We start from the raw sequence: 72,089 nt of genomic DNA on the forward strand, positions 1-72,089 counted from the left end.
ATTTATTTATAACAACTATGCTGCATCAGTTGGGCTACAGGTGAAAATGCTTATTGATAATAGCATACCTGGTAATATGGACCATGACCAGCATTGTATTGTATGCATGCAGAAAGTGTCTTGTTCAGTCTGAAAAATGTATGCACTCACTAACTGTAAATGACTAAATGACTAAAATGTAAATGTAAATGACCATCCTATGGATAGGCTATATGCATGGTCCAAAATGTAAAAAATAATTTTACCAAATAATTTTACCAATATGTTATTGTGCTCATTTCTGGAGGTGGAAATTATATTTTAGATGGTGTCAGCATCATTTTATTTTCATTCATTTTGGAGTAAAATGTCCTTTTAAAAAGTCACCAGTACTGAGCTTCTCAGTCCTTCTACATAGAAATGATCTGGGGGGTCCCCGGATCCCCTTCACCCTAAGAAATTTGGCATGCCACCCCGGGTCCTCTCCAAATACTACCGCTACACCATCAAGAGCGTCCTGACCAGTTGCATCACGGTCTGGTACAGAAATTGTTCCATCCACGAAGGCGAGGCCCTCCAGCAGGTGGTAAAAATGGCCCTGTACATCACTGGGGCCGTGTTCCCACCCATCCAGGACATCTACTTGAAACGGTCCCCGAGGAAGTCCCGTAGCATCATCAAGGACACCACACACTCAAATGTTTATTCTACTCTACTGAGCCATTTACTTTATGTTCGTATTCTTAACTTTTATTATTTCTAATTGTTCTTGCATTGTCGAAAAGGAAACTGCAACTAAGCATTTCGTTGGACGGCATGAGGTCCTCTGTAGCTCAATTGGTAGAGCATGAAACTTGTAACGCCAGGATAGTGGGTTCGATCCCCGGGACCACCCATACGTAAAAATTTATGCATGCATGACTGTAAGTCGCTTTGGATAAAAGCGTCTGCTAAATGGCATATTATATTATTATATTATGTACCGTATCCTGTACATAATGGCATATTATATTATATTATTATGTAGCTAGTTAGCTAGCCAGCTAACTAGCTACTTGCTATTAGCCACAGTTAGCGGTATTTCACCCAGAACATTGGATTTTTTTTTTCTGCGGGATTAATTTAATCACTGGACATTAATCACCGGATATTCGGCCAGTCTGCACAGCGCGTTATCGACCCAGAACATATCAGTTTTTCTGCCGGAATCACTGAATCACTGGACCTTTAACTCCGGATTCATCGCTACCAGCTAGCTGCAACAAAATGGACGCTGTGGTCTGGCTAATCATCCTGAGCTAGGCCCATCTCCCGGCTATCTACCTCTCTGTCAACCGGACGGGACCACCTAGTGTTGACACGGAGCCCCGCCGATCCTACACGACTGGTCTGCCGACGAAATCGTCTGATGTGGTTACGACGTCGACCACGAAGATTCCATCTGCTAGCCCCGGCCCGCTAGCACACGCTAGCAGTGGCCTCTTACTCGCTAGTGCTTTAGCAGCCTCCGAACTATCCTATTGCTGTTCACCGGACCTTATGATAACTCAGCTATACAGCTGATGTCTGCTGGACTGTTCCTTTTTACGGTACTACATCCTGTTTATGTTTAGCCTCAGCCCAAACATGGTTAGCTTATTGTTGTTTCGGTTATTTCTAATTGTACTATTTCACTGTAGATCCCCCCCCAGCCCAGCTAAACCTGCCTTAGATAGCTCCTTTGTCCCACCCCCCATACACGCGGAGACCGACTCAATTGATGCCTCCAGTGATGCTATCTCTTTCATTGTTACCCAACGCTTAGGTTTACCTCCACTTTACTCATATCCTTCCATATCCTTGTCTGTACATAATGCCCTGAATCTTTTCTACAACACCCGGAAATCTGCCCCCTTTATTCTATGTACCCAACACACTAGAAGACCAGTTCTTAAAGCCTTTAGCCGTATCCTTATTCTAGTCCTCCTCTGTTCCTCTGGTGATGTAGAGGCTAACCCAGGCCCTGCAGCCCTCAGTATCACTCCTACTCCCCAGGCGCTATCATTTGCTGACTTCTGTAATCGCAAAAGTCTTGGTTTCTTGCACGTAAATATCAGAAGTCTACTTCCTAAGTTTGAGTTATTCACTGCGTTAGCACACTCCGCCAACCCTGATGTTCTAGCAGTGTCTGAATCCTGGCTCAGGAAGGCCACCAAAAATTCTGAAATTTCCATCCCCAACTATAACATTTTCCGTCTAGATAGAACTGCCAAAGGGGGTGGAGTTGCAATCTACTGTAGAGATAGCCTGCAGAGCTCTATCATACTATCCAGGTCTGTGCCCAAACAGTTTGAGCTTATACTTCTAAAAATCCACTTTTCCAGAAATAAGTCTCTCACTGTTGCCGCTTGCTACAGACCCCCCTCAGCCCCCAGCTGTGCCCTGGACACCATATGTGAATTGATTGCCCCCCATTTATCCTCAGAGTTTGTACTGCTTGGTGACCTAAATTGGGATATGCTTAATACCCCGGCCATCCTACAATCCAAACTAGATGCCCTCAACCTCACGCAAATTATCAACGAACCTACCAGGTACAACCCTAAATCCGTAAACATGGGTACCCTCATAGATATCATCCTGACTAACATACCCTCTAAATACACCTCAGCTGTCTTCAACCAGGATCTCAGCGATCACTGCCTTATTGCCTGCGTCCGTAACGGGTCCGCGGTCAAACGACCACCCCTCATCACTGTCAAACGCTCCCTAAAACACTTTAGCGAGCAGGCCTTCCTAATTGACCTGGCCCAGGTATCCTGGATGGATATAGATCTCATTCCGTCAGTAGAGGATGCCTGGTTGTTCCTTAAAAGTAATTTCCTCTCAATCTTAAATAAACATGCCCCATTCAAAAAATACAGAACTAAGAACCGATATAGCCCCTGGTTCTCCTCAGACTTGACTTCCCTTGACCAGCACAAAAACATCCTGTGGCGTACTGCATTAGCATCAAATAGCCCAACTTTTCAGGGAAGTTAGGAACCAATATACACAAGCAGTCAGGAAAGCAAAGGCTAACTTTTTCAAACAGAAATTTGCATCCTGTAGCACTAACTCCAAAAAGTTTTGGGACACTGTAAAGTCCATGGAGAATAAGAGCACTTCCTCCCAGTTGCCCACTGCACTGAGGCTAGGAAACACTATCACCACCGATAAATCTACAATAATCGAGAATTTCAACAAGCATTTTGCTACAGCTGGCCATGCTTTCCATCTGGCTACCACTACCCCGGCCACCAACTCTGCACCCTCCGCTGCAACTTGCCCATGCCCCCCCCCCCCGCTTCTCCTTCACACAAATTCAGACAGCTGATGTTTTGAAAGCGCTGCAAAATCTGGACCCCTACAAATCAGCTGGGCTAGACAATCTGGACCCTTTCTTTCTAAAACTAGCCGCCGAAATTGTCGCAACCCCTATTACTAGTCTGTTCAACCTCTCTTTCATAACGTCTGAGATCCCCAGAGATTGGAAAGCTGCCGCGGTCATCCCCCTCTTCAAAGGGGGTGACACTCTAGATCCAAACTGCTACAGACCTATATCCATCCTGCCCTGCCTTTCGAAAGTATTTGAAAGCCAAGTTAACAAACAGATCACCGACCATTTCGAATCCCACCGTACCTTCTCCGCTATGCAATCCGGTTTCCGAGCTGGTCATGGGTGCACTTCAGCCACGCTCAAGGTCCTAAACGATATTATAACCGCGATTGATAATAGACAGTACTGTGCAGCCGTCTTCATCGACCTGGCCAAGGCTTTCAACTCTGTCAACCACCGCATTCTTATTGGCAGACTAAATAGCCTTGGTTTCTCAAATGACTGCCTCGCCTGGTTCACCAACTACTTCTCAGATAGAGTTCAGTGTGTCAAATCGGAGGGCCTGTTGTCTGGACCTATGGCAGTCTCTATGGGGGTGCCACAGGGTTCAATTCTTGGGCCGACACTTTTCTCCGTGTATATCAATGATGTCGCTCTTGCTGCTGGTGACTCTCAGATCCACCTCTACGCAGACGACACCATTTTGTATACATCTGGCCCTTCATTGGACACTGTGTTAACAAACCTCCAAACGAGCTTCAATGCCATACAACACTCCTTCAGTAGCCTCCAACTGCTTTTAAACACTAGTAAAACTAAGTGCATGCTTTTCAATCGAACGCTGCTGGCACCCGCCCACCCGACTAGAATCACCACTCTCGACGGGTCTGACCTAGAGTATGTGGACAACTACAAATACCTAGGTGTCTGGTTAGACTGTAAACTCTCCTTCCAGACTCACATAAAGAATCTCCAATCCAAAGTTAAATCTAGAATCGGCTTCCTATTTCGCAACAAAGCCTCCTTCACTCATGCTGCCAAACATGCCCTCGTAAAACTGACTATCCTACCGATCCTTGACTTCGGCGATGTCATTTACAAAATAGCCTCCAACACTCTACTCAGCAAATTGGATGTAGTCTATCACAGTGCCATCCGTTTTGTCTCCAAAGCCCCATACACTACCCACCACTGTGACCTGTACGCTCTTGTTGGCTGGTCCTCACTACATGTTCGTCGTCAAACCCACTGGCTCCAGGCCATCTATAAATCACTGCTAGGCAAATCCCCGCCTTATCTTAGCTCATTGGTCACCATAGCAGTACCCACCCGTAGTCTGCGCTCCAGCAGGTATATCTCACTGGTCATTCCCAAAGCCAACACCTCCTTTGGCCGCCATTCCTTCCAGTTCTCTGCTGCCAATGACTGGAACGAATTGCAAAAATCTCTGAAGCTGGAGACTCTTATCTCCCTCACTAACTTTAAGCATCCGTTGTCAGAGCACCTTACCGATCACTGCACCTGTACACAGCCCATCTGAAATTAGCCCACCCAACTACCTCATCCCTATATTGTTATTTATTTTGCTCTTTTGCACCCCAGTATCTCTATTTGCACATAATCTCTTGCACATCTAGCATTCCAGTGTTAATACTATTGTAATTATTTTGCACTATAGCCTATTTATTGCCTTACCTCCATAACTTGCTACATTTGCACACACTGTATATATATTTTCTGTTGTATTTTTGACTTTATGTTTTTTTTACCCCATATGTAACTCTGTGTTGTTTTTATTGCACTGCTTTGCTTTATCTTGGCCAGGTCGCATTTGTAAATGAGAACCTGTTCTCAACTGGCTTACCTGGTTAAATAAAGGTGAAATAAAAAATAAAATAAATAAAATTATTATGTACCGTATCCTGTACATACGACTAATAAAACTTGAAACTTGGATGTTTAGGCACCTATAAATGTTTTAAAAAACTGTGATAGAAGACTATTTTCAATGTTGTGTTATATATCTATGCCCATTTAGACTATTTTGGTGTCATTTTACTTTATTGCAAATCCAAAATGGATGCCATTTGTATTTATTATGGATCCCCATTAGCTGCTGCCAAGGCAGCAGCTATTCTTCCTGGGGTCCTGCAAAATTAAGGCAGTTATACAATTTTAAAAACATTACAATACATTAATTACTAAGTGTGTGCCCTCAGGCCCATACTCCACTACCACATATCTACAACAAAAAATCCATGTGTACGTGTGTGTATAGTGCGTATGTTATCATGAGTGTGTATGCATGTGTCTGTGCCTATGTTTGTGTTGCTTCACAGTCCCCGCTGTTCGATAACGTGTATTTTTATCTGTTTTTAAAATCTGATTCTACTGCTTGCATCAGTTACCTGATGTGGAATAGAGTTCCATGTAGTCATGGCTCTATGTAGTACCATAGTCTGTTCTGGACTTGGGGACTGTGAAGAGACCTCTGGTGGCATGTCTTGTGGGGTATGCATGGGTCTGAGCTGTGTGCTAGTCGTTTAAACAGACAGCTCGGTGCTTCCAACATGTCAAAACCTCTCACACATACAAGCAGTGATGAAGTCAATCTCTCCTCTACTTTGAGCCAGGAGAGATTGACATGCATATTATTAATGTTTGCTCTCTGTGTACATCCAAGGGCCAGCCGTGCTGCCCTGTTCTGAGCCAATTGCAATTTTCCTAAGCCCCTCTTTGTGGCACCTGACCACACGACTGAACAGTAGTCCAGGTGCGACAAAACTAGAGCCTTTAGGACCTGCCTTGTTGATAGTGCTGTTAAGTGTCACGGTTTCGGCCGAGGCTGCTCCTCCTCCTGGTTCGGGCAGGCTTCGGCGGTCGTCGTCCCCGGAGTACTAGCTGCCACCGATCTATGTTTCATGTTCGTTTGGTTTTGTCTTGATGTTGTACACCTGTGTCTTGTTAGTCCTCGTTAGTGTCCTATTTAGTTCTCGTTGTGTGTGTTTGTCTTTGTGTGTGATTGCTCTTCTGTTTTGTGTTGGAGCTACGTACTTCCCTCCAGTGTTTTGGAGAGGTTTTTCGCACATGTTAGTGCGCCGTTTGTTTGACGCCTGTGTGCGCCGTTATTTCGCCTTCGGGCTTATTGTGCTTATTTTCTACGTGAATATTGCACTAAAGTCTTTTGGACTGAGCTTCTGCGTCCTGCGCTTGAATCATGCACCACACCCACCTTCAGCACCCCTTGACAGAATCACACACCAAAATGGAATCAGCAGGATCTGCAGTTACGCCTGAGTCGCTCGAGGAGCATGTTCGCGGACAAGATGACCAGATACGACAACTGGGGACCGCTCTACAGGACGTCATCAACACCCTGCACCGATGGGAGGCCAGCGGGGTACCCACACCTCCACCTACCCTGCCAACCCCATCGGCCGGTCCACCAGTCCCAGGTCCGGAACCCAGGGGGATTCGGCTCTCGCTCCCGAGGGCGTATGACGGAACAGCTGCCGGGTGTCAGGGGTTCCTCCTGCAGGTGGAGCTCTACCTGGCCACTGTCCACCCGGTGCCCTCGGGACACGAGAGCGTTTCCGCCCTCATCTCCTGTCTCACGGGCAAGGCGTTGGAGTGGGCTAACGCCGAGTGGAGGAAGATGGACGCCGACACCATCTCCTACGCCGAGTTCTCCCGCCGCTTCAAGGCCGTGTTCGACCATCCACCTGAGGGCAGCGTCTAGTCCACCTAAGACAGGGGAGGAGGAGTGAACAGGCGTTTGCTCTAGAGTTCCGGACTCTAGCGGCGGACGCAGGGTGGAATGAACGGGCCCTCATCGACCATTTTCGATGTAGCCTACGGGAGGACGTTCAACGTGAGTTGGCCTGCAGGGATACCCATCTCACCTTCGACCAGTTGGTCGATATGTCCATCCGTCTGGACACCCTGCTGGCCACCCGTGGACGTCCCGATGAGGGTCCGTCCATTCCGCCCTCCGGCACCTCCGAGCCGAGCCCTATGGAGCTCGGGGGTGCCGGCGCTAGAGAAAGGAGGAGGAGGAGCCCGAGGGGGCCTGTCTCTTGCACCAAGTGCAGTCGTGGAGGGCACACTGCGGCCAGGTGCTGGGGAGGGTTCTCCGGGGGAGAAGACAACAGGCCACGCACTGGGGGGGCTTCCCAGGTGAGTAGACGTCCCACTTACCCAGAGCTTTCTGTTGCGCACTTTTGTATACCTGTGTGTTTTCCACAGGTTGCACCTCATTCCCAGCATAAGGCGCTAGTAGATTCAGGCGCAGCTGGGAATTTTGTTGATCGGAAGTTTTGTTTAGATTTAGGGATCCCTCTCCTACCTGTTGACAAACCTTTTCCCGTTCATGCCTTAGATAGCCGCCCGTTGGGGTCGGGGTTGATTAGGGAGATCACAGCACCACTTAGGATGTGTGCGCAGGGGGGTCATGAAGAGACTATACAGCTGTATCTGATCGACTCTCCTGCGTACCCAGTGGTGCTGGGAATTGCCTGGTTAAGCACCCATAACCCTGCTATTTCGTGGCAACAGAGGGCTCTCGATGGGTGGTCTGCTCAGTGCGAGGGGCGATGTCTGGGTGTTTCCGTGGGGGCGACTTCGGTGGAAAGTCCAAACCAAGTGCCCGCACTGCACATTCCGCCTGAATATGGGGATTTAGCTCTCGTGTTTAGTAAAACTAGGGCGACGCAGTTGCCTCCTCATAGACAGGGGGATTGTGCGATTGATCTCCAGGCAGGAGCAGCGCTCCCACGGAGCCACGTGTATCCTTTGTCTCAAGAGGAGAGAAAAGCTATGGAGACTTACATAGCCAAATCTTTGAGACAGGGATACATTCGGCCCTCCACTTCTCCCGCCTCCTCGAGTTTCTTTTTTGTGAAGAAGAAAGATGGAGGGTTGTGCCCGTGCATTGATTACCGTGGTCTCAATCAGATTACTGTGAAATACAGTTATCCACTCCCTCTGATTGCGACCATGACAGAGTCATTGCATGGAGCGCGGTTTTTCACAAAATTGGATCTCAGGAGCGCGTATAACTTGGTGCGCATTAGGGAGGGCGACGAATGGAAGACAGCGTTTAGTACCACGTCAGGTCATTTCGAATATCTCGTCATGCCATATGGGTTGATGAATGCTCCATCAGTCTTCCAATCCTTCGTAGATGACATTTTCCGGGATATGCAGGGACAAGGGGTGGTCGTGTACATTGATGACATTCTGGTGTACTCGTCTACCCGAGCCGAGCATATAACCCTGGTGCGTCGTGTATTGAGGAGGCTGTTGGAGCACGACCTATATGTCAAGGCAGAGAAATGTCTGTTTTTCCAGGAGTCGATCTCCTTTTTGGGTTATCGGTTGTCCGCGTCAGGGGTGAGAATGGAGGTGGATCGTGTGTCCGCTGTGCATAATTGGCAAACTCCAACCACTGTAAAAGAGGTGCAGCAGTTCTTGGGCTTTGCGAATTGCTACCGGAGGTTTATCCGGGGTTTTGGACAGGTGGCAGCTCCCATCACGTCCCTTCTGAAAGGGGGTCCGGTGCGCCTGCAGTAGTCAGCTGATGCGGACAGGGCCTTTAGGAGACTGAAGGACCTGTTTACGTCGGCTCCGGTGCTGGTGCATCCGGATCCCGCATTACCCTTTCAGGTTGAGGTAGACGCGTCTGAGGCTGGTATAGGGGCCGTTCTCTCTCAACGGTCCGGCACGCCACCTAAACTCCGCCCCTGTGCTTTTTACTCAAAAAAGCTCAGCCCGGCGGAGCGTAACTATGACGTTGGGGACAGGGAGCTGTTAGCTGTAGTTCAAGCCCTTAAGGTGTGGAGGCATTGGCTTGAGGGGGCTCAACACCCTTTCCTCATTTTGACTGACCATCGGAACCTGGAGTACATCCGGGCAGCGAGGAGACTGAACCCTCGCCAGGCTCAATGGAGTATGTTTCTCACCAGGTTCGTATTTAAAATCACGTACATCCCTGGGTCCCAGAATGGTAAGGCAGATGCGCTGTCCCGGCGGTATGACACGGAGGAGAGGTCCGTTGAGCCTACTCCCATACTACCGGAGTCTTGCCTTGTGGCACCGGTGGTGTGGGAGGTCGATGCCGAAATCGAGCGAGCGTTGCGTACCGACCCCAGCCCTCCACAGTGTCCTGAGGGTCGGAAGTACGTTCCGCTCGAGATTCGGGATCGACTCATTTACTGGGCTCACACGTCACCCTCCTCTGGACATCCGGGTATTGGCCGGACAGTGCATTGCCTTAGCACTAAATACTGGTGGCCCACTTTGGCTAGGGATGTGAGGGTTTATGTCTCCTCCTGCTCGGTGTGCGCCCAGTGTAAGGCGCCCCGACATCTGCCCAGGGGTAAGTTACAACCCCTGCCCGTTCCACAACGACCATGGTCCCACCTCTCGGTGGATTTTGTGACAGACCTTCCCCTCTCTCAGGGGAATACCACCATCCTGGTCGTTGTGGACCGGTTCTCTAAGGCCTGTCGTCTTCTCCCTATGTCGGGTATCCCTACTGCCCTACAGACCGCTGAGGCCCTATTTACCCACGTCTTCCGGCATTACGGGGTACCCGATGATATAGTGTCTGATCGAGGCCCCCAGTTTACCTCCCGTGTTTGGAGAGCGTTCATGGAGCGTTTGGGGGTCTCGGTTAGCCTTACCTCAGGGTACCACCCGGAGAGTAACGGGCAGGTAGAACGTGTCAACCAGGATGTGGGTAGGTTTCTGAGGTCGTATTGCCAGGGCCGGCCGGAGGAGTGGGCACGGTACATTCCCTGGGCCGAGATGGCCCAGAACTCTCTCCGCCACTCCTCTACCAACTTAACCCCCTTCCAATGTGTGTTAGGTTACCAGCCGGTTCTGGCACCTTGGCAGCAGAGCCAGATCGAGGCCCCTGCGGTGGATGATTGGATGAGGCGCTCGGAAGAGACATGGAACGCTGCCCACGTCCACCTGCAGCGGGCCGTCCTTCGTCACAAGGCGAGCGCCGATCTCCACCGCAGTGAGGGGCCGGTGTACGCACCCGGAGATCGAGTCTGGCTCTCTACCAGAAACCTACCCCTCCGCCTGCCCTGCCGGAAGCTGGGTCGGCGGTTTGTGGGGCCCTTTAAAGTCCTGAGAAGATTGAACGAGGTGTGTTATAGGTTACATCTACCTGTTGAGTATAAGAATATTAACCCCTCGTTCCATGTGTCTCTTCTCAGGCCGGTGGTAGCTGGTCCACTCCAGGACAATGAGATAGGGGAGACTCCTCCGCCCCCACTGGACATCGAGGGGGCTCCGGCGTACACCGTTCGGTCCATCTTGGACTCAAGACGCCGGATGGGGGGTCTCCAGTATCTCGTCGAGTGGGAGGGGTACGGCCCGGAGGAGCGGTGCTGGGTGCCGCGGAGGGACATCCTAGACCATCTCTCCTGTCGGAGTTCCACCGGGACCATCCCGCGCGCCCTGCTCCGCGTCCTCCTGGTCGTCCCCAAGGCCGGGGTCGGCGCACCGCGTGTCAAGGGGGGGGGTACTGTCACGGTTTCGGCCGAGGCTGCTCCTCCTCCTGGTTCGGGCAGGCTTCGGCGGTCGTCGTCCCCGGAGTACTAGCTGCCACCGATCTATGTTTCATGTTCGTTTGGTTTTGTCTTGATGTTGTACACCTGTGTCTTGTTAGTCCTCGTTAGTGTCCTATTTAGTTCTCGTTGTGTGTGTTTGTCTTTGTGTGTGATTGCTCTTCTGTTTTGTGTTGGAGCTACGTACTTCCCTCCAGTGTTTTGGAGAGGTTTTTCGCACATGTTAGTGCGCCGTTTGTTTGACGCCTGTGTGCGCCGTTATTTCGCCTTCGGGCTTATTGTGCTTATTTTCTACGTGAATATTGCACTAAAGTCTTTTGGACTGAGCTTCTGCGTCCTGCGCTTGATTCATGCACCACACCCACCTTCAGCACCCCTTGACATTAAGAAGGTAGAGCAGTGCTTTATTATGGACAGACTTCTCCCCATCTTAGCTACTGTTGTATCAATATGATTTGACCATGACAGTTTACAATCCAGGGTTACTCCAAGCAGTTTAGTCACCTCAACTTGCTCAATTTCCACATTACTTATTACAAGATTTAGTTGAGGTTTAGGGTTTAGTGAATGATTTGTCCCAAATACAATGCTTTTAGTTTGTGAAATATTTAGGACTAACTTATTCCTTGCCACCCATTCTGAAACTAACTGCAGCTCTTTGTTAAGTGTTGCAGTCATTTCAGTTGCTGTAGTAGCTGACGTGTAGAGTGTTGAGTCATCCGCATACATAGACACACTGGCTTTACTCAAAGCCAGTGGCATGTCGTTAGTAAAGACTGAAAAAAGTAAGGGGCCTAGATGAGGTTTAAGGACAAGTTCACTTTTTCTTAAAACAAATCTCTGTTTGTTATGTAAATGTCATGTTATAGAAGTGTCCAGAAACTTTTTTTGCGATTTCACTTGGTTTTGAGAAATGCAGGTCTTTAGATGTTGTACACATGAAATTGCATAATTTTGACTTTATCCTCAATATTGTATTCCATTTTGTTGGACTCGTGCGATACATTTCCGTGTGCGAGCATGCGCGTACTTTCTATTTTCTCATTTCACCACAATGGGAATGAGAAAGCACATACATGCTCGCACACGGAAATGCATCGCTCGAGTCCAACAAAATCAAATAGAGTTTTGCGGATAAAAATATGTATTTGGGTGTTTTTGGAGCCTTTGTTCATGTTTATCTGTGGCCCCCATTCTTAGTTGCGATTTTAGCATGTACAGTAAATCTTCGTGGGGCAAACTCAACTAATTGTTTTAGATGAATGCCAGCGAAGCCACTACACAACACAAAACTAAACAATACATTAAATAAACTAAATTATAACGGTGACAAACGGTGCCCACACTACCTCATGAAGCTGGTTGAGAGAATGCCAAGAGTGTGCAAAGTTGTCATCAAGGCAAAGGGTGGCTATTTGAAGAATCTCAAATATAAAATATATTTTGATTTGTTTAACACTTTTTTGGTTACTTCATGATTCCATATATGTTATTTCATAGTTTCGATGTCTTGACTATTATTTTACAATGTAAAAAATAGTAAAAATAAAGAAAAACCCTTGAATGAGTATGTGTGTCCAAACTTTTGACTGGTAATGTATGTAAAATGTATATGTAATATGTAAAATGTATGCACACTATATATGTAACAAAAAAGCTGCAAAAACAAAACAAAGTTATTTTTGTCCTCCGAAGAGGGGGCTAGTGGATGGGTTAATAAAATAAATACTAATAAAAAAAATTGCTGCCATACCTTAACCAAAAACCCTGGATGAACGGAGATATCTGTACCATACTGAGAGCCCCGTTCAATGTCAGCTGAACGAACCCCAATGACTCGTGGAGGGCAACGCGATGCAAACAGGTACTAGCTCCGCAAATCCATTAGGGACGCAAAAAGACAATACAGACTCAAACTTGAATTGATGTTCGACAACTCAGACTCACGACGCATGTGCCAAGGACTACAGACTATCACGGACTACGAAGGCAAATCCAGCTGTGTGGTGCCCACCAAAACTTCCCTCCCAGATGAGCTTAACACATTATATGCTCGCTTTGACTCAGACAATACCAAGCCATCCAGGAAGACTCTCGCTGCTCCTGGCGACCAGGTGCTTTCGTTTGTTGAGGCTGACGTGAGGAAAACTCTCAAAAGAGTGAATACTCACAAAGCAGCCGGCCCAGATGGCATCCCTAGCCCTGTCCTCAGAATGTGTGCTGACCAGCTGGCAGGCATCTTCTCAGACATCTTCAACCTGTCCCTGTCCCAGGCTGTAGGACAGGACTGGTCATTCAACTGAGACTGCTTCAACTGAGACTGCTCTTCTCTGTGTCACAGAGACTCTCCGCACTGCTAAAGCTAACTCTCTCTCCTCTGCTCTTGTCCTTCTAGATCTGTCTGCTGCCTTTGATACTGTGAACCATCAGATCCTCCTCTCCACCCTCTCCGAAATGGGCATCTCCGGCGCGGCTCACTCCTGGATTGCGTCCTACCTGACCGGTCGCTCCTACCAAGTGGCGTGGCGGGAAGCTGTCTCCGCACCACGTGCTCTCACCACTGGTGTCCCCCAGGGATCGGTTTTGGGCCCTCTCCTTTTCTCCCTATACACCAAGTCACTTGGCTCTGTCATATCCTCACATGGCCTTTCCTATCATTGCTACGCTGACGATACACAACTAATCTTCTCCTTTCCCCCTTCTGATCACCAGGTGGCGAATCGCATCTCTGCATGTCTGGCAGACATATCAGTATGGATGACGGATCACCACCTCAAGCTGAACCCTGGCAAGACGGAGCTGCTCTTCCTCCCCGGGAAGGACTGCCCGTTCCATGATCTCGCCATCACGGTAGACAACTCCGCTGTGTCCTCCTCCCAGAGTGCGAAGAGCCTAGGCGTGACCCTGGACAACACCCTGTCGTTCTCCGCCAACATCAAGGCGGTGACCCGCTCCTGCAGGTTCATGCTCTACAACATTCGGAGAGTGCGACCCTGCCTTACACAGGAAGCGGCGCAGGTCCTGGTCCAGGCACTTGTCATCTCCCGTCTGGACTACTGCAACTCGCTGTTGGCTGGGCTCCCTGCCTGTGCCATTAAACCCCTACAACTCATCCAGAATGCCGCAGCCCGTCTGGTGTTCAACCTTCCCAAGTTCTCTCACGTCACCCCCCTCCTCCGCACACTCCACTGGCTTCCAATTGAAGCTCGCATCCGCTACAAGACCATGGTGCTTGCCTTTGGAGCAGTGAGGGGAACGGCACCCCTGTACCTTCAGGCTCTGATCAGTCCCTACACCCAAACGAGGACATTGCGTTCATCCACCTCTGGCCTGCTGGCTCCCCTTCCTCTGCGGAAGCACAGCTCCCCCTCAGCCCAGTCAAAACTGTTCGCTGCTCTGGCACCCCAATGGTGGAACAAGCTCCCTCACGACGCCAGGACAGCGGAGTCACTCACCACCTTCCGGAGACATTTGAAACCCCACCTCTTTAAGGAATACCTGGGATAGGCTAAAGTATTCCTTCTAACCCCCCCCCCCCAAATTGTAAAGTGGTTATCCCACTGGCTATAGGGTGAACGCACCAATTTGTGAGTCGCTCTGGCTAAGAGCGTCTGCTAAATGACGTTAATGTGCCCTTGAGCAAGGCACTTAACCCTAATTGCTCCTGTAAGTCGCTCTGGTTAAGAGCGTCTGCTAAATGACTAAAATGTAAAATGTAAAAAATGTACCCACCTGCTTCAAAGAGACCACCATTGTCCCAGTGCCCAAGAAAAACAAGGTGACATACCCAAATTACTATCACCCCGTAGCACTCACTCCTGTCATCATGAAGTACTTTGAGAGGCTGGTCATGGCCCACATGAAGGCCTGCATGCCAGGCACACTGGACCCACTCCAATTTGCCTCCCCTCAATCCCCCCTTCCCCAAAACACGTATAAATATTGGACTATAAATTGTGTCTTCCTGTACTATACTTATGCTAAAATGTTTATTCTATTCTACTGAGCCATTTACTTTATTTTTGTATTCTTATCTTTTATTATTTATTATTGTTGTTGCATTGTCGAGAAGGAACCTGCAAGTAATCATTTCGTTGGACGGTGTATACCATGTGTATCCCATACATACTGTACGACTACTAAAACTTGAAACTTGAACTTGCTTGTTCTGCTGACTGTGTAACAGTGGTTTCCATTATAAAAGCACCATATGTCCTATCTTGGGTTAGTTATCATATAATCTTTGGAATTACGGAAACCATATTGTATTTTGGCCGCCATATTAGTTTTGGGGCAAAATCCAGGGTGGCCCATAAGCTTAATTGCAAGAGTAGTGAATTAACAAGCATAATCCACTGAGAAACCTTTGACTGGACAAAATGTCAGTTTTCCTGGCACTGGGCCCTAACTATTAAAAGGGAGGCCGTTCCTCTACATGGGAGAACACTCATCTCATAGCAACATAAGCCCATACCGCAACTTAACATTGGACTATCGCTCTGAGTATCGGGTAATTTTAAATGTATCCAATTAATCTACTAGGTTAACTTTGTTAACTCATTAACTCAGTTTTTTTAATCAGTTTATTGACTTTGTCTACAAATGAACATAATATACCATTCATAATGCATTTAGGATCTAAAAGAGGGTCCATAAAACCATTGCTTGTCATTGTTGTTAATTCATCAGTTTGTTATACTGATATGTATTACTGATATGTAAGTTCTTTAGCCCAATTATTCATGTTCTCATTCATGTGGATCATAAATGTGGACATGTAAATCGTCTCACTGAAGAAAATGTGATTCATAACATGTGAAATCAAATCAAATTGTATTTGTCACATGCTTTGTAAACAACAGGTGGAGACTAACAGTGAAATGCTTACTTACAGGTCCTTTTCCAACAATGCAGAGTTAAAGAAAAATAGAAAATAGAAACAGTGACAAGGAATAAATACACAGTGAATAACAAATAACAATAACGAGTAAAAAATAACATGGTTATATTCAGGGAGTGTCAGTACCGAGTCAATGTGCAGGTGTACGAGGTAATTGAGGTAGCTATGTACATATAGGTAGGGGTAAAGTGACTAGGCAACAGGATAGATAATAGTATGTGGAGCTGTAGCAGCAGCGTATGTGGTGAGTGTTAAAGTGTGTGTGTGTGAGGCGTCAGTATGCATGTGCGCGTATGTAATGTGTGTGTGTGTTTGTGTTGGGGTGTCAGTGTAAGTATGTGTGAGTGTGTGGGTAGAGTGCAAGCAGGAAACAACGCTCAATGCGCTGCAAGTCCTGCCTCTCCCATCTCAAAGGGACGATGGACAGGGCCATGTACCGTCAAATCTTGAGTGAGAACCTCCTTCCCTGGGTCGTGGATGGGTATTCCAGCATGACAATGACCCAAAACACACAGCCAAGGCAACAAAGGAGTGGCTCAAGAAGAAGCACATTAAGGTCCTAGAGTGGCCTAGCCAGTCTCCAGACCTTAATCCCATAGAAAATATGTGGAGGGAGCTGAAGGTTCGAGTTGCCAAACATCAGCCTCGAAACCTAATGACTTGGAGAAGATCTGCAAAGAGGAGTGGAACAAAATCCCTCCTGAGATGTGTGCTAACCTGGTGGCCAACTACAAGAAACGTCTGACCTCTGTGATTGCCAACAAGGGTTTTGCCACCAAGTACTAAGTAATGTTTTGCAGAGGGGTCAAATACTTATTTCCCTCATTAAAATGCAAATCAATTTATAACATTTTTGACATGCGTTTTTCTGGATTTATTTGTTGTTATTCTGTCTCTCACTGTTCAAATAAACCTACCATTAAAATTATAGACTGATCATGTCTTTGTCAGTGGGCAAACGTACAAAATCAGCAGGGGATCAAATACTTTTTTCCCTCACTGTATATATATGGATTTACAGATAGACACACATAGGAATGATTTCACTGCTTAAACCCAACCACTGGCTCCTACAACATCACATGGTTTTCCTTCAATGAAGATGGGCACACAGCTCCAATCCTCCAGGACTGCTTGGTGTGATTTCAGTCATTATTGGACTACTTACTCACTGAATCATCTACCATGATAATGAAATGAAACCTACACTGAGTGTACAAAACATCAAGATCACCTGCTCTTTTAATGACATAGTCTGACCAGGTGAATCCGGGTGAAACCTATGATCCCTTATTGATGTCACTTGTTAAATCCACTTAAATCAGTGTAGATGAAGGGGAGGAGACAGGTTAAAGAAGGATTTTTAAGCCATGGATTGTGTATGTGTGCCATTCAGAGGGTGAATGGGCAAGACTAAATATTTAAGTGCCTTTGAACTGGGTATGGTAGTAGGTGCCAGGCACACCAGTTTAAATGTGTTAAGAACTGCAACGCTGCTGGGTTTTTCACACTCAACAGTTTCCTTTGTGTATGAAGAATGGTTAACCACCCAAAGGATATCCAGCCAACTTGACACAACAGTGGGAAGCATTGGAGTCAACATGGGCCAGCATCCCTGTGGAACGCTTTCGACACCTTGTAGAGTCCATGCCCCGACGAATTGAGGCTGTTCTGAGGGCAAAAGAGTGTGCAACTCAATATTAGGAAGGTGTTCCTAATGTTTTGTACACTAAGTGTATGACTTGCAGATAACATCAAACTAGAACATTCCTCAGGGACTAAAATTGTGGCCCTTCTAAGAGCTCTGGTATTTTGGGTTACTGGTCCCTCTGTAGAGAGCTGTAGTACTCCATCAGGACCTTCCAGGCCTTTGTGGCCATGAAGCCATCTGGGGGGTTCTCCCCACTCCGTGCCAGCTTTCTCATCCTGGTATCTGAGATGAACTCAAACTCAGCGTGTCTGGGAAAGGCAGAGGAGGGAAAGAGAGATGGATGGAGATGAGAAATAAAGAGAGAGACAGAAGGAAAATGATCAGGGGTGCCCGCTTTTGAAGATTCTTTGACACACATTTCCCACCACAGGCTCTGTATAAAATAATCTGTAAATATGCATTACAAAAGCCATAATCAATGTTTAACATCTGCTCACCGGTCCTCGTCGTAGAAATCCATGACCCTCTTGGTCTTGTTGTAGGCGGCCACTCTGAAGGGGATGATCTCTACAGAGGTCAGGCCGGGGGCCATGGTGAGGACCTTACCCCCATGGCTGGGCTCATAAATGTCCTGCTTGGTCTCTGGGTGGGGCATGCCCCCTGGGTCACGACCCACAATGTAGAAGTTAGCTCCGGCGATCATCCTGGCCCTGCAGTGCCACTGGACCTGACAGAAAAACAAATGTATGCTCACACATACAGTAAGCACACACATTATGGTCTTAAACTTGTTAACCTTAGTGCTGGGCTAACACAGTAGGATTTTCCAGCCCTACAGGGACATCACCTGCCTAGCCAAAGGGGGGTTTACTTACTGTAACTGACTAAATACTGAATAATATCCCTGGCTAAACATACAACACACAAAACCTATGAATGTGTTGATGGCTGTGTTGACTCGTACTTCAGTGGGTCCAGCATACATCATGGGGGAGGGGAAAATAGCCACTATGGTGCTGGTGGGGTCCAGTACCCCCTCCTCCAGTACTGCAGCGTGCTGTTTTATGCGCCAGTCCAGAGGCACGTCGTCGTCTTTGGTCCAGCCCCCGAGCGGGTGCAGCAAGAGGACAGGTCGCTTGTAGCCCCGCTCCAAGAGACGTTGCTTGGTGTCCTGCATCAACAGGGCGTGGCCGTTGTGGACCGGGTTCCGCAGTTGGAAGGCGAAGATGGCATCTGATGGTCATGGAGAATAGGAGAAAGATAAGGAATTATTGGTGCTTTCAAGACAACTGGGAACACAAATGAAAAATTAGGTCAAATCATGACATCAGTGATTTTCAGGTCGGGAAGTTGGAGAAAGATGCCAGAGTTTCCGACTTGATTTTCCCAGTCGGAGCTTGTTTCCCCCCCCCCCCGAGCTCCTAGTTGTCTTGAACACACTGAAGTCGGAAGTCGGAGAATTCAGAGTTCCCAGTTGTTTTGAACGTGGCATAACTTCAGTGAGGACTTTCATACTAATTGTTGGTAAGTGGTTGATAAAAAGAGGACAAATCAAACATAATTTGCATTCTGTTCATCATTTGCATACTGTGGTCTCATTGTGTAAATGTACAAGTGAAGTCATGCTGGAGCTTTGTATGCATTTTGGTATGCACATAACTTGTATGCACATAACTTGTGGATAAATGAATGAACGCAGGTCAAAAATAGTCAACACAGTGTGAGTGCAGATATCATAGGGTGGAAATGTGCGCACAACAGTTCACTCATGACTATACAGTCTTTAACGTCTCACATAGAGGATTATGTCTCCATCTAGTGCAAACAATAAATTAAACCATGCGCATGTAACAGTGGAGGTGCTGAGGGGAGGATGGCTCATAATAATGTCCGGAACGAAGCAAATGGAATGGAGACCATGTCTTTGATGTATTTGACACTATTCCACTCCAGCTATTACCACAAGTCCGTCCTCCCCAATTAAGGTGCCTGTGGCATGTAATTTATCATGCTACTTTTTGCATCTGGTCTTTGTCAAGTGCTTCTGAAAAAATTATAAAAGTTTCTGTAGCTAGACATAAACCTTCATTTATTTAGACATAATATTTAATCAAATGTAGATTTTGTATCCTTGTCCTGTTTTTAGAGGAACTCTTCTAACCTGCTTTCATTTATTTAAACTTCTGCTTGAGCTCCCGTGGAGTAAAGCGGTACTAGTCCAGCCCATCGTTCCATCTGATTCGCTCCAGCACCTCCAGGTCACCACCCACCAGCCAATCACCACCCTCCATCACCATCTGTAAAAGGTGGTGGATGTTGTAGAGATATGAATGACATAATACAGTGTTTTCCACAACTACATTGAGTAGCCAGCTAAATAGAAAAAGTAGCCAGCCAGGCCCCTGGGGGATCTTGCCCCCCTGGGTTCAATTTTTTTTGCAGAAGGAGTGCTATTTTGGTGGCTTCTGGTACATTCTAATGCCTTGATTCCATATGAAATACACAGTGAAATTATTGTTTACTTTATCGAGTTTATCTCCCAGATTGGAAACATTTGTCGTGGTATTGTGTAGAAAGATATAACTTTACAATTTAAATTACTGAAAAATTCCGGTCTATTTTCTATGTAAGAGAATATGAAAGATTTTTATTACATTTCACCTGTCTTCTCTTTAGATTAAAGTCCTATTTGATGTTTGTTCTTCAAATTAGGCATTTTATTAAAACAGAACAATTAAGTAAATAGCCTACATTATCTTTAAAAATAAATTAAAGGTTTTGTTTTTTCAGGTTTCTGTTTTTCCAATTGTTTTCAGGTTTTCGTTCTCAAAATCACACCTTTTGAGTAGAAAAACAACAACATTGGATGTTCACTACAATGCTTAAACCACATCAATAGACCACTTTCATTAACTTTAATTCAACGGAGCACCTACTAAGAGGCAGTGTTTAGCTGTGTTTTTGTAGCGCACATGTGATGGTAGAGTTTGCAAAACAAATACCCACTGGATTTATGAAAAAAGTCATGATATCATTCTGCCAGGTAATAAAAAGCTAATTTGTAGTTAACAATTGAGAAGCCTTCCATCTACCAGAAAACTGTTTTCATTAGCATCATCGCTAACGGCTACACAAAAAGTGGTAGACACACGCACCGCACACACACAGACAGGGGCATTATCTTTGCCTCTTCTTCAAAGTTGCAGGAAACACAAATCACTTATGCATTCTGTTCATGTCTTATAATAAACTTCGGCAAATTAATTAATTTTCAATACATTGAATGGATTCCTACTAAGGTCAATAAAGTTCTTAATATTGTTGAATTCCATTTTAATGCCTCGATTCCGTGAGGGCCCTAATTATCATATTTGGACTAGAATGAGGCTCTCCACTACCTATTCCTGCAGTGATGATTCACCATCTTCATAGAATGTTTTTTTATAATTTATCTGCAGATAATCGCCAAAAAGCCTACCAAAATTAGAGAGCCAAACGAACAGCTCTCTCACCAATGCGGATCGGTAGGCTACACTGACTGACGAGACGAGAGTCACTCACTTTAGCGTCATTGTCTGGCAAGCCCCTACATCCTAGGAAAGGAAACCTAGGAAATCCTTTGGTTTAATTGTCCTGATGCGATACCATGGACATATAACCACGTTGCATGATTTATGAACGGCAAAGGGATATAGGAGATCAGTTTGACTCCTTTTATAAACTAGTCAACACTTGCTCTTCAGTTGTCAATCACAGCACAGTAAATAGCCTACTATGCGCCACGACTCTGTGTGGCTGGCTATGTGAAACATGCAAAATAAAATAAAATAATGTGCCAGAAAACAATAATTAGTCTAAGTCGTGGATTTCGACTCATCGTTACCACCTACATTACATGGGACGTGCAAATTCACAAGCATCATGCTCTCTCCCTCTGTGTAAAGAAATTCGACTGCAATCAACCACAGCACACAAAGTGTACCGGGAGGTGAGACAGAAAGCAGACTGCGTTTCCCTGTCATCACTCGCTTTGTGACTGACAGGCACCTATCCTATCAATAGATCGCTAGAAGATGAAAATCATTCATTCTAGCGGGAGATGGCTCGACGGACTAGTGAATTGAAACGTAGAAATGAAAAGTAGCCTAGTTTTAATATGAAGTGGAAAAAGTTGCCAGCTGAAAATGAGTCTGTAACCGGCTGATTAGCCAACAGCCAGCGCTAATGCAAAACACTGATAATATCAATATATTTCACGATGGATATGGATAGCATGTCACATGCACATTCAAGTTCAAGTTAAAGTTCAAGTGCAACTTCATTCAACTCCATTATAGCTTGGAATTCGTATGCACAAGAATGTGCACAGAGTGTAGCTTTATCACATCAAAGGACATCTATGTTTGCTAAAAAACAATGCATGGAAGTGTGTGGTTGGTGACAACCTTAATGTAGGGGTGCTGGGGGCAGGTGGTGCCCCACTGACGGGCACAGCGCTCCTCCTTGCGATGTTCATAGAACTCTGGCTGTCTCAGAATGGCCACGCGGGTTCCCTGGAACTCCAGAGCTACTGCCACACAACCGTCCAGTCGCTGCTTGGTCTCCGTGGTAACAGGCAGGACGATTGGAATGGACTGGTTGATGGTGCCATCTGAACCAGGGAAAGATACGTGTGTGATGACTAGGGCCATGAGTTTGTGCTGACCATGTGAACTTACCAAGCAAAACTCAGGGCCCTGGTTATTGGCTATAGTCACATGGTCAGGAAAACAATTAGAGACAACCATATATCATATCCATCTACTGTCATTTGCTCCATTATGAATAGAGGGGAGAGTAAGAATTGACTGAGTAATGTTATGATGTATTATAAGGGTGTGTGTGTGGTTCTTGCTATCAAGGAGGTTGCCGAAATGCTGCACCTGGAGGAACTCCCTCTCCCTCATGAAGCCCATCAGTGGTGTGGCCCAGCCCTCGGCCAGCACCTGCATCCACTGGAGGTCCAACTGAACAGGACAGACAGGTGAGAATATACATCAAACAGGTTAGGATTCAATTTACTGACCGTTAAAAATATCCCTTAACAGCTGATACTGTATGTAAGAAATATTGACAGCTATCAGGGGTGACAGAGTCCACAGGAAACCATGCTGAATGAGAAACAGTTTGTGATGGAAACCGAGATAGTGCAGCGTAAGACTTTTCATCTAACTAATTTAATGTGATATACTGTAGCTCCTACTATGTTTGACATGACTTGATTTTCAAACCTAGGGCAATCAGCCCAGTCTATTAGAACATATAGTACAATCCAGAAGAGAGAGATTAAGAGGCAATCATGAGCACAGTCTGCCATCCAGTCAAATATTGAGCCATGGCCATTTGGGCCGATTGGTAGTGGAGAGGTGTGTTACCTTGGTGATTCTGATGGTGGAAAGTGTGCTAGAGTCAGCCTGAGCCAGCTTCAGCTTGTTCTCCGGAACAAAGAGTTCATTCACCTCCTCCGTGATTCCACTTGGAACAATACTCTGAACAGTTACAGAGAGAGAGGACAATGTCAAGTGAGGATAACATAGATCCCAAGTGGTTTGTACTCTTAGAAAAAAAGGTGCTATCTAGAACCTAAAAGGGTTCTTTGGCTGTCCACATAGGATAACCCACTGAAGAACCCTTTTTGGTTCCAGGTAGAACCCTTTTGGGTTCTACCTTGAACCAAAACACGTTCTATGAGGACAGCTGAAGAACCCTATTGGAACCTTCTTTTCTAAGAGCGTATGCACTTGCAGTTATAACTTTGGTAGTTTTGTTCAGCATCTTTTGATAAGTTCTGTTTTGTTTTGTTTTGTCTTGATATTTTATAAGCTAGGTTTGTGGTCAATTCCATTTCCCACTCTTTACTTTTTTGTAGTTTAGATGAGCTGGGATAATAGGTAAGCAGTCTGTCATGTTCACCTGCTCTTTAAGCAGGTCCACCACCTGCCGGATGCACTCGTTTACTGTGATCTCTCCTGTTTTCAGTACCAACTCTGGAACTTCGGGCCACTGGTACTCTGCGTCGATCCCAGTGAAGCCTGAGAACACAGGTTTATCCATTAGAATTCCTTTCCAAAAAGGATGTAAGATTGACTCTTTCAGATAGAAAGGAACCTTACAATAAGAAGTTACATTTCGATGTCTGGATACCAAAATGTAAACAATGGACCAAAAGTTGTTTGTACCATTGATCTCTCCAGCACAGGCTTTCTTGTAGAGGCCCTTCACATCGCGACTCTCACACACATCCAGAGGAGCGTTGATGAACACCTCAAAGAAGGGTAAACCAGCCCTCTCAAGGATTTTTTTATTTTTTTTATTTCACCTTTATTTAACCAGGTAAGCCAGTTGAGAACAGGTTCTCATTTACAACTGCGACCTGGCCAAGATAAAGCAAAGTAGTGCAATAAAAAACAACACAGAGTTACATATGGGGTAAAAAACATAAAGTCAGAAATACAACAGAAAATATATATACAGTGTGTGCAAATGTAGCAAGTTATGGAGGTAAGGCAATAAATAGGCTATAGTGCAGAATAATTACAATAGTATTAACACTGGAATGCTAGATGTGCAAGAGATTATGTGCAAATAGAGATACTGGGGTGCAAAAGAGCAAAATAAATAACAATATAGGGATGAGGTAGTTGGGTGGGCTAATTTCAGATGGGCTGTGTACAGGTGCAGTGATCGGTAAGGTGCTCTGACAACTGATGCTTAAAGTTATTGAGGGAGATAAGAGTCTCCAGCTTCAGAGATTTTTGCAATTCGTTCCAGTCATTGGCAGCAGAGAACTGGAAGGAATGGCGGCCAAAGGAGGTGTTGGCTTTGGAAATGACCAGTGAGATATACCTGCTGGAGCGCAGACTACGGGTGGGTGCTGCTATGGTGACCAATGAGCTAAGATAAGGCGGGGATTTGCCTAGCAGTGATTTATAGATGGCCTGGAGCCAGTGGGTTTGACGACGAACATGTAGTGAGGACCAGCCAACAAGAGCGTACAGGTCACAGTGGTGGGTAGTGTATGGGGCTTTGGAGACAAAACAGATGGCACTGTGATAGACTACATCCAATTTGCTGAGTAGAGTGTTGGAGGCTATTTTGTAAATGACATCGCCGAAGTCAAGGATCGGTAGGATAGTCAGTTTTACGAGGGCATGTTTGGCAGCATGAGTGAAGGAGGCTTTGTTGCGAAATAGGAAGCCGATTCTAGATTTAACTTTGGATTGGATATTCTTTATGTGAGTCTGGAAGTTGAGTTTACAGTCTAACCAGACACCTAGGTATTTGTAGTTGTCCACATACTCTAGGTCAGACCCGTCGAGAGTGGTGATTCTAGTCGGGTGGGCGGGTGCCAGCAGCGTTAGATTGAAAAGCATGCATTTAGTTTTACTAGTGTTTAAGAGCAGTTGGAGGCTACTGAAGGATTGTTGTATGGCATTGAAGCTCGTTTGGAGGTTTGTTAACACAGTGTCCAATGAAGGGCCAGATGTATACAAAATGGTGTCGTCTGCGTAGAGGTGGATCTGAGAGTCACCAGCAGCAAGAGCGACATCATTGATATACACGGAGAAAAGTGTCGGCCCAAGAATTGAACCCTGTGGCACCCCCATAGAGACTGCCATAGGTCCAGACAACAGGCCCTCCGATTTGACACACTGAACTCTATCTGAGAAGTAGTTGGTGAACCAGGTGAGGCAGTCATTTGAGAAACCAAGGCTATTTAGTCTGCCAATAAGAATGCGGTGGTTGACAGAGTCGAAAGCCTTGGCCAGGTCGATGAAGACGGCTGCACAGTACTGTCTATTATCAATCGCGGTTATAATATCGTTTAGGACCTTGAGCGTGGCTGAAGTGCACCCGTGACCAGCTCGGAAACCGGAATGCATAGCGGAGAAGGTACGGTGGTATTCGAAATGGTCGATGATCTGTTTGTTAACTTGGCTTTCGAATACTTTCGAAAGGCAGGGCAGGATGGATATAGGTCTGTAGCAATTTGGATCTAGAGTGTCACCCCCTTTGAAGAGGGGGATGACCGCGGCAGCTTTCCAATCTCTGGGGATCTCAGACGTTATGAAAGAGAGGTTGAACAGACTAGTAATAGGGGTAGCGACAATTTCGGCGGCTAGTTTTAGAAAGAAAGGGTCCAGATTGTCTAGCCCAGCTGATTTGTAGGGGTCCAGATTTTGCAGCGCTTTCAAAACATCAGCTGTCTGAATTTGTGTGAAGGAGAAGCGGGGGGGGCATGGGCAAGTTGCAGCAGAGGGTGCAGAGTTGGTGGCCGGGTTAGTGGTAGCCAGATGGAAAGCATGGCCAGCTGTAGCAAAATGCTATTTGAAATTCTCGATTATTGTAGATTTATCGGTGGTGATAGTGTTTCCTAGCCTCAGTGCAGTGGGCAGCTGGGAGGAAGTGCTCTTATTCTCCATGGACTTTACAGTGTCCCAAAACTTTTTGGAGTTAGTGCTACAGGATGCAAATTTCTGAAAAAGTTAGCCTTTGCTTTCCTGACTGCTTGTGTATATTGGTTCCTAACTTCCCTGAAAAGTTGCATATCGCGGGGGCTATTTGATGCTAATGCTGTACGCCACAGGATGTTTTTGTGCTGGTCAAGGGCAGTCAAGTCTGAGGAGAACCAGGGGCTATATCGGTTCTTAGTTCTGTATTTTTTGAATGGGGCATGTTTATTTAAGATTGAGAGGAAATTACTTTTAAGGAACAACCAGGCATCTTCTACTGACGGAATGAGATCTATATCCATCCAGGATACCTGGGCCAGGTCAATTAGGAAGGCCTCCTCGCTAAAGTGTTTTAGGGAGCGTTTGACAGTGATGAGGGGTGGTCGTTTGACCGCGGACCCGTTACGGACGCAGGCAATAAGGCAGTGATCGCTGAGATCCTGGTTGAAGACAGCTGAGGTGTATTTAGAGGGTATGTTAGTCAGGATGATATCTATGAGGGTACCCATGTTTACGGATTTAGGGTTGTACCTGGTAGGTTCGTTGATAATTTGCGTGAGGTTGAGGGCATCTAGCTTGGATTGTAGGATGGCTGGGGTATTAAGCATATCCCAATTTAGGTCACCAAGCAGTACAAACTCTGAGGATAAATGGGGGGCAATCAATTCACATATGGTGTCCAGGGCACAGCTGGGGGCTGAGGGGGGTCTGTAGCAAGCGGCAACAGTGAGAGACTTATTTCTGGAAAGGTGGATTTTTAGAAGTAGAAGCTCAAACTGTTTGGGCACAGACCTGGATAGTATGATAGAGCTCTGCAGGCTATCTCTACAGTAGATTGCAACTCCACCCCCTTTGGCAGTTCTATCTAGACGGAAAATGTTATAGTTGGGGATGGAAATTTCAGAATTTTTGGTGGCCTTCCTGAGCCAGGATTCAGACACTGCTAGAACATCAGGGTTGGCAGAGTGTGCTAACGCAGTGAATAACTCAAACTTAGGAAGTAGACTTCTGATATTTATGTGCAAGAAACCAAGACTTTTGCGATTACAGAAGTCATCAAATGATAGCGCCTGGGGAGTAGGAGTGATACTGAGGGCTGCAGGGCCTGGGTTAGCCTCTACATCACCAGAGGAACAGAGGAGGACTAGAATAAGGATACGGCTAAAGGCTTTAAGAACTGGTCTTCTAGTGCGTTGGGTACATAGAATAAAGGGGGCAGATTTCCGGGTGTTATAGAAAAGATTCAGGGCATTATGTACAGACAAGGATATGGAAGGATATGAGTAAAGTGGAGGTAAACCTAAGCGTTGGGTAACAATGAAAGAGATAGCATCGCTGGAGGCATCAATTGAGTCGGTCTCCGCGTGTATAGGGGGAGGGGCAAAGGAGCTATCTAAGGCAGGTTTAGCTAGGCTGGGGGGTCTACAGTGATATAGTACAATTAGAAATAACCGAAACAACAATAAACTAACCATGTTTGGGCTGAGGCTAAACATAAACAGGATGTAGTACCGTAAAAAGGAACAGTCCAGCAGATATCAGCTGTATAGCTGAGTTATCATAAGGTCCGGTGGTGAAGCACTAGTAAGAGGCCACGGCTAGCGTGTGCAAGCGGGCCAGGGCTAGCAGATGGATGGAATCTTCGTGGTTAACGTCGTAACCACATCAGACGATTTCGTCGGCAGACCAGTCGTGTAGGATCGGCGGGGCTCCGTGTCAACACTAGGTGGTCCCGTCCGGTTGACAGAGAGGTAGATAGCCGGGAGATGGGCGATGGGCCTAGCTCAGGATGATTAGCCAGACCACAGCGTCCGTTTTGTTGTAGCTGGCTGGTGGTAGCTAGCTGGTAGCGATGAATCCGGAGTTAAAGGTCCAGTGATTCAGTGATTCCGGCGGAAAAACTGATATGTTCTGGGTCGATAACGCGCTGTGCAGACTGGCCGAATATCCGGTGATCAATGTCCAGTGATTAAAATTAATCCCGCAGAAAAAAATCCAATGTTCTGGGTGAAACACCGCTAGCTGTGGCTAATAGCAAATAGCAAGTAGCTAGTTAGCTGGCTAGCTAGTTTCAACTGGAGATTCTAGATTCTAGATAAAGGTAAGTCAATAATAGAATCCGTTCCACATTGAGTGAGGCGGGTTGCAGGAAAGTATATCTTGTAGAAGGATGAAAAGTCTGATAGGGAAATATGTACGAAAAATAGGGTATTTACAGACGATAAAAACACAACTGCACTACTACGCCATCTTGGATTGACAAGATCACAATCCTTTAGACAAAAGAGAAGGGGGAACAGGATTGTCAGAATGCTGTTTTATCAATGGTAACACACAGTATACTTGATATACGGCATCCATTTTGCACCAGAACACTCTCTACACAACACAATACCACTAATACCAGCGGAAATGGGTAGACACTCCCCAGAATGACCCCTGACCTTTGTGTAAGGAGAAATGAAGCTGGTGATGCAGACGAGGCCAGCGTCTGCGAACAGCTTGGCCACCTCTGCGATACGTCTGATGTTCTTCTCGCGGTCGGTGGCTGTGAAGCCCAGGTTCTTGTTGAGGCCGTGGCGGATGTTGTCCCCGTCCAGTGAGTAGCAGGGGATGCCGTAAGACACCAGGTACTCCTCCAGGGCAAAGGCTATGGTGGTCTTCCCAGCGCCAGACAAACCTGGGGGTGGACACATGGAGAATGTCAGGTGAGATTAGCTAATACTCAACAGTATAATTATTACTAAAGTCACTAGTAACACTTGACTGTAATAGCAACATGTAATAGTGACAATCCATTGAGTTTTGGCTATGATGAGCGGTTTATCTGTGAGCCAGACGGTGCAGCCTCTGAAGCCTCCTCTGGTGCCCACCACCTGGCCTCTCTTGCTCCGGCTCACTTGGTGGGCCTGGAACACTACATTGGTGGATCTGTTTAGATCCTGAAATCAAAACAGATTACATGGTAGGAAATTAGTTACTTGAGCTGACGATTAATGTTCTAGTTTACATTCTTTCTCTTTAATCTGAACTGAAAAACATATCTATTTTTCCATGTGAGCAAAACTCATCAGCTTTTGATGTCCGCTCTCAGTAAAAATGTTTTCATATAATGACACCACCCTTTGGACACCTCCCCAGTCCCATGTCTCACAGGTTATGACATCAACGTGGCCACTGACTCAGAGATGATTCAAACCCACATTCTGCTCTAATAAGTATATTTTGTACAACTTTTCAGGTTAAGAAGATGCTGAATTTTACTAAACTCATCCACCCCTCACAAACATTCTCATTTACATTTGAATTACTAGGCTTCCTACAAAAGCAGAAAGAATGTGCAACATTCTCTGAGGCAGTTGGAGATAGAACACAGTAGCACATGGTAAGACATGAGTCCTTGTGTATAGCCATCCGCCCTGCTAAGGTCCTGTGTGATATTATCTTGTCCATATGCATCTCACTTCTTTTCTCCCATTGGTCCAAATAAGGTATCTCTTGTCAAATATACCATAATCCATTTAATTTAGTTCAGGTTTGATACAGACTATGCCTCCTGAACTGTGTCTAGCTGACTAGATTCATGAGAAAAGCTTTTGTTATGGGTGACTTAATTATGTGGTTTTGTCTTTGCTTGAATGAATCAGAATCACCTTTATTCGCCAAAATATTTGCATGTACACAGGAATTTGACTTTGTGAAATGGTGCTGCCACAATAAACAGAATATACAGACTGATGATGAACAGGATATACAGACATCATATGTAGAAGGCTTTGTCATTCACATCAACCCATCGGACTCTATTACACAAACGCCAGGGGCTTATTCAAATGTTCACATCATTCATTGTTACAGTTAGAAATATATTACGTAGACCAGACATGATTCTTCATTCAACCTGCTAGAAAGTCATGTCTGGTTTATGAAACACATTTCTATGTGAACCGTTGTGAATGTGACTTGGTGAATAGGCCCTGCAAAGTGAGTCCGACTGAGGCTCTCTGTGGCTTGGTGGACAGGGCAGTGGTGAGGGGATTCTGGCTGGCTCCAGGGAGGGAGGGAACAGGACCAGACAATGTGGCCAGTGTTCTGCCTGCAGTCCAGCGAGGATGTGGCAGAACCAGTGCCCGCCTGCTATGCACCACCTTCCTCCATCCATCCCGCTCACTCACTCTCTATGCCCCCCTCCTTCCCCCTCCTCTCCCTCTAGAGGCCCCCACCTTTCCTACCAGTGCCTACTCCCCATAAAACTGTCCCAGCCCTTCCACTACCCCACCCGGTGTGTGTTACACACACACACACACACAACCTCCTATTATCTACAATAGCAGGGCCCCACACCCCCACCACAGATAGACAGCCTTCTATAAACAGAGGGCACTCTCCCTGCTCTCTCTCACCCACCATCTCCTACCACACACCACCACACCGTCTGGCCAACAGCCACCACACACAGAGATGTGTTTCTGTCAAGGTTGTGGAGAGAACCCCAGGTAAAGTGAGGGAAAAAAGTATTTGATCCCCTGCTGATTTTGTACGTTTGCCCACTGACAAAGAAATGATCAGTCTATAATTTTAATGGTAGGTTTATTTGAACAGTGAGAGACAGAATAACAACAAAAAAAGCCAGAAAAATGCATGTCAAAAATGTTACATTGATTTGCATTTTAATGAGGGAAATAAGTATTTGACCCCCTCTCAATCAGAAAGATTTCTGGCTCCCAGGTGTCTTTTATACAGGTAACGAGCTGAGATTAGGAGCACACTCTTAAAGGGAATGCTCCTAATCTCAGCTTGTTACCTGTATAAAAGACATCTGTCCACAGAAGCAATCAATCACTCAGATTCCAAACTCTCCACCATGGCCAAGACCAAAGAGCTCTCCAAGGATGTCAGGGACAAGATTGTAGACCTACACAAGGCTGGAATGGGCTACAAGACCATCGCCAAGCAGCTTGGTGAGGTTGACAACAGTTGGTGCGATTATTCGCAAATGGAAGAAACACAAAATAACTGTCAATCTCCCTCGGCCTGGGGCTCCATGCAAGATCTCTCCTCGTGGAGTTGCAATGATCATGACAACGGTGAGGAATCAGCCCAGAACTAAACGGGAGGATCTTGTCAATGATCTCAAGGCAGCTGGGACCATAGTCACCAAGAAAACAATTGGTAACACACTACGCCGCGAAGGACTGAAATCCTGCAGCGCCCGCAAGGTCCCCCTGCTCAAGAAAGTACATATACAGGCCCGTCTGAAGTTTGCCAATGAACATCTGAATGATTCAGAGGAGAACTGAGTGAAAGTGTTGTGGTCAGATGAGACCAAAATGGAGCTCTTTGGCATCAACTCAACTCGCCGTGTTTGGAGGAGGAGGAATGCTGCTTATGACCCCAAGAACACCATCCCCACCGTCAAACATGGAGGTGGAAACATTATGCTTTGGGGGTGTTTTTCTGCTAAGGGGACAGGACAACTTCACCGCATCAAAGGGACGATGGACGGGGCCATGTACCGTCAAATCTTGGGTGAGAACCTCCTTCCCTCAGCTAGGGCATTGAAAATGGGTCGTGGATGGGTATTGCAGCATGACAATGACCCAAAACACACGGCCAAGGCAACAAAGGAGTGGCTCAAGAAGAAGCACATTAAGGTCCTGGAGTGGCCTAGCCAGTCTCCAGACCTTAATCCCATAGCAAATCTGTGGAGGGAGCTGAAGGTTCGAGTTGCCAAACGTCAGCCTCAAAACCTTAATGACTTGGAGAAGATCTGCAAAGAGCAGTGGGACAAAATCCCTCCTGAGATGTGTGCAAACCTGGTGGCCAACTACAAGAAACGTCTGACCTCTGTGATTGCCAACAAGGGTTTTGCCACCAAGTACTAAGTCATGTTTGGCAGAGGGGTCAAATACTTATTTCCCTCATTAAAATGCAAATCAATTTATAAAATTTTTGACATGCGTTTTTCTGGATTTATTTGTTGTTATTCTGTCTCTCACTGTTCAAATAAACCTACCATTAAAAGTATAGACTGATCATGTCTTTGTCAGTGGGCAAACATACAAAATAAGCAGGGGATCAAATACTTTTTTCCCCTCACTGTATATTACAGTTTTTATTGCTATCTACAGTTCTCCTCAGACTTGACTGCCCTTGACCAGCACAAAAACATCCTGTGGCTTACTGCATTAGCATCAAATAGCCCCCGCGATATGCAACTTTTCAGGGAAGTTAGGAACCAATATACACAAGCAGTTAGGAAAGCAAAGGCTAGCTTTTTCAAACAGAAATGTGCATCCTGTAGCACTAACTCCAAAACGTTTTGGGACACTAAAGTCCATGGAGAATAAGAGCACCTCCTCCCAGCTGCCCACTGCACTGAGGCTAGGAAACACTATCACCACCGATAAATCTACAATAATCGAGAATTTCAACAAGCATTTTGCTACGCCTGGCCATGCTTTCCACCTGGCTACCACTACCCCGGCCACCAGCTCTGCACCCTCCGCTGCAACTTGCCCATGCCCCCCCCCCCCCCCCACTTCTCCTTCACACAAATTCAGACAGCTGATGTTCTGAAAGAGCTGCAAAATCTGGACCCTTAGAAATCATCTGGGCTAGACAATCTGGACCCTTTCTTTCTAAAACTAGCAACCCCTATTACTAGCCTGTTCAACCTCTCTTTCGTAACGTCTGAGATCCCCAGAGATTGGAAAGCTGCCGCGGTCATCCCCCTCTTCAAAGGGGGTGACACTCTAGATCCAAACTATTACAGACCTATATCCATCCTGCCCTGCCTTTCAAACGTTTTTGAAAGCCAAGTTAACAAACAGATCACCGACCATTTCGAATCCCACCGTACCTTCTCCGCTATGCAATCCGGTTTCCGAGCTGGTCATGGGTGCTCCTCAGCCAGGCTCAAGGTCCTAAACGATATTATAACCGCGATCGATAATAGACTGTACTGTGCAGCCGTCTTCATCGACCTGGCCAAGGCTTTCAACTCTGTCAACCACCACATTCTTATTGGCAGACTAAATAGCCTTGGTTTCTCAAATGACTGCCTCGCCTGGTTCACCAACTACTTCTCAGGTAGAGTTCAATGTGTCAAATCGGAGGGCCTGTTGTCTGGACCTATGGCAGTCTCTATGGGGGTGCCACAGGGTTCAATTCTTGGGCCGACTCTTTTCTCTGTGTATATCAATGATGTCGCTCTTGCTGCTGGTGACTCTCAGATCCACCTCTACGCAGACGACACCATTTTGTATACATCTGGCCCTTCATTGGACACTGTGTTAACAAACCTCCAAACGAGCTTCAATGCCATACAACACTCCTTCAGTAGCTTCCAACTGCTCTTAAACACTAGTAAAACTAAATGCATGCTCTTCAATCGAACGCTGCTGGCACCCGCCCACCCGACTAGAATCTCTACTCTCGACGGGTCTGACCTAGAGTATGTGGACAACTACAAATACCTAGGTGTCTGGTTAGACTGTAAACTCTCCTTCCAAACTCACATTAAGAATCTCCAATCCAAAGTTAAATGTAGAATCGGCTTCCTATTTCGCAACAAAGCCTCCTTCACTCATGCTGCTAAACATGCCCTCGTAAAACTGACTATCCTACCGATCCTTGACTTCGGCGATGTCATTTACAAAATAGCCTCCAACACTCTACTCAGCAAATTGGATGTAGTCTATCACAGTGCCATCCGTTTTGTCACCAAAGCCCCATATACTACCCACCACTGTGACCTGTACGCTCTTGTTGGCTGGTCCTCACTACATATTTGTCGCCAAACCCACTGGCTCCAGGCCATCTATAAATCACTGCTAGGCAAATTTCTGCCCTATCTTAGCTCATTGGTCACCATAGCTACACCCACCCGTAGTATGCACTCCAGCAGGTATATCTCACTGGTCATCCCCAAAGCCAACACCTCCTTTGGCCGCCATTCCTTCCAGTTCTCTGCTGCCAATGACTGGAACGAATTTCAAAAATCTCTGAAGCTGGAGACACTTATCTCCCTCACTAACTTTAAGCATCAGTTGTCAGAGCACCTTACCGATCACTGCACCTGTACACAGCCCATCTGAAATTAGCCCACCCAACTACCTCATCCCCATATTGTTATTTATTTTGCTCATTTGCACCCCAGTATCTCTATTTGCACATAATCTCTTGCACATCTATCATTCCAGTGTTAATACTAATTGTAATTATTTTGCACTATAGCCTATTTATTGCCTTACCTCCATAACTTGCTACATTTGCACACACTGTATATATATTTTCTGTTGTATTTTTGACTTTATGTTTTGTTTTACCCCATATGTAACTCTGTTGTTGTTTTTATCGCACTGCTTTGCTTTATCTTTGGCCAGGTAGCAGTTGTAAATGAGAACTTGTTCTCAACTGGCTTACCTGGTTAAATAAAGGAGAAATAAAATAAAAAATAGCCAAATACATTTAAACTCAGTTTTTCACAATTCCTGACATTTAATCCTAGTTTAAATTCCCTGTCTTAGGTTGGTTAGGATCACCACTTTATTTTAAGAATGTGAAATGTCAGAATAATAGTAGTGAGAGCTTTTATTTCTTTCATCACATTCCCAGTGGGTCAGAAGTTTACATACACTCAATTAGTATTTGGTAGCATTGCCTTTAAATTGTTTAACTTGGGTCAAACATTTCGGGTAGCCTTCCACAACCTTCCCACAATAAGTTGGGTGAATTTTGGCCCATTCCTCCTGACAGAGCTGGTGTAACTGAGTCAGGTTTGTAGGCCTCCTTGCTCGCACACGCTTTTTCAGTTCTGCCCACACATTTCCTATAAGATTGAGGTCAGGCCTTTGTGATGGCCATTCCAATACCTTGACTTTGTTGTCCTTAAGCCATTTTGCCACAACTTTGGAAGTATGCTTGGGGTCATTGTCCATTTGGAATACCCATTTACGACCAGACTAACTTCCTGACTGATGTCTTGATATGTTGCTTCAATGTATCCACATAATTTTCCTTCCTCATGATGCCATCAATTTTGTGAAGTGCACCAGTCCCTCCTGCAGCAAAGTACCCCCACAGCATGATGCTGCCACCCCCGCGCTTCACAGTTGGGATGGTGTTCTTCGGCTAGCAAGCTACACCCTTTTTCCTCCAAACATAACGATGGTCATTATGGCCAAACAGTTCTATTTTTGTTTCATCAGACCAGAGGACATTTCTCCAAAAAGTACGATCTTTGTCCCCATGTGCAGTTGCAAACCGTAGTCTGGCTTTTTTATGGCGGTTTTGGAGCAGTGGCTTCTTCCTTGCTGAGCGGCCTTTCAGGTTATGTCGATATAGGACTTGTTTTACTGTGGATATAGATACTTTTGTACCTGTTTCCTCCAGCATCTTCACAAGGTCCTTTGCTGTTGTTCTGGGATTGATTTGCACTTTTCGCACCAAGGTACGTTCATCTCTAGGAGACAGAACGTGTCTCCTTCCTGAGCGGTATAACTACTGCATGGTCCCATGGTGTTTATACTTGCATACTATTGCTTGTACAGATGAACGTGGTACATACATGCGTTTGGAAATTGCTCCCAAGGATGAACCAGACTTGTGGAGGTATACAATTTTCTTTCTGAGGTCTTGGCTAATTTCTTTTGATTTTCCCATGATGTCAAGCAAAGAGGCACTGAGTTTGAAGGTAGGCCTTGAAATACATCCACAGGTACACCTCCAATTGACTCAAATGATGTCAATTAGCCTATCAGAAGCTTCTAAAGCCATGACATCATTTTCTGGAATTTTCCAAGCTGTTTAAAGGCACAGTCAACTTAGTGTATGTAAACTTCTGACCCACTGTAATTGTGATACAGTGAATTATAAGTGGAATAATCAGTCTGTAAACAATTGTTGGAAAAATGACTTGTATCATGCCTAACCAACTTGCCAAAACTATAGTTTGTAAACAAGACATTTGTGGAGTGGTTGAAAATTGAGTTTTAATGACTCCAACCTAAATGTATGTAAACTTCCGACTTCAACTGTATCTGTTCTGTTAGACCTTTTATTTCCTTTGTTAGTATGGACTCTTTTGACCTAAATTGCTTTTGTTTTCGAGATGAGTACTGAATTGCATGGCCTCTAAAGGCACATTTAAAAGTGTCCCATACAATAAGGGGATTTGCTGTACCTATGTTATGTCGGGAAAAAGTCAGTTATAAATTCCTCCGTCCTAGTTAAAAACAAGTTATCATCCAATAGGCTTTGATTAAATTTCCAATATCCTCGCCCACGTGGAAATTCAATACGAGTAATGTATATGCCAATTATATGATGGTCGGACTGCATTCTGTCCCCTATCAACACTTTCTAAACTTATGGTGCCAACGAGAATGACATAAAAAAGATGTCAAGACGACTAGCTTGATTGAGTCTCCGCCATGTATATCACACTAGATCAGGATATTTAAGCCTCCATATATCTATTAGTTCTAATGTATCCATGACATTCACAATTTCCTTAAGAGCATGAGGGTGATAGTTTGTTTTGTGATTTCCTTTACGGTCCATTGAGCTATTTAAAACGGTATTATAATCTCCCACCATAATAATAGAGTCTTGTATTCCTTGCAGGGTTGATCATTTATTATATATATTGTCAAAGAAGTGTGAATCATCATTATTTGGTCCGTTAAGGTTAATGAGCCATATCTGTTTATGGTCCAATAGCATATTTAAAATAATCCATCTACCTTGCGGATCTGTTTGGACAATTTGCACATTCGGATCGAAATTACTGTTAATTAATATCATCACCCCTTTTGAGTTTCTTTGCCCATGGGAGAAGTATATTTCGCCACCCCCCATTCCTTTTTCCACGCAACTTCATCTAGAATTGTTGAATGAGTTTCCTGTAAACAATTTATATTATATTCCTTCTCTTTGAGCCATGTAAATATCATTCTTCTTTTGTTATTATCTGCTAAACCATTACAATTATAACTGGCTATACTTATTTGACAGATCACTTACCAGAAGAGGCATTCTTTCTATTGTGAGCTCTGTTTACGACCTGCTCTGTATTCTTGCACCTCTCATTCCTGCAAGACAGATTTTGCAAGAGCTGTGCAGGATGAAACTTGGATGGGACAATAGCATCCCTGAAGTTCTGGCTATAAGATGGTGTAACTGGTTGATGGATCTGAACCAGCTGTCAGTCTACGAAGTCAGGAGATGCATCAACCCCAGTGACTTTGGAGAACCAGTTTTAGTGCAACTCCATCACTTTGCTGATGCCAGTGAGAATTGTTATGGTACTGTCACTTACCTGTTGTTGAAGAACAGAAAGAGTCAAGTTCACTGTGCTTTCATCATGGTAAGGCCAGGGTCGCACCATTAAAACCAGTCACCATACCACGTATGGAGCTCACAGCTGCCAAATTAGCTGTACGTGTAGACAAGATGATGAGATCAGTGTTATAGTTACCACTCGAACCATCAGTTTTTTGGACTGTCAGCACATCTGTGTTCAATGTCAGAAATGAAACTGCAAGATTTCACAGATGCCAGATCAAACTCTAGCCGTTGATGATCCGGAGGTGAAGAGAGACACGGTGGTGAATGTTGTATCTGTGGAACAGAATGTTGATGACGTCAGCAAGCTCATCTCTCACTACTCGGAGTGGCATCGCCTCAGAAGCATTGGTTGCGTGGACCCTAAAAGGTCAAAAGTGCACTAAAGCAAGTGTGGGAGAAAATAAATAATCTAAGGTTGGGACAAAATGATGAGGATCTGATGGAGAAGCAGTTGAAGGCTACAAAAGAACAATGATCAAAAGGTCACTCTCTGTGGACGAGCTGATGGATGCAGGAGTGCAAATTGTTCATTTTTGTCAGAAGATAATGTTTCCAGAGGAAATGGTAGCTCTGAAGAAAGGCTCAATGGTAAAAAGGAACAGCCATCTTCACAAACTGTCTCCAGTGTTCCAAGATGGTGTTATGAGAGTAGGTGGCAGATTGAGCAGGTCAGCAATGCCAGCACAATCTAAGCACCCAGCTATCATGCCCAACAGCCATCATGTGACTCAGCTCATCATCAGACATGTTCATGAGGATGTTGGACACAGTGGACGAAATCACACACTCTCTCGCCTCAGACAGAGATGCTGGATTCCTAGTGCTAATACATCTATCAGAAAGGTAATCTCCAAATATGTTGTTTGCAGAAAGCTGAGTGGAAGCAGAGGTGAGCCGCACATGGCAGACCTTCCCCAGGAAAGACTGATTCCAGATGAGCTACCTTTCACCAATGTGGGCGTCGACTACTTTGGCCCGTTTGAAATAAAGCGTGGCAGAGGAACTGTCAAGCGGCATGGAGTCATCTTTACATGCCTGAATATAAGAGTTGTACATATAGAACTGGCACATCCATTGGACACTGACTCTTGCATAAATGCTATAAGAAGTTTTGTTGCCAGGAGAGGACAAGTGAAGGTTATCCCCTCGGATAATGGTACCAACCTTGTCAGAGAAGAGCATGAGCTAAAGGAGGCCATTCGGGGCCTGGATGATGCTCAGATACAGGACACCCTGCTCAAAAAAGGTTAACCCTCCCACTGGATCGCACCATGGTGGTATTTGGGAGAGACAGATGAGGACAATGAGAAGGGTTCTTAGTGCCATACTGCTTCAGCAGACACTGGATGATGAAAGGCTGCAGATCCTGCTCTGTGAAGTAGAGTCAATCATCAATGACAGGCCTATCACTAAAACCCTAATGATTTGGAGCTTCTCACCCCCAACTATTTTCTTCTTCTAAACACCAAACCATATACAGTTGAAGTCGGAAGTTTACATACATTTAGGTTGGAGTCATTAAAACTAGTTTTTCAACCACTCCACACATTTCTTGTTAACAAACTATAGTTTTGGCAAGTCGGTTAGGACATCTACTTTGTGCATGACACAAGTCTTTTTTCAACAATTGTTTACAGACAGATTATTTCACTTAGAATTCACTGTATCACAATTCCAGTAGGTCAGAAGTTACATACACTAGATTGACTGTGCCTTTAAACAGCTTGGTAAATTCCAGAAAATGATGTCATGGCTTTAGAAGCTTCTGATAGGCTAATTTACATCATTTGAGTCAATTGGAGGTGTACATGTGGATGTATTTCTAGGCCTACCTTCAAACGCAGTGCCTCTTTGCTTGACATCATGGGAAAGTCAAAAGAAATCAGCCAAGACCTCAGAAAAATATTTGTAGACCTCCACAAGTCTGGTTCATCCTTGGGAGCAATTTCCAAACGTCTGAAGGTCCCACGTTCATCTGTACAAACAATAGTACACAAGTATAAACACCATTGGACCACGCAGCCGTCATACCGCTCAGGAAGGAGACGCGTTCTGTCTCCTAGAGATGAACGTACTTTGGTGGGAAAAGTACAAATCAATCCAAGAACAGCAAATGACCTTGTGAAGATGCTGGAGGAAACAGGTACAAAAGTATCTATACCACAGTAAAACGAGTCCTATATCAACATAACCTGAATGGCCGCTCAGCAAGGAAGAAGCCACTGCTCCAAAACCGCCATAAAAAAGCCAGACTAAGGTTTGCAACTGCACATGGGGACAAAGATAATATTTTTTTGAGAAATGTCCTCTGGTCTGATGAAACAAAAACAGAACTGTTTGGCCAGAATGACGAAGAACACCAACCCAACCGTGAATCACGGGGGTGGCAGCATCATGCTGTGGGGGTGCTTTGCTGCAGGAGGGACTGGTGCACTTCACAAAATAGATGGCATCATGAGGAAGGACAATTATGTGGATATTTTGAAGCAACATCTCAAGACATCTGTCAGGAAGTTAAAGCTTGGTCGCAAATGGGTCTTCCAAATGGACAATGACCGAAGCATACTTCCAAAGTTGTGGCAAAATGGCTTAAGGACAACAAAGTCAAGGTATTGGAGTGGCCATCACAAAGCCCTGACCTCAATCCTATAGAACATTTGTGGGCAGAACTGAAAAAGCATGTGCGTGCAAGGAAGCCTACAAACCTGATTCAGTTACACCAGCTCTGTCAGGAGGAATGGGCCAAAATTCACCCAACTTATTGTGGGAAGCTTGTGGAAGGCTACCCGAAACATTTGACCCAAGTTAAACAATTTAAAGGCAATGCTACCAAATACTAATTGAGTGTAGGTAAACTTCTGACCCACTGGGAAAGTGATGAAAGAAATAAAAGCTGAAATAAATAAATAATTCTCTCTACTATTATTCTGACATTTCACATTCTTAAAATAAAGTGGCGATCCTAACTGATCTAAGACAGGGAATTTTTACTGTGATTAAATGTCAGGAATTGGGAAAAACTGAGTTTAAATGTATTTGGCTAAGGTGTATGTAAACTTCCGACTTCAACTGTATTCCCCGGGAGTGTTTAAGCCGGAGGATTGTTATACCAGAAGGAGATGGCGACAGGTGCAATATATGTCAGACTTGTTCTGGAAGAGGTGGACCAAAGAGTATCTTCCTGAGTTGCAGGAGCGACAAAAATGGACAAGAAAAATAAGAAACTTTGTCCCTGGGGACATAGTTCTTATCGTGGATGACTCGGCCCCACGTAAATCGTGGATCATGGGGCAAGTCACACAAACCACCCCAGACTCCAGAGCGCTGGTTAGGCAAGTGTAGGTGAGGTAGCCTAGCGGTTAGGAGCGTTGGGCCAGTAACAGAAAGGTTGCTGGTTTGAATCCCTGAACCGACTAGGTGAAAAATCTGTATGTGCCCTTGAACAAGCCACTTAACCCTAATTGCTCCTGTAAGTCACTCTGAATAAGAGCGTCTGCTAAAATGTAAATGTAAACCCAGACCACCAAACTTTGTAGGCCCATCACCAAGCTATGTCTGCAGCTGGAATCCCCCATATAGCAGTCCCCATTTTACCTATTTTGGTTTTAGGCAGTATGGGTCTACTAGGCCTCAGGTATGGCAGTACCTTCTAGTTTTCTAACCGCTACGCTACCCCACGCTAAGACTTGGAACTAAGAAAGCTGCTTCTAGTCTATACCTTTTGTTTACAGTTTAAATCTGTTTGCTTTGACTTTGATCGTCGATGTAATATAGCCTATGAAATTAACTTTTGTTTGGAAAATAAATGTTTGTTTTTACACTATCGGAGCTTTGGATTCCCTGTTCTGTTGTTGGAAGCGTGTCTGACTGAGGCATCACATACCTGTGGCCTCAAGGCAAGTTTGGAATTGGATTATGAATTCCCTTTATAATCATCTACCCTCTTTTGCACACAAGCACAATGCTGAGTGTATAGTGGGTGGAAACAAATCAAACAGTACCATTAATCGAACCCCAGCAGACACCCACCAACGCTTACCCTTACTTTGTGCCCTCCCTCTACACCCTCCTCTTCCACTGTCACTTCAGCAGCCCCAACCACACTGATCCAATCACATTTCATGCTGTGTAACGCAGTCTGCTTTTATCACTCCCTTTGTTCTCTCCATCAATCTATCCATGATTCATTCTTCCTGTCCCTTTTCTGTCATTCTTACTCAACGTTCACTACTTCTACTACCTTACTCCCTCCCTCTCTGTCACTCTCCCTCTCACTATTACCCTCTTTCATTATCTGTATTGTAACTAGATCTATCTGACTCCTATCATCTTTTTCACTCTGCCCCGTTCTCACTTCCTTCCCCTCTTGGTCTGTCTGCATTTCTAACTCTACCTCTCTCTCTCTCCCTCTCATTCCCTCTGTGTTGCCATTTCCCCTTCCAGCATGGTTATTTTAGGGCCATCTCCAAAACCATCTTAGAAGTTTACATTATTTAATAAAACAAAAATGTTTAAATATGACATTTTCTATATGGATACTGCGCAGTAAAACATGAACCAGGGTCCTTAACTTAGTGATGAGCTTGGAGGGCACTTTGGTGTTGAAAGCCGAGCTGTAGTCAATGAACAGCATTCTCACATACAGTGCATTCGGAAAGTATTGAGACCTCTTGACTTTTTCCACATTTTGTTACGTTACAGCCTTATTCTAAAATGGATTTAATTGTTTTTCCCCCCTCATCAATCTACACACAATACCCCATAATGACAAAGCAAAAACAGGTTTTTAGAAATGTTTGCAAATGTATACAAAATATAAAACTCATATCACATTTACATAAGTATTCAGACCCTTTACCCAGTACTTTGATGAAGCACCTTTGGCAGCGATTACAGCCTCTTGTCTTCTTGGGTATGACGCTACAAGCTTGTCACACCTGTATTTGTGGAGTTTCTCCCATTCTTCTCTGCAGATCCACTCAAGATTTGTCAGGTTGGATGGGGAGCGTCGCTGCACAGCTATTTTCAGGTATCTCAAGAGATGTTCGATCGGGTTCGAGTCCGGGCTCTGGCTGGGCCACTCAAGGACATTTAGAGACTTGTCCCGAAGCCACTCCTGCGTTGTCTTGGCTATGTGCTTAGGGTCGTTGTCCTATTGGAAGGTGAACCTTCGCCCCAGTCTGAGGTCCTGAGCACTCTGGAGCAGGTTTTCATCAAGGATCTCTCTGTACTTTGCTCCATTCTTCTTTCCCTCAATCCTGACTAGACTCCCAGTCCCTGAAAAACATCCCCACAGCATGATGCTGCCACCACCATGCTTCACCGCAGGGATGGTGCCAGGTTTCCTCCAGACTTGACGCTTGGCATTCAGGCCGAAGGGTTCAATCTTGGTTTCATCAGACCAGAGAATCTTGTTTCTCATGGTCTGAGAGTCCTTTAGGTGCCTTTTGGCAAACTCCAAGCGGGCTGTCATGTGCCTTTTACTGCAGATTCCGTCTGGCCCCTCTACCATAAAGGCCTGATTGGTGGAGTGCTGCAGAGATGGTTGTCCTTCTGTAAGGTTCTCCCATCTCCACAGAGGAATTCTGGAGCTCTGTCAGAGTGACCATCGAGTTCTTGGTCACCTCCCTGACCAAGGCCCTTCTCCCCCGATTGCTCAGTTTGGCCGGGCGGCCAACTCTAGAAAGAGTCTTGGTGGTTCCAAACTTCTTCCATTTAAGAATGATGGAGGCCACTGTGTTCTTGGGGACCTTCAATGCTGCTTCCCCAGATCTGTGCCTCGACACAATCCTGTCTTGGAGCTCTACGAACAATTCCTTCGGCCTCATGGCTTGGTTTTCACTCTGACATGCACTGTCAACTGTGTGACCTTATATAGACATGTGTGTGCCTTTCCAAATCATGTCCAATCAGTTAAATTTACCACAGGTGAACTCCAATCAAGTTGTAGAGACATCTCAAGGTCGATCAATGGAAACAGGATGCACCTGAGCTCTATTTCGAGTCTCATAGCAAAGGGTCTGAATACTTTTTTTCAATACATTTGCAAAAATTTATAAAAACCTGTTTTCGCTTTGTCATTATGGGGTATTGTGTGTAGATTGATGAGCAAAATGTTTTATTTAATCCATTTTAGAATAAGGCTGTAACGTAACAAAATGTGGAAAAAGTCAAGGGGTCTGGATACTTTCCGAATGCACTATAAGTGTTCGTCTTGACAAGGTAGGAAAGGGCAATGTGGAGAGCAATAGAGATTGCGTCATCTGTTGATCTGTTGGGGAAGTATGTGAATTGGAGTGGGTCCAGGATGTCTGGGATGATGGTGTTGATGTGAGCCATGACCAGCCTTTCAAAGCATTTCATGGCTACAGATATGAGTGCTACGGGGTGATAGTAATTTAGACAGGTTACCTTGGCGTTCTTGTGCACAGGGACTATGGTGGTCTGCTTGAAACATGTAGGTATTACAGACTGGGTCAGGGAGAGGTTGAAAATGTCAGTGAAGACACTTGCCAGCTGGTCAGCGCATGCTCTGAGTACGCGTCCTGGTAATCCGTCTGTCCCTGCGACCTTGTGAATGTTAACATGTTATAAGGTCTTACTCACATCACCTCCGGAGAGCGTGATCACACAGTTGTCGGAACAGCTGATCTTTATTGCACTCCACACTGCCCTTTCCCACCTGGACGAGAGGAACACCTATGTGAGAATGCTGTTCATTGACTACAGCTCAGAGTTCAACACCATAGTGCCCTCCAAGCGCATCACTAAGCTAAGGATCCTGGGACTGAACACCTCCCTCTGCAACTGGATCCTGGACTTCCTGACGGGCCACCCCCAGGTGCTGAGGGTAGGCAACAACACATCCACCACGCTGACCCTTAACACGGGGGCACCACAGGGGTGCTTGCTTAGTCCTCTCCTGTACTCCCTGTTCACCCACGACTGCGTGGCCGCGCACGACTCCAACACCATCATTAAGTTTGCCGACGACACCACAGTGGTAGGCCTGATCACTGAAGACAATGAGACAGCCTAGAGGGAGGAGGTCAGAGACCTGGCAGTGTGGTGCCAGGACAACAACCTCTCCCTCAATGTCAGCAAGACAAAGGAGCTGATCGTGGACTCAGGGTTTCCGTTAGCTGACAATTGCCGACTTTTGGCCGGAAAAAAAATATATATATGAAAAGCCTATACATAAAACTGTTGCCGGCCAAAATGACCGCGAGAAAAAAAATCCCATTGCAAAATAATACTTTTCATTCATTGATGGAAATACCAGTCAATGGAAATATATTTCACCATCATGCTTATCGGTCTATAGGTTAACTTGCATAATTTAGTGGAATTAAATTGGCCTGTGTGTATTTTCATTAGTCATCATGTATCTTATTTATCCAACACAACGATCAAACGTGCACAGCATACAGAGCCTATTTTGAGCAGGATTTCTCCTGCAGCTCCTCTGCTGGTTGCTGGTTGTTTTAAATTATACTCAAGACACATTATCTTCACATATATTTTAGATGCTTTTCACTGACAGCTGCAACTCAATTATCAGCTAGGCCTATTGCCAAATTGCGGACTTCCCAAGCCTACGAGCTTATGATTTGAAACAATCCACAGCTACTTTTTAAAAGAAGCTAATGATCCTCGATTCCTCTGTGGCTAAAATCATTTAAGTATTCTGAATGATTTTACTTATTTCTGTATAGACAGGAGTAATTATATAATTTTGGCAAATGTATTTCCATTTACTTCCCTATTGGACCCACCACTATGCCATTTCCCTCCTGTACTATTGGTTTTCATATCAACTTTCTATTGTTGTCCAGAAGCCAAAGGCACAATCCTAGTCACATTAGCAACCCATCCTAGTTGTTGCATCTTTAGATTCCTCCTCCGTCACATATGGAACTGCTATCAGGTGCACAGTTTAGAATGATGTTTTCCCAGGACCGCTGTTTACAATGGTGTTTTCACACAAATTGCATTTTGGCAAATGTTTCAAAACGACAATGCCTCTTCCCCCTCAGGAGGCTGAAAATATTTTGCATGGGCCCTCAGATCCTCCAAAAGTTATACAGCTGCACCATTGAGAGCATCTTGAATGGCTGCATCACCACTTGGTATGGCAACTCTATATAGTTTCGTTATTGTGTTACTTTTTATTATTTTTTACTTTCGTTTATTGGGTAAATATTTTCTTAACTCTTTCTTGAACTGCATTGTTGGTTATGGGCTTGTAAGTAAGCATTTCCCAGTAAGGTCTACACCTGTTGTATTCGGCGCATGTGACAAATAAAGTTTGATTTGAACTGCTTGGCATCTGACCAAAAGGCGCTATATATGGTTGTGCGTTTGGCCTAGTTCATCACTGGGGCCGAGCTCCCTGCAATCCAGGACCTTGATACCAGGCAGTGTCAGAGGAAAGCCCTAAAAATTGTCAAAGACTCCAGCAACCCAAGTCATAGACTGTTCTCTCCGCTACCGAACGGCAAGTGGTACCGATGCACCAAGTCTGTAACCAACAGGAACCTGAACAGCTTCTACCCCCAAGCCATAAGACTGCTAAATAGTTCGTCCGGGAAGCTATTTGGTTAACTATTTAACTATCTGCATCGACCCTTGTATATAGCCAAGTTATCGTTACTCATTATGTATTTATTATTACTTTTATTATTACGTGTTTTACTTTTCTATTATTTCTCTATTTTCTTTCTCTCTGCATTGTTGGAAAGTGCCCGTTATGTAAACATTTCACTGTTAGTCTACACCAGGGTTCCCCAACTGGCGGCCCGTCTGTCAGTTTTATTTGGCCCCCCAAGTTTTCTAAAAAAAAGAAATAATAATTATTATTATTATTTTCATTGTTGGACATAATAGACCTGTAAAAACACCAGGAAATCAGCTCCAAGTCATTTTTATTTAAGAAATCTGTTTCCAAGTATTCCCATGCATAATAGAGAGACACGTGGTTGTATACAAATGTAAGCAAGGTTTGAAATGATTATGTTTTAGTCTGTTTGGGCTTCCTGTGGTCAATTTGCGGTCTACAAATGATTTGTAATTATGGTCCGGACTCCCGACCTTCTGCTCAAGAAAAAATAGGCCCATGGCTGAATCTAGTTGATGATCCCTGTTCTACACCTGTTGTTTACAAAACATGTGACGAATAAAATGTGATTTGATGTGACAGGTCCTGTTAGAAAAGTCTATAGAAGGTGGTAAACAAAATGTTCCCTACTGCCCTACTGCCCCCATCATATTTATTATGCAGAACAAAATAAACAGCAGTACTTACTCTTGGACATGTTTCCTATTCCCTAACCTTAACAGCACACACACAGCTATACAGTCCCCATACAGAGAGGAGTGGAAATCTGACATAAAGTAAGCGTATTAGGTGTATCAAAATATTGAGAAAACAATTACTTGAGTGACAACATTCTTTGTTATCTTTTGCCTACAGGTTAGTTATAAATAATAACATGTAGGGTATCGGCATATCTGTTGATACACTGCAGTTCCTTACATACTGTACAAATGCTTCCCTATGAAGGTCAAGTTCAGACTGTGATTGTGCGCAGAATATTATAATATAAGATACCAGTGCAAAACCATTACTGAATTATTGGAACCAGCAACCTATCAACTTGCTGTTTTCCACACTCTTCCAACTTATACTGTGCTAACTTATTGCCACATACTGTGCTAACTGATAGTCAGTAAACCTGTTTAGAAACTATGCAGACTACAGTGAGCTAAATGTCATTGTTACAAAGCATTTGTGTTGTTATTTTTTACTGACTACACTGATTGTTTTCTGCCACACAAACTTCATCTTCAGTTCTTCAGCAGCACAAAAGTAGCCTGTATCAGCAACACAACATAAAATAACTTTAAAATATCAACTTCCTACTAATATAAGGCTTCATAAAAGCTTACAGGACAGCTACTTAGATACTTCACAAATGAAATCAAAGCCATTGAATGAACGGTGGCTTTGTCAAATGTGGCATAAACCTGTGCCACCATAAGTAAGGCTATGGTGGAACATTTGCTTATAAAGTATTTCTGATGCATATAGACTAGGTCTTATAAAGGGTTTATGAAGGCTTCAGTTATGGTGTATTCTAAGTGGGACTCATACAATGAATTGGATGATTCGAGTCGACTCGTCAATGATCATTAGGCCTACTTCTCAAACTATTTGTTACCATTTAACCGTCACATTAATGATCATTCACACAATGACAGTCCAAAAGAGTGAAAACTTGAAAATAGCCTACTTCACTATCAACAGTGACACCGCTGATCGTATTAGCCCATTGGGCAAAAACTGGTTGAATCAATGTTGTTTCCACGTCATTTCAACCCAGAAAAGCAATGTGATGACCTTGAATCAACGTGGAAAACTAATTGGATTTGCAAAAGTCTTCAACATAGTCTTTTTTTCACCCAGCTTTTAACCTAAATCCAATGACATGGTGACCTGTTTTGTAAATTTCACGTTGAATTCATGTTAGTTGACAACTCAATCAAATGTAAATCAAAACTAAGCGTTGAACTGAATGAAGTCTGTGCCCAGTGGGAGACCTCTATCCATCGTTTATGAAGCAAAGATTTGGTGAACAAACATGTCTAGCACTTTCTCCACATAATTGCTATTATGTAACTTATCTGGAATAGTTTAAATTCCAATGCGGCTGCAGTTAGTTAACGAAATACACGTGAAGTAGACCACAGCGCACTATACACGAAATATTCTCAACATGCATTGAGGCTACAACATTTCTATACATTCTTAGGCTATCAGACAACTTTCAAAATACATTTCAGTATGTTTCAAATACGTCTATGCATATCTTACCGTCTCCTTCTTTTTGACACCCGACATCGTGCACTTCGGTTCACCCCAATGGACTGTGGACCCTGAGCATAGGCTCGGAATGCCAGTAGGAATGTGTTGCCTCTTTCGATTTATTTGACAACTTTGTCGCTAGCATTCCACTGGCCCAGCGTCCAATCCTCCAGGGTTCAGAAATCTGCATAGGCTGAGTACCAGCCAATGAAATTTTGATCATGACAGTGCGGGGCAGTGTTGCCAAATTAGCGACTTTGTCGCTATATTTAGCGAGTTTTCCGACCCCTCTAGCGACACATTTTCAAAAAAGCGACTAGCGACTTTTTCTGGTGTTATTAGAGACTTTTGGAGACTGACGTGAAAGCACGTATCGTTCTTACTCTTCTCAAGGAACAGCGGGTGCTTTGTTACGCCCATCCCAAAGCACTCACAGGTGGCCCAGTCCTTGCGCAGCAGTCCCTCCCAGCTGCAGTCAGAGCAGGAGATGTTCACCCCTCGGCGTCCAGACTGCAAATGAATCGCGCGTGCGGGAAGCCGCCGCTGGCTGATCCCGCCCTGGCTTACATTCAGGGCGGGATGTAAATGTTTCCTAACTTTTTGTCTCTCCCGTGACATTATTCTTCTCTCCGACAGCGTCCATCACAATTACATGCACATGGCCGATTATGCAAATTAGGTGATATGTCATTTAGGGACTTCTAGCTACTTTCCTTATTGAGGAGTTGGCAACACTGGTGCGGGGTTGAGCATAGGGGGTTGAGCTTCGGAACCGGTGAACATACATAAAAGCATGGCTAAAGCAAGTATGTTTTTCATTGAACTGTGTATTATTTTTTATTATTTAACCTTTATTTTGACAGGGAGTCAATGCTGGGACCAAGGTTTATTTTCCAGATGAGTCCTGCATAGCACAACAATACACATCAAAATACAATAAGCACATTAAACTACACATTCATATACACATTAAAATACACGTTATTATACACAACAATACATGAAAGCAAAACACAATCATAAAAACAGACACATTCTTCAGTAAAAAGGTCCCCTAAAAACCATCTGAAATGCCCTAGAGGCACCAATTCCTCACATTTTAAAGTGCATTGTAGATAATTCCACAGGTGCAAAAAACCTAAAAGCAGATCTACCCAACTCAGTGGAGATCGAAGTGATCTAAATCAAAACCTAAAAGCAGATCTACCCAACTCAGCGGAGATCGAAGGGATCTCCTGAGTTGGCCATCCCGTACATCTAGCCTATACTGTAGGTTAACAATGAGCAGTGGCGACCCATCATTCAGGGCAGGTGGGGCAGAGCCATTGATGTCACCAGACCCAGGCTTTTGGGGCTTTAGCTCCTAATGATTTTGTCTCAGCCCCGAGTCCTTTGCCCTGCTGGGATGGTGTAAAACAAGCTAGGCTACACTCCAAACATAAGCCCTGGCCTGCCATGCCTTTTTAGTGCTTGCCTAAAACCAGCATTTCTGTGTACGGTGGCACTTTAGGAGGCGGAGTCAAAGTGATTTTCCAAAGTGATTTTTGATTCTCCAAAGAAATTATATTTCAGCGCGCGGCGACTGTTGTTGCAGATGGTCATTGGCAAACTTCAGACGGGCCTGGACATGCGCTGGCTTGAGCAGGGGGACCTTGCGTGCGCTGCAGGATTTTAATCCATGACGGCGTAGTGTGTTACTAATGGTTTTCTTTGAGACTGTGGTCCCAGCTCTCTTCAGGTCATTGACCAGGTCCTGCCGTGTAGTTCTGGCCTGATCCCTCACCTTCCTCATGATCATTGATGCCCCACGAGGTGAGATCTTGCATGGAGCCCCAGACCGAGGATGATTGACCGTCATCTTGAACTTCTTCTATTTTCTAATAATTGCGCCAACAGTTGTTGCCTTCTCACCAAGCTGCTTGCCTATTGTCCTGTAGCCCATCCCAGCCTTGTGCAGGTCTACAATTTTTACCCCTGATGTCCTTACAAAGCTCTCTGGTCTTGGCCATTGTGGAGAGGTTGGAGTCTGTTTGATTGAGTGTGTGGACAGGTGTCTTTTATACAGGTAACGAGTTCAAACAGGTGCAGTTAATACAGGTAATGAGTGGAGAACAGGAGGGCTTCTTAAAGAAAAACTAACAGGTCTGTGAGAGCCGGAATTCTTACTGGTTGGTAGGTGATCAAATACTTATGTCATGCAATAAAATGCAAATTAATTACTTAAAAATCATACAATGTGATTTTCTGGATTTTTGTTTTAGATTCCGTCTCTCACAGTTGAAGTGTACCTATGATAAAAATTACAGACCTCTACATGCTTTGTAAGTAGGAAAACCTGCAAAATCGGCAGTGTATCAAATACTTGTTCTCCCCACTGTGCGTCCCTCCACTTCACCCGCCTCCTTGAGTTTCTTCTTTGTGAAGAAGAAGGACGGAGGTCTGCGCCCGTGCATTGATTATCGACCACTGAACAGGGAGATGATAACATTTAGTTATCCTCTCCCCCTCATTCCTTCGGTGATTGAATCAATGCATGGAGCGCGCCTCTTCACCAAATTAGATCTCAGGAGTGCGTACAACCTGGTGCGTATCCGAGAGGGAGATGAGTGGAAGACAGCATTCAGCACAACCACAGGGCATTATGAATACCTGGTGATGCCCTATGGTTTGATGAATGCTCCCTCAGTTTTCCAGTCCTTTGTTAACGAGGTGTTTCAGGACATGCTTGGTCGCGGTGTAGTGGTCTACATCGATGACATCCTGGTTTATTCCACTACACACGCCGAGCATGTGTCCCTGGTTCGCAAGGTGCTGGCCCGACTGTTGAAAATGACCTTTATGCTAAGGCAGAGAAGTGTATGTTTTTCCAGCAGTCCGCATTTCCACCTCAGGTGTGGAGATGGAGGGAGATCGCATTTCAGCCGTGCGTAATTGGCCAACTCCAACCACAGTTAAGGAGGTGCAGCGCTTCCTTAGCTCTGCCACCTACTATCGGAGGTTTATCCAGGGCTTTGGCAAGGTCGTAGCTCCCATTACGTCCCTGTTCAAGGGTGGGCCGTCCCGGCTCCGCTGGTTTGCGGAGGCTGACCTGGCCTTCAGCAAACTGCGGGGTCTGTTCACCTCAGCCCCAGTACTGGCCCACCCCGATTCATCACTACCGGGCGAAACACCCTTTCCTCGTCTGGACGGACCACCGTAACCTGGAGTACATCCGGGCAGCGAGGAGGCTGAATCCTCGCCAGGCCAGGTGGGCCCTATTCTTCACCCGGTTTGATTTTACACTATCATACATTCCGGGTACGAAGAACGTGAAGGCAGACGCACTGTCCCGGCTGTATGACACAGAGGAGAGGCCCATAGACAACACCCCCATACTCCCGGCCTCCAGCATTGTGGCGCCGGTAGTATGGGCGATGGACGCGGATATAGAGCAGGCATTACGCACAGATCCATCTCCACCGCAGTGTCCAGCTGGGCTGCGGTATGAGCCTGCTCTTATCCGTGATCATCTGATCTTCTGGACACACACGTCACCCTCCTCTGGTCACCCAGGTATCGGCCGTACAGTGCGCTGCTTGAGCGGAAAGTACTGGTGACCTACCTTGGCTAAGGACGTGAGGGTGTACGTCTCCTCCTGCTCGGTGTGTGCCCAGAGTAAGGCACCTAGGCACCTCCCAACAGGTAAGCTACAACCATTAGCAGTTCCCCAATGACCATGGTCTCATCTTATTATTGATTTTCTGACTGATCTTCCCCCAAGGTAACACCACCATCCTGGTCATTGTGGACCGCTTCTCCAAGTCCTGCTGCCTCCTTCCTCTGCCCGGTGTCCCCACGGCCCTGCAGACTGCGGAGGCCCTGTTTACTTACGTCTTCCGGCACTACGGGGTGCCAGAGGATATCGTGTCTGACCGAGGTCCCCAGTTCACGTCCAAGGTTTGGAAGGCGTTCATGGAACGTCTGGGGGTCTTGGTCAGCCTGACCTCTGGGTTCCACCCCGAGTCAAATGGGCAGGTGGAACGAGTAAATCAGGATGTGGATACGTTCCTGCGGTCCAGTATCCTTGAATGCCACTGGATTTTTCAGAACATTCTAACTTCAATAATATCATTTTATGATCAGTCAAAGGAGCATGTTTATGACTTACTTCTTGTACATACTGTAAAAGTGGGGGAGAAATGAGAAACAGATCAACTCTGGATCTGACCATCATTTACCTTTTATACCAGGTGTATTCATTTAAGTTTGTATTAAAGAAAACTCCATGTATCGATCACTGTCAGTTTACTGCAGAATGAGGTGATGATGTCACTATTCTGAGATCTTTGAGCTAATCTAAAGAGTTATCAGGTGTTTCATTAAAGTCAGCTATTATAAGCCATGTATTTGAATACTTGTTTTGCAACTCAGTAAGCTTATCAGCAAGATCCAAAAAGAAAGTCTTATTTGAGGTGTGAGAATTGTACCCATACACATTGCATATAATAAAACAAGCATCTAGTTTGGAGATCAATATAACCCATCACCCATCTTTGGACACACAAGACTCTGAACTATCACCTCTAAATTTATGAAGCAATATCATAGTACCTGCTGAGTGATTAGACCCATGACTATAACATTTTGGGGGGGGGGGGGGGGGGGGGGGGGGGTAGATCAGTTTTAATATTGCAGATAGATTGTCGCTGCCATAGTGTAATTGTCTGCATAATTTACAATCCCCCATTTACAGTGGGGAAAAAAGTATTTAGTCAGCCACCAATTGTGCAAGTTCTCCCACTTAAAAAGATGAGAGAGGCCTGTAATTTTCATCATAGGTACACGTCAACTATGAGAGACAAATTGAGAAGAAGAAAAATCCAGAAAATCACATTGTAGGATTTTTAATGAATTAATTTGAAAATTATGGTGGAAAATAAGTATTTGGTTACTTACAAACAAGCAAGATTTATGGCTCTCACAGACCTGTAACTTATTCTTTAAGAGGCTCCTCTGTCCTCCACTCCATACCTGTATTAATGGCACCTGTTTGAACTTGTTATCAGTTTAAAAGACACCTGTCCACAACCTCAAACAGTCACACTCCAAACTCCACTATGGCCAAGACCAAAGAGCTGTCAAAGGACACCAGAAACAAAATTGTACACCTGCACCAGGCTGGGAAGACTGAATCTGCAATAGGTAAGCAGCTTGGTTTGAAGAAATCAACTGTGGGAGCAATTATTAGGAAATGGAAGACATACAAGACCACTGATAATCTCGCTCGATCTGGGGCTCCACGCAAGATCTCACCCGTGGGGTCAAAATGATCACAAGAACGGTGAGCAAAAATCCCAGAACCACACGGGGGGACCTAGTGAATGACCTGCAGAGAGCTGGGACCAAAGTAACAAAGCCTACCATCAGTAACACACTACGCCGCCAGGGACTCAAATCCTGCAGTGAAAGACGTGTCCCCCTGCTTAAGCCAGTACATGTCCAGGCCCGTCTGAAGTTTGCTAGAGTGCATTTGGATGATCCAGAAGAGGATTGGGAGAATGTCATATGGTCAGATGAAACCAAAATAGAACTTTTTGGTAAAAACTCAACTCGTCGTGTTTGGAGGACAAAGAATGCTGAGTTGCATCCAAAGAACACCATACCTACTGTGAAGCATGGGGTGGAAACATCATGCTTTGGGTCTGTTTTTCTGCAAAGGGACCAGGACGACTGATCCGTGTAAAGGAAAGAATGATTGGGCCATGTATCGTGAGATTTTGAGTGAAAACCTCCTTCCATCAGCAAGGGCATTGAAGATGAAACGTTGCTGGGTCTTTCAGCATGACAATGATCCCAAACACACCGCCCGGGCAACGAGTGGCTTCGTAAGAAGCATTTCAAGGTCCTGGAGTGGCCTAGCCAGTCTCCAGATCTCAACCCCATAGAAAATCTTTGGAGGGAGTTGAAAGTCCGTGTTGCCCAGCGACAGCCCCAAAACATCACTGCTCTAGAGGAGATCTGCATGGAGGAATGGGCCAAAATACCAGCAACAGTGTGTGAAAACCTTGTGAAGACTTACAGAAAACGTTTGACCTGTGTCATTGCCAACAAAGGGTATATAACAAAGTATTGAGAAACTTTTGTTATTGACCAAATACTTATTTTCCACCATAATTTGCAAACAAATTCATTAAAAATCCTACAATGTGATTTTCTGGAAAAACATTTCTCATTTTGTCTGTCATAGTTGACGTGTACCTATGATGAAAATTACAGGCCTCTCTCATCTTTTTAAGTGGGAGAACTTGCACAATTGGTGGCTGACTAAATACTTTTTTCCCCCACTGTATATGTGTGTGTTTTACTCTCTCTCTCTCTTTTAAATACATTTTCCTTTATTATATTCCCCTAACCCTACCACCCCTCCCCTAATTGGAGTAAACTAATGGACAACAACACTTAGGCTTCTACTTCCAGCTTATACATTTTACGGACACAATGTATTTTACAGTAGTTATCTTTTGTTTGTTTTTAATCCCATCCTTCAGCTACCCTCAACCCCTCCCATTTATTATTTATTTATTTAACTAGTCAGTTAAGAACAGATTCTTATTTACAATGACGGCCTACACCGGCCAAATCTGGGCCAATTGTGCGTCGCCCTATGGGACTCCCAATCACGGCCGGTTGTGATTCAGCCAGGAATTGAACCGGGGGTCTGTAGTGACGCCTCAAGCATTGAGATGCAGTGCCTTAGACCGCTGCGCCACTCGGGAGCCCATCTATCTCTGAAGACCATCAGAGTTTGATTTCTATTTGCCATATATTTTTAACTGTGCTGTTTCACAAAGGTTCTGAACCTATATACTGTACATTTTACGGACACAGTATATTTTACATTAGTTATCTTGTCGTTTTTAGTCCCACCCTTCAGCTCCACTCAACCCCTCCCATCTATCTCTCAACACCATCCATTGTTGATTTATTTTTGATTTCCTGTTGTGATTTCCAACAACTAGAATCTGAATCGCAGGAGTGAATCTCCTGGAGTAAAATTAAATCTACATTAGAGTGTTTACAAAATAAAAAAAAGTGATTTTCTTTTAGTCATGTCTCCTAAACCCCTAGCATTTAGAGATACAACATTTAGTGCATTGAATTCAAAACTTTCAAAACCTGACAATATATTTAAAAAATAAGAAAACAAATACAGTCTAGTGATATGAATAACTGGTTAACTAGTTGAACTTGTAAGGTAGCTAGTAAGGAAACCTGAGCTTAGAGAAAGAACTGAACTACCCTAAACCGAGGTAGTTGTGATCAATATGATGAACCCGCTTTCACATTTATGAACCTGGTGATATAAAATGGGGTGAATGTAAAAATGACAATCGACTTATTACTCAAGAGCAATTTAGCTGACTCTTAGCATTTTCATTTGACTTAGAAAGAGTAGGACCAAATCGATTTCAAATCATTGTAGCTATACTGTATACCTGAGCAGTGTTTTCAAGACATTCAGTACTCTCATGTCAGATTGAGACATTCACTTGACGTCTTGGCAATCAATTTTCTTTGCATCGATAAATGCAAAAGGGCTGCTGAAAGATGCTCTCTTCGCTTCTTCTCTAGCCTTTTTTTTACCATCAGCCAAAGTCTTTCTCTTGCATCAGCATCTTCTGGAGTGAGAGCCTCTTTGATGCGTAATTTATTCTCCAAAAGAAACCTGGACTCCTTGGTTTCTTTCCATACGACATCTCTGCAGATTCTCATTGTGAACCACATGATGGTTGTCCAAAATGTTTGATGCATGCCAGCAAAGCCACTGCACAACACAACACTAAACAATATATTAATTGGACTAAAACGGTGACAAATGGTGCCCACAAACTGTTAGGGCCCACTCAAGGGGTGGCAAAGTTTTAAATGTATTAAATATTATTATATTTGAGTTACGATCTTTGGCCTAAAATTACTCATTCGATGATATACAAACAACCTCCAATAGATGGCGATGTAGCCTGGCAGGGCGCTCTGTATTCGGGCCTACAGTCAGATTCAGAATTTCCTCAGTCATCATAGACACTTCATTGCTTGACGACTTTTGACGTGAAAAATGAGTGCTGTGAAAATGAGAAAAGTGGACTCTGAATGTCGTGTGTTTAAAGAAGAATGGACAGCAAAATACTTTTTTTTACTAATACTGGACATAAGGCGGTATGTCTGATGTGCCAAGAAAGTGTTGCCGTTTTTAAGGAATATATTCTCAATTGTCATTTTTCAAGCAAGTATGCTAACTACACTAGCAATCTGTCCTCTCAGGAAAAGGCAAGGAAGGCCTCAAAACTTGCCACAAACTTACAAGCCCAACATAATATGTTTACTAAACGGTGCTCTACTCAAGACTCCGTAACTAAGGCAAGCTACATAGTGGTACATAAAATCGCAAAGCATAGCAAGCCTTTTGCTGAAGGGGAGTTTGTGAAAGAGTGTATGGTGGAGACTGCAGGTATACTTTGTCCTGAGAGTAAAAGCCAATTAGAGAAAATTAGCTTATCACGCAGAACCATCACCAGGCGCGTGGAAGTGATAGGTGAGGAGCTAATCTCAGAGTTGAAGAAAAAAGCAGATGGCTTCAATCTTTTTTCTATAGCACTGGAGGAGAGTACTGACATTAGAGACACTGCTCAACCTTTAATTTTGGTCAGAGGAATAAATGAGAACTTTGAAATAACAGAGGAACTTATTGTGATGGAATCAATGATGGGAACAACCAGGGGCTCTGATTTATATGACAGGGTGTCTGCCTGCTTGGAAAAAATGAATCTACCGTGCAGCAAACTGACAAACGTCACAACAGATGGATCACATTTTACATTTACATTTTAGTCATTTAGCAGACGCTCTTATCCAGAGCGACTTACAGGAGCATTTAGGGTTAAGTGCCTTGCTTAAGGGCACATCGACAGACTTTTCACCTAGTCGGCTCGGGGATTAGAACCAGCAACCTTTCGGTTACTGGCACAACGCTCTTACCCACTAAGCTACCTGCCGCCCTATCACCAAATCTAACCGGTAAAAACATTGGCCTACTAAAGAAAAAAGCCCTATCTCAGAGGAATTTATATTTATTCACTGTATTATTAACAGGAAGCCATGTGTGAAAGTGTGTTAAAGCTGGAAAATACTGTCAAAGTGGTTGTAAAACTTTATACGGGCAAGGGGGCTTAACCATTGTCAGTTAATTCAGCTGCTCAATGACACAGAGGCAGAGCACCAGGACTTGTTGTACCATTCAAATGTGCGCTGGCTAAGCCTGGGAAAAGTATTTGCCCTGTGTGGGAACTGAGAGGGGAGATAGGTATGTTCCTTGATACGGTTGGTAAAGCTGACGACTTCTCAGAGTTGAAAGACACAGACTGGTTGGGCGACTTTGCTTTCGGTGTGGACGTATTGGGGCATCTGAACAATCTAAATGTGAAACTGCAGGGAAATTGTGTTTTTGTGCATGAACTGTATTCCAACGTGAAAGCATTCAAGGCCAAACTGACAAATGAGCAGCCGGTCTCTCGCTCATTTTCCGACACTGGCTGCACTGAACGTGCCCACTTCGCAGTGGGCACGTTCTGAGACATTCAGTAGCACTTTGATCGACCTGCATGCTGAGTTTTCCCGCCGCTTCTCAGACTTCACCAAGATTGAGACTGAGCTGGAGCTTGAATCATGCCCCCTGTCTTTCGACAGTGAGAAAGCACCACCAGACACACAATTGGAGCTCATCGACATCCAATGTGACAGTGCTTTGAAGGAGAAGTACAAAACAGCAACAATAGACCAGTTCTATGGCTCACTGAATTAAACAAAGTTTCCAAACATGAAAAAGCCTGCCCCAAAAGATGCTTGTTTTATTCAGGTCCACAAATGTGCGTGAACAAACGTTCACATTCATGAATTACAACAAATCCTGTCAAAGGTCAAATTGAACAAATGACCACTTGTCAGCTGTTCTGAGAATCTCTACAGATGAAACCAGACTTTGATGCCCTTGTCATGAGAGGTGACCAGACCCATTGTTCACATTAAGACTCAAATAACCGTGACTGGGGTAGGCAAGGATTATGCTTTTTCATGGTGATGGTTATGCAGTGAGAATTTTCCAGCAATGCACTTGGATACAGGTAATAATTAATCAGTCAGATTTAGGTTGAAGTGATTGGATAACTGTAAATATGGCTCACAATGGAGATGAGAATTCTTCCTTTAATATGTTTTCCAAAACTGACCGTTCCAAATGAAACGGATGCTTACCGTATGTTTCACTCAAATGTTAGAATATATATATATATATTTTTTTACACATCTGCTGTTACATTTTGCATGTCTCCAGTTATATAATATACAGTTGAAGTCGGAAGTTTACATACACTTAGGTTAGAGTCATTAAAACTCAGCTGTCTGGGTGGCTGGTCTCAGACGATACCGCAGGTGAAGTAGCTGGATGTGGAGGTCCTGGGCTGGCGTGGTTAAACGTGGTCTGCGGTTGTGAGGCCGGTTGGATGTACTGCCAAATTATCTAAAACGACGTTGGAGGTGGTTTATTCAATTCTCTGGCAACAGCTCTGGTGGAAATTCCTGCAGTCAGCATGCCAATTGCACGCTCACTCAAAACTTGAGACATCTATGGCGTGTTGTGTGACAGAACTGCACATTTTAGAGTTGCCTTTTATTGTCCCCAGCACAAGGTGCACCTGTGTAATGATCATGCTGTTTAATCAGCTTCTTGATATGCCACACCTGTCAGGTGGATGGATTGTCTTGGCAAAGGAGAAATGCTCACTTCAGGGATATAAACACATTTGTGCTCAACATTTGAGAGAAACAAGCTTTTTGTGCGCCTGAAACATTTATGGGATCTTTTATTTAATCTCATGAAACATGGCACCAACACTTTACATGTTGCATTCATATTTTTGTTCAGTATAGCTGTCCGATAACAGATTCTAATTGAATGGCTTGTCTTGCACTTTGTAAAAACCCAGAGTGCATTGAGTAAATATTGGAAAAAGATCTTGGTTCCTTTCTAAACATAGCAATGTGAATGAAAAGAGGACTTGGACCACAAAATAGGTGAAGTGAACTGGCAAATAGTTGAGTCCTCATCCAAAGGCAAAGGAAGTGTGAATACAAAGGGAATTGAATTCTTTCGCTTTTTTTAACCCCAGAGTCCACTTTAAAGAGGACTGAGATCGGTTCTTTTAAAGAGGACTATATGTGAAAACACCCTATCACCCCTGTATAATCCCGATTTAACATGAGATTGTCACCTTGCTAGCTCGCACGCAGTGACCTGTGTGAAGCTAGCCACAATAGTAGAATTTGCAGTCCACCATTTGAAACTGATCCAAATGAATACAACTAGTGGAATAAGGCCATATTTGGAGTAGATAATGCTTAACACGGTTGGAATGTTGTTACATAACTTAAACAATAAATACAATAATTAATGATTTTGACAATAAATAGTAAAAAAATAATTATGTTCAAATCCCACTGTGGATGTTATTAGACTGCATAGTTGCATTGGGGGGCATACATGCAGTATGTGCTCTGTACAGCCTTACCTATGGAGTGTGCACCCATGAAATGGGGTATCAGCCTACTCGGTGACACCCACAGGTGACACTCCAAAGAGTTTACACAAATATTAGCGTCATAGCGTTTTATTGTGCAGGTTGACTTTTGTCATGAGGCAGAACTGAGCGATTTCCCCTTAGATAGGCCAGCTACAAAGTCAAAATTGGCTATATTGTAAGAATTCATGAAAACAAAAATGACTTTAAGGTTAGGTTTAGGCATTACGTTTATCAGTGTGGTTAGGTTTAAAATCAGATTTGATGACCTTGTGGCTGTGCAGAGCTGCCTCCAGAACAAGATTCATGACTTAAAACGCTAACCTGCTCTTATTGCAGGATTTTTGACTGGGGGAAATCACCTCCTCAGTCAGTCTATTGTGCGTATTGCACGTTCATATTGGACTGTACAGCCTTACCCCATTTTATGGGTGTACACTCTCTAGGCATCTTCCTACTCAGTGACATCCACAAAACACAACTATGTAGAATTTGTCTTTATGTAAAACAAAACACATCCCTCAAACCACATCAATTCATAGCTTAGATACTCTGTACTATTTACAGACATCAATCACCCACCACCTCCCTTACCAGTCCTTGCAGAGAGATTAGTAGCTATCCGATTTGTACAAAGCCACTTTGGTTGCCATGTATGACTGAAGGTAAAAAGTTATTTCAACCTATATTTAGGTATGTTCTGTCACGATCGTTGAGAGACGGGTCAGACCAAGGTGCAGCGTGGTATGCGAACATGTTTATTAAACTGGATACACACGTACAAAAAAACAAAAGGCAATGAAACGTGATGTCAGAAGGCTATACACAAACAAGATCCCACAACCCAGGCAGGAAAACTGGCTGCCTAAGTATGATCCCCAATCAGAGACAACGAGGACAGCTGCCTCTGATTGGGAATCATACCCGGCCAAACATAGAGGTATAACAACTAGACTCTAAACATAGATATACAACAACATAGAACTAAACATGCACACCCTGACCAAACTAACTAGAGTTCTAGAGGTCAGGGCGTGACATGTTCTTTCTGTGTGGTCTAAAACCATATCTTATGCGTGGTCTATAGACATTCCCTACAATTTAATTCAATGACCCCAGACCCCATATATATTATTCACTGTGATTCTACATGTACATTCTATACCAGACCCTCTGTGAATGTTCCAATCAGGTGTGGTAGGACTGTTCTTTAACTAAATGTTATTGTAAATAGTTCATGGATGTACAGTATGATGATCCTATATGGATGGTGTTAAGAGATAGATGGGTGGTGTTGAATGGAGTTGAAGGATGGGACTAATAACAACTAACAACAACTAATAACAAGATAACAAATAATGTAAGCATACTGTGTCCATAATAAGTATAAAGGTTGTAGGTTGGGAGCTTTTGTGAAAGAGCACAGTTAGAAAGATATGGCACATAGAAGCAAACCGGATCGACATCATGAAAATGATCGGAGAGGTTGAGAGTAGAAGAAGTTCAGGAGAAAAAACAATTATTGTAAAATTGACTGTGTCCATAAAATGTATTTAGTAAGTATAAGCTGGAAGTAGAGGCCTAAGCATTGTTGTTCACTAGTTTACTCCAATTAGGGAAAGGGTGGTGGGGTTGGAAAGTAATAAAGGGGAATATATATATATTTTTAAGGATATGTATGTGTACGTATGTATGTACAGTGGGGAAAAAAAGTATTTAGTCAGCCACCAATTGTGCAAGTTCTCCCACTTAAAAAGATGAGAGAGGCCTGTAATTTTCATCATAGGTACACGTCAACTATGACAGACAAATTGAGATTTTTTTTCTCCAGAAAATCACATTGTAGGATTTTTTATGAATTTATTTGCAAATTATGGTGGAAAATAAGTATTTGGTCACCTACAAACAAGCAAGATTTCTGGCTCTCACAGACCTGTAACTTCTTCTTTAAGAGGCTCCTCTGTCCTCCACTCGTTACCTGTATTAATGGCACCTGTTTGAACTTGTTATCAGTATAAAAGACACCTGTCCACAACCTCAAACAGTCACACTCCAAACTCCACTATGGCCAAGACCAAAGAGCTGTCAAAGGACACCAGAAACAAAATTGTAGACCTGCACCAGGCTGGGAAGACTGAATCTGCAATAGGTAAGCAGCTTGGTTTGAAGAAATCAACTGTGGGAGCAATTATTAGGAAATGGAAGACATACAAGACCACTGATAATCTCCCTCGATCTGGGGCTCCACGCAAGATCTCACCCCGTGGGGTCAAAATGATCACAAGAACGGTGAGCAAAAATCCCAGAACCACACGGGGGGACCTATTGAATGACCTGCAGAGAGCTGGGACCAAAGTAACAAAGCCTACCATCAGTAACACACTACGCCGCCAGGGACTCAAATCCTGCAGTGCAGACGTGTCCCCCTGCTTAAGTCAGTACATGTCCAGGCCCGTCTGAAATTTGCTAGAGTGCATTTGGATGATCCAGAAGAGGATTGGGAGAATGTCATATGGTCAGATGAAACCAAAATAGAACTTTTTGGTAAAAACTCAACTCGTCGTGTTTGGAGGACAAAGAATGCTGAGTTGCATCCAAAGAACACCATACCTACTGTGAAGCATGGGGGTGGAAACATCATGCTTTGGGGCTGTTTTTCTGCAAAGGGACCAGGACGACTGATCCGTGTAAAGGAAAGAATGAATGGGGCCATGTATCGTGAGATTTTGAGTGAAAACCTCCTTCCATCAGCAAGGGCATTGAAGATGAAACGTGGCTGGGTCTTTCAGCATGACAATGATCCCAAACACACCGCCCGGGCAACGAAGGAGTGGCTTCGTAAGAAGCATTTCAAGGTCCTGGAGTGGCCTGGCCAGTCTCCAGATCTCAACCCCATAGAAAATCTTTGGAGGGAGTTAAAAGTCAGTGTTGCCCAGCGACAGCCCCAAAACATCACTGCTCTAGAGGAGATCTGCATGGAGGAATGGGCCAAAATACTAGCAACAGTGTGTGAAAACCTTGTGAAGACTTACAGAAAACGTTTGACCTGTGTCATTGCTAACAAAGGGTATATAACAAAGTATTGAGAAACTTTTGTTATTGACCAAATACTTATTTTCCACCATAATTTGCAAATAAATTCATTAAAAATCCTACAATGTGATTTTCTGGAATTTTTTTTCTCATTTTGTCTGTCATAGTTGACGTGTACCTATGATGAAAATTACAGGCCTCTCATCTTTTTAAGTGGGAGAACTTGCACAATTGGTGGCTGACTAAATACATTTTTTCCCCACTGTAGGTATCTTAGTTTTGAAATGTATTAAATGCACATACTGTACAGAAACAACAATGAATGCATGTTACCGCAAAAATGTTAGTTTAATGTTCATTTAAGTTCATTTATATTGAATGTGGTACATTGGAGTCAATGTTGGCGGCAGGTAGCTTAGTGGGTAAGAGCGTTGTGCCAGTAACCGAAAGGTCGCTGGTTCTAATCCCAGAGCCGACTAGGTGAAAATCTGTCGATGTACCCTTAAGCAAGGCACTTAACCCAAATTGCTCCTGTAAGTCTCTCTGGATAAGAGCGTCTGCTAAATGACTAAAATGTAGGAGGTGCTAACGTTGTGAGCCTCAACCACTTATCAAAGAAGTAACAGTGTGGTTAATCAACGTGTGAAAATGCTGTCAGTGTCAGGCATGTCAGATACATAGTTTCCAACAAGTACACTATACAGAACATTTGGAAAGTATTCAGACCCCTTGCCTTTTGACAGATTTTGTTACATTACAACCTTATTCAAAAATTGATTAAATCGTGTTTTCCCTCATCAATCTACACACAATACCCCATAATGACAAAGCAAAAACAGGTTTTTAGAGATTGTTGTAAATGCATTAAAAATAAAAAACAGATTATTATTTACGTAAGTACTCAGACCCTTTGCTATGAGACTCGAAATTGAGCTCAGGTGCATCCTGTTTCCATTGATCATCCTTGATGTTTCTACAACTTGATTGGAGTCCACCTGTGGTTAATTCCATTGATTGGACATTATTTGGTAAGGCACACACCTGTCAATGTAAGGTCTCACAGTTGACAGTTCAAGTCAGAGCAAAAACCAAACCATGAGGTCGAAGGAATTGTCCGTAGAGCTCCGAGACAGGATTGTGTCAAGGCACAGATCTGGGGAAAGGTACCAAAACATTTCTGCAGCATTGAATGTCCCCAAGAACACAGTGGCCTCCATCATTCTTAAATGGAAGAAGTTTGGAACCACCAAGGCTCTTCCTAGAGCTGGCTGCCTGGCCAAACTGAGCAATCGGGAGAGAACGGCCTTGGTCAGGGAGGTGACCAAGAACCTGATGGTCACTCTGACAGGTCCAGAGTTCCTCTGTGGAGATAGGAGAACCTTCCAGAATGACAACCATCTCTGCAGCACTCCACCAATCAGGCCTTTATGGTAGAGTGGCCAGAGGGAAGCCACTCCTCAGTAAAAGGCACATGACAGCCCACTTGGTGTTTGCTGAAAAACACCTAAAGGACTGTCAGACCATGAGAAACAAGATTCTCTGGTCTGAAGAAATCAAGATTGAACTCTTTGGCCTGAATGCCAAGCGTCACGTCTGAAAGAAACCAGGCACCATCCCTACGGTGAAGCATGGTGGTGGAAGCATCATGCTATGGGAATGTTTTTCAGTGGCAGGGACTGGGAGACCAGTCAGGATCGAGGGAAAGATGAACGGAGCAAAGTACAGAGATCCTTGATGAAAACCTGCTCCAGAGTGCTCAGGACCTCAGACTGGGGCGAAGGTTCTCCTTCCAACAGGACAACAACCCTAAGCACACAGCCAAGACAATGCATGAGTGGCTTTGGGACAAGTCTCTGAATGTCCTTGAGTGGCCCATCCAGAGCCCGGACTTGAACCCGATCGAACATCTCTGGAGAGACCTGAAAATCCAACGTGACAGAGCTTGAGAGGATCTGCAGAGAAGAATGGGAGAAATTCACCAAATACAGGTGTGCCAAGCTTGTAGCGTCATACCCAAGAAGACTTGATGCTGTAACCGCTGCCAAAGGTGCTTCAACAAAGTACTGAGTAAAGGGTCTGAATACTTATGTAAATGTGATATTTCCGTTTTTTATTTGTAATACATTTGCAGAAGTTTCTAAAAACCTATTTTAACTTTGTCATTATGGGGTTTTGTGTGTAGATTGATGAGTGGATAAAAAAACCCATCAATTTTAAAATAAGGCTATGACTTAACAGAATGTGGAAAAAGTAAAGGGGTCTGAATACTTTCCGAATGCACTGTATATACAAAAGTATATGGACACCACTTCAAATATTTCAGCCACACCCGTTGCTGACAGGTGTATAAAGTCGAGCACACCGCCATGAAATCTCCATAGACAAACATTGGCTGTAGAAAGGGATGCCGCCTTTCCAACAAGTCAGTTTGTAAAATTTCTGCCCTGCTAGAGCTGCCTCGATCAACTGTAAGTGAAGTAGAAACGTTTATGAGCAACAATGGCTCAGCCGCGAAGTGGTAGGCCACACAAGCTCACAGAACGGGACCGCCAAGTGCTGAAGCATGTAGCGTGTCAAAATCGTCTGTCCTCGGTTGCAACACTCACTACCAAGTTCCAAACTGCCTCTGGAAGCAACGTCAGCACAAGAACTGTTCGTCGGGAGCTTCATGAAATGGGTTTCCATGGTCGAGCAGCCGCGAACAAGCCTAAGATCACCATGCGCAATGCCAAGCGTCGGCTGGAATGATGTAAAGCTCGCCGCCATTGGACTCGGGAGCATTGGAAACGCGTTCTCTGAATCACGTTTCACCATCTGGCAGTCCGTCGAACAAATCTGGGTTTGGCAGATGCCAGGAGAACGCTACTTACCCCATTGCATAGTTCCAACTGTAAAGTTTGGTGGTGGAGAAGGAATAATGGTCTGGGGCTGTTTTTCACGGTTTGGGCTAGGCCCCTTAGTTCCAGTGAAGGGAAATATTAATGCTACAGCATACAATGACATTCTAGACGATTCTGTGCTTCCAACTTTGGCAACAGTTTGGGAAATGCCCTTTCCTGTTTCAGCATGACAATGCCCCTGTGCACAAAGCAAGACCCATACATAAATGGTTTGTCAAGATCGGTGTGGAAGAACTTGACTGGCCTGAACAGAACCCTGACCTCAATCCCATCGAACACCTTTGGGTTTAATTGGAACGCCGACTGCGGGCCTAATCGCCCAACATCAGTGCCCGAACTCACTAATGGTCTTGTGGCTGAATGGAAGCAAGTCCCCGCAGCAATGTTCCAACATCTAGTGGAATGCCTTCCCAGAAGAGTGGAGGCTGTTTATAGCAGCAAAGGGGGGACCAACTCCATATTAATGCCCATGATTTTGGAATGAGATGTTTGACAAGCAGGTGTCCATATACATTTGGTCATGTAGTGTATGTCTAAGAGCTCAGACAGACCAATAGCGTTTGAACGTAATTTGCGAGAAGATTTTACATGTAGAATTGGGTGGTCCCTAAAACACGGCGCTCTTAACGATCGGCAGACTAACGCTAGATCCACATTCGGTGTGACGTGTTAGCCTTAAAAGTTTCTGTTTTAAGAGGTGTCCTGTCCATGCAGCCTTTAAACAGTCTAGAAGTAGGCCAAACATATTGAGCCAACAGTAGTTCAAATCGCTCAGCATTTTAAGTGTCTCCTCTGCCTATCAAGATGTCCCAAGATGTAACCAATCGCCAACATACTTCAGTCTGTAACTCCCACTCCACAGTGCAGGAATACCAAAACAAGTCTAATTTGTTCACCCTTCACATAAAAAGACATGAACAGAGAGACTTGCTTCTGTACGAAGCCCATAGTGTAGTATGAGGCTGCAGGTGTTGTCTAAAGCCTTCAACGTGGTTTCACCCGTAGGCCTACTTCTTAAAAACTAGTAGGTGGATACCATAATAAATATTTGGATAACTGTCTATTATAGTAAATATATTTTAATCTGGAAAGTATCCCAACCACAACAGAACACTCAACCCCATGTAAGGCCTCAGGAAGTGTACTTTGTGTTTGCCATAACACGTGGGTGTGGGTGCATGCGTGGTTAACCCTCTCTACCGAACGGCGGTCAACTGCAGCTGCTTGCTGTTGTTTTTCACCCTGGTATTGCTAACTGTCAACTGGCCAAGCATGTTAAATAAATATTTGCGTAGTACATTTTACCTGGGTTTGTGGGCCAGGTTGTAAGTGATACAGGTAAGAGAATGGTGTTCACACATTGTTTTATTCACCATCAGTCTCAGAAGATAACGTTCCGTAATGGGAGACTACTGTTTCAAATAAAGCATTGTCCTAGAAAAGCGAAATCACCCAGAGGGAAGGAGGAGGGGAAAGCAAACAAAAGGGTGACTTGAATAGGGTTCCATGACCGGAATTTCAGCTTGACATTCTTACTTAAGCAATGATGATTATGATGAATAGAAAGAGGCATAGAAAGAGGAAACATGGACAATGTCTATATTTTCTCTATGTGGCACAAATAGGCCTAGGCCTAGCTTATTGGTTCAAGTTCAGTTAGCTGAGGAACACTTTTAATTCCTTCCTTCCTCATGGCATTGAGTCGTGGTGATAACACTGTATAGCCTAGGTGAGACCTTAAGACAATGAATTATACAGGAGCTGACCTGCTTCAAATCCCCATGAGCCTTCCCAGTGTTTTCTACAATGTATATCCAGCTCCCTGCACTCTTTTTACTTTGCACTTCTTCTGTAGCTGGATGTCTGTGTTTCCATCACTTACCTGTGTGTCCTTTCGAAAAATAGGACATTTACCAATGATATCCATTGTGCTTCCCTTTCAAAATTAAGGATGAATATTGGAAATGGATGGAGTTCAGAGCATTTGTGTTTTGAGGGCTGACACACACACACACACACACACACACACACACACACACACACACACACACACCCACACACACACACACACACACACACACTGTGTCATGTAGTCTGGTTTATGGCCACTGTAGTTTTACTTTTGAGAGGTGTAGGCCTTAAACATCCTTGATTTTGGAGTTTAAAAAGCCCACATGCTATTTCCCTATATAGTTGTATTTTCCATTACTTCTCATTATTGTCTGAAACTGCACACTGAAGCTTTTTCAGATGGTAGGCTTCATATTTCTGCCACTGACACATTCTATCTCTATCTCTCTCTCTTTCTCTGTCATATCCAGGTCCCTTGTGACCTACCTGGGTAAATAAAGGTTGACTAAATAAGTGGGGGGTTTTCCCCTCCGCAGCGTGGCTAAATTCTGCTGTGTGGGATTATTATCACACTGGCTGCCCTGTAAAATGATTCAAGGAGCAAAGGTCCACTGCACGCAGTTGACTCAGTGACAGTAAATCTCTAATCACACACCACACACTCTCTCTCTCTTCACCTCTGTAGGTTCCCCTTTCCCCTACTCCACTCATGTCATGAGTTGTCTCTCACGCTGTGTCGAAACAGGCGACAGCCAGCCCTGTTCAAATCAGGCATTCATTGTTGCGGGCTAACCTGCTGATGAGGCCTTGTTGTAATGTTAATATAAGTTATACTTTCTTCTCATCGGAGTTGCTGAAGGGCATTCTCATGTAAAAGGGTACATGATCACTAACATGTGACTTCATAGGAGCACATCACATTTGGTGTGAAGTGGAAGCTGAGTCTGTATTTATGAGAAATTTAAAGGCCCAGTGCAGTCAAAAATGTGATTTTCCTGTGTTTTATTAACATTTCCACACTGAGGTTGGAATAATACAGTGAAATTGTGAAAATGATGATGATGCCTAGTGTAAGAGCTGTTTGAAAAGACCTCCTGAAATTTCAGCCTGTTTTGGTGGGATGGAGTTTTGGCCTGCCTGGTGACATCACCAGGCGATAAATTAGTTAATTGACCAATAAGAATAAGAGTTCCAAACCACTCTAACAATAACAGCTAGTTTTCAGTTTTCCCATCCGCACTCAGACCACTCCCAGGCAGTCCTAGCAAAATTATTGCTTGAGTAATTGCTATTTTTGTTTATTTTGGACCTTTTTTTTTTTTTTTATCACAGTAAGGTACTTAATTGTTACCCAGAAATGATTTGATATTGAGTTAAACGGCTGCATTGGATCTAGGCATTTGTACATTTTTAACCATTTTCTTTCCAAACATTTTTGAATAAGCAAAGGCTTTGCTTTCTGGTCAAATAGATGGAAAAGGGGGCATTAGAAAACATCTAGCAGAAAGTCTTAAAAGTTATTAGAAATACATCAAAACACAACGTTGAAGGCCCTTGCCACCTAATATCAACATTTATATTTCGTTTTGCAGGAATTATTTTCCTTCTGTAAGTTAAATAAATATTGCCTAGTGTCATGTCATTCTGTTAATTTCTCTAAAATGAAGTTGGAGGCAGTTTATGGTAGAGAAAAGAACATTCAATTATCTGGCAACAGCTCTGTTGGACATCTGTGGCATTGTGTGACAAAACTGCACATTTTAGAGTGGCCTTTTATTGTCCCCAGCACAAGGTGCACCTGTGTAATGATCATGCTGTTTAATCAGCTTATTGATATGCCACCTGTCAAGTGGATGGATTATCTTGGCAAAGGAGAAATGCTCACTAACACAACATTTTGTGCACAACATTTTAGAGAAATTGACACGTATGTTAAGGAACGGGACAGACCAAGGTGCAGTGTGAAAGGCGTACATGTTTATTAAAGAATAAACACACGACAGTAACCAAAATAACAACCGTGATGGTCCAAAGGCTAACACACAAGCCTAAAACAGGAACACAACAAAAACACACAACACAGGCAGGAAAACTGGCTGCCTAAGTATGATCCCCAATCAGAGACAACGAGCGACCGCTGCCTCTGATTGGGAACCACACCCGGCCAAACATAGAAATACAAACCTAGAAATTCACACCCTGACCAAACTAGCTAGAGTTCTATAGGCCAGGGCTTGGTGCGAGGAGCAGGAACAGGCCGGGCCGGACTGTCGACGCGCACCACTGGCTTGGTGCGAGGAGCAGGAACAGGCCGGGCCGGACTGGCGACGCGCACCACTGGCTATGTGCGAGGAGCAGGAACATGCCGGGCCGGACTGGCGACGCGCACCACTGGCTTGGTGCGAGGAGCAGGAACAGGCTGGGCCGGACTGGCGACGCGCACCACTGGCTTGTTACGAGGAGCAGGATCAGGCCGGGCCGGACTGGCGACGCACACCACTGGCTTGGTGCGAGGAGTGGGAACAGACGGGCCGGACTGGCGACGCGCACCACTGGCTTGGTGCGAGGAGCAGGAACAGGCCGGACTGGCGACGCGCACCACTGGCTTGGTGCGGGGAGCAGGAACAGGCCGGGCTGGACTGGCGACGCGCACCACTGGCTTGGTGCGGGGAGCAGGAACAGGCCGGGCCAGACTGGGAACACGCACCACTGGCTTGGTGCGGGGAGCAGGAACAGGCCGGGCCAGACTGGCGACGCGCACCACTGGCTTGGTGCGGGGAGAAGGAACAGGCCGGGCCAGACTGGCGACGCGCACCACTGGCTTGGTGCGGAGAGCAGGTACGGGGCGTACCGGACTGGGAACCGGCGCTGGAGGTCTATGACTGTCTCCGTCCTTTACACTCCGCGCCCCGTCCTCCTCCAGTGAGGACTCCTCCTTGAGCCCCCACGAGTGCAGTGGTCGAGCCTCCTCTCTGTCGCTCCCCGACCACCCTTTTAGCCCCCCTCAAAAATATTATTGGGGCTGTCTCTCCACCCTGATCCTTTTCAGGGCCTCCATCTTTCTTGCCAGGTCCATCCTCTCTCCTCCTCCTGGGCACGCTGCTTGGTCCATTGGTGGTGGGTTTTTCTGTCACGTACGTTAAGGAACGGGACGGACCAAGGTGCAGTGTGAAAGGCGTACAGGTTTATTAAAGAATAAACACACGACACAGTAACCAAAATAACAAAACTTAACCGTGATGGTCCAAAGGCTAACACACAAGCCTAAAACAGAAACACAACATAAACCCACAACACAGACAGGAAAACTGGCTGCCTAAGTATGATCCCCAAACAAAGACAACGAGCGACCGCTGCCTCTGATTGGGAACCACACCCTGCCAAACATAGATATACAAACCTAGAAATTCACACCCTGACCAAACTAGCTAGAGTTCTATAGGCCAGGGTGTGACAGAAATACAATTTTTGTGCATATGGAACATTTCTGGGTTCTTTTATTTCGGCTCATGAAACACTTTACATGTTGCGTTTATATTTTTGTTCAGCATAATAGGCTGACACATATTTCACTTGGTTTCCCAAATTAAGGACTGGGTAGCTGCAGGAACATGGTTTGGGAGCCCATGGCATACAGAGTTGAGGGAAAGCAGCCTCCATTCGCTATTCGAGTGCATACGGATAACATGTATTTTTTCCCCTGTTCCTACCCATTTGATAATGGGCCATTCTAAATCGAAACTAATGTTACACAATAGTAAAGTCAAGATTAAATTGAGAATAGTCTGATGGGTAAAAATATGATCACTTGATGAGAGAACAGGTGTGCAGCCTGAGGCAAGGAACAGAGCGCAAGCTTTATTTGCGACTTTTTCCAAATCATCAATAGCCTATAGTCACATCATGTAGCCCATATATGTTTTGATTTCTAAGAAATTCTAAGGTTTGTATCATTCACAACTAAATTTGCCAAATAACTTTAAATCTAGCGTATAGGACCTGTTTCAAATTATCACTTTTACGCTCAACATAGCCACTTCATATGCGCACGTTCCGGAATGGGAAAAATATATGTTCTATTAGTTCAATTATAGTATTCTTCATATAAAATCATATAATATAAAATAATGGCACAGGACTTATAAGCATATCTTGTCTGCTAAATGCACTAGCCTATGGCATGGCACATAGCCAGATAACATACAGTAGGCCGACTCCTATTCGGTTCATTTTCTTGAGTTCATAATGTTTCTTCAGACCTGCCTAAAATAAATAATGGATTTATTGTGATGGTGTATATTAAATTGATTTATTAGACTATATTTTAAATGTAGATGTTCCAAAGGCGCACATCAGCGGCTTGTATGTGTAGAGGCCTGGAGATGCTAAACATGTTTGTTAATTAACGGTCAATTACAGTGAGACCGGCAGTGATTTGCATGACAATAACCGGCTGACAAAATGTCATGCCACCACAGCCTTAGATCTAGCAATTAGTTAGTGTTTTTACTGATAACAAT

At 44.5% G+C, this 72,089-nt stretch overlaps 1 pseudogene across 1 annotated transcript; it reads right to left on the minus strand.

The window, feature by feature from the left end:
* Window positions 1-16,761: 16,761 nt before the first annotated feature.
* LOC311127094 (bifunctional 3'-phosphoadenosine 5'-phosphosulfate synthase 2-like) lies at window positions 16,762-48,354 on the minus strand (annotated as a pseudogene). The gene is made up of 12 exons (XR_014615195.1): window positions 48,186-48,354; window positions 28,788-28,902; window positions 28,405-28,640; window positions 23,687-23,826; window positions 23,421-23,539; window positions 22,883-22,996; window positions 22,363-22,474; window positions 21,914-22,119; window positions 19,630-19,765; window positions 18,433-18,701; window positions 17,966-18,195; window positions 16,762-17,776 (listed from the first exon to the last, which is right to left on the minus strand). The product of XR_014615195.1 is annotated as a bifunctional 3'-phosphoadenosine 5'-phosphosulfate synthase 2-like (transcript).
* Window positions 48,355-72,089: the final 23,735 nt, after the last annotated feature.

This window comes from Coregonus lavaretus, assembly GCF_964263955.1.
Source record: "Coregonus lavaretus genome assembly, chromosome: 1".
Classification (NCBI taxonomy): Eukaryota; Metazoa; Chordata; class Actinopteri; order Salmoniformes; family Salmonidae; genus Coregonus; species Coregonus lavaretus.